Raw genomic sequence first — 72,089 nt, forward strand, 5'->3', positions numbered from 1 at the left:
CAAACTGCTAATTTTGAAGCTGTAATGCACAGAGTCAGCAACACTGATTCAATTGTTTATTCATCATTAATTGAGGGCTTACTATGCTCTGGAGGATTTTAAGTGCTGGGGAACAACACAGGCAGTCTCTCTCCTCATGAAAATTCTATTCTAGGGGGCCGGCCCTATGGTCTAGTGGTTAAGTCTGTGGCACTCCACTTTGGCAGCCTGGGTTTGGCTCCTGGGTGCCACCTACACCTCTCATTGGCAGCCATGCTGTGGCAGCGACCCACATACAAAATAGAGTAAACTGGCGCAGATGTTAGCTCAGGGTGAATCTTCCTCAAGCGACCAAAGGAAGATTGGTAATAGTTGTTAGCTCAGGGCCAACTTTCCTCAGCCAAAAAAAATTTCTATTCTAGGGTGTGTGTATATGGGGACAGACAACAAACAAACAGATATCTAATGTCAGTTAATGATAAATGCTCTGAAGGAAAGGAAAAGCAGGATAAGGAAATAGTGGTTGTGTGGTGTGTAAATAAGTTGATCAAGGAAATCTTCCTGAAGAGGTGATATTTGAAGTGAAGGAGGAAGCCATAAGACTATCAGAGGGACAGTATTCCAGGCAGGGGAAACAAATGTGAAGGCTCTGGGAGGTGAGCTGCCTGCACAGGGAAAGGAAAAAAGGCCAGTAGGGCAGGGGTGAAGGGAGCGAGGGAAACAGGAGTAGGGAATGAAGCGGCAGAAGTGGCCAGGGGCCAGATGGTCAGAGCTTTGCAAACTAAGGTAAGGACTTCAGGCCTTAAATGTCAGCTATTGGTAGAAAGGCGACTTTATTCTTCCTTATTCTGTGCTGCGTGTTGGCCCGATTATCTGCTCTTTTTCTATTCAGCTTTGCTTCATTCTGTCAGACAGAAAGAATTTACTGAGCGCCCCTCAGTTAACAGGTGGCTTATGAAGACACCGTTCCAGGCATCGTGGATAAAAAGTTGGTTTTCTCCAGCAGCTTATGATCTAGTTGGGGGTGTGCGGGTGGATCGCAGTACTGATAATGGAAGAAAGCACAGCAGTGCCGACTTGAAGGGACCCACCCAAAGTCCATTGGAAAGAAACAAAGTTTCAATTTGCCAGGGAGGGGAGGATCACTTCCGGTGCGCCCCAGGGCATCATGGGGGAAGCCAGGCTGAGGGAAGGAGAGGCCGGAAGTGCCCCGCCCAGAGCAAGACCCGCCTGGAGGCGACAGTGGGACATGGGCGGTGAGTGAGGCTGTGAGAGTTTGCGGGCGCTGAGGGCCCAGCTGGTCCCCCGGTGTTCCCTGAGCGTAACTGCGGGAGTCAGAGGGCTGCCGGCGGCTGTGAAGCTGGCCGTGGGGCGGGAATTTGAACGCAGGACTCTTGACGTGACTGGCCAGAAGGAGATTTTGGAAAAATTTTTAAGTCGCCAGTTTCCATTTGAAATTTTTCATTGCCTGTGTAGGCACGTGATTGTACTGTATATACGTAAACTTATATAATAGATGGTGCTCAGTCCATTTTGGGTCCTAAAATCTGTGGCTATCAATTGAATCATTTTTCAGAATCCTGGAAAAAATTATGATTCTGTTGCTCAAAAGGCACCACCTTTGCCATCCATGCTCTTATCAAAATTCCTCATAATTTGAGCCCTCGCGCTGCATCGTACCTCAGTTTCCCCAAGAGAGAGCCGTAAGCCATAGTTTCTGTGAGGAGGGGAGAAAAGAGTCCGCTCTCTTGTGAAGGTCAGGCTACTATAATCTAAGAAAATCCCCGTTTTGGGTGGGTCCCCAAGGGGAGTGTTTTCTCCTTCACCCCCGGAGAGGCTTTCTTTTTCCTTGTGGGCTCCGGAAACGGCATCTTGGTGGCCCGGGGAGCCAGGAGGGAGGAATCAGGCTGGTACATTCCAGCCTTAAGTAAGGTTCTTTCCATGTGCCCACAGCTGATTCTTCTGCTTCCCACTTAGGAAAATGTGACTGATACAGTCTGCAGCAAAGGTGCCTGGGGACACTGGCATGTGTAGCATGTGCCCGGGCCTCTGCGCGCACTGACAGCTGCCGTGTTAGCCCTGGAATGTTAATCCCCCCTGAAAGCTCAGATGAAAGGCGACAGCTTTCAGCAGCTGTGCTAATGGTTTCATCCATCAAGTGACCCTCTCCTCTTCACCTTTCTGTTGTCACTCATGGCCATGTCTTTGATGAGGGTGGATATGAAATGTTGTTAAGAAGCAGGGTAATTTTATTTATGTATTTAAAAACTATGAGCCTTTAAAAAAATTTCAGAGGTAATGTACACGTTGTAGAAAGATTGAAAAATCTGCTGAAACATGGAAGGCAAATTTTGAATCCCTCCTAAAATTGTAGCATACATGTCATCTCTACCTACATTTTGGTTTAAGTCCTTTCTCACCTTTTTTTACATGTTTGTGAACATGTATGCAGTTTCTTTAAACACATGTTTTTAAACCGTGCACAGCTGGGATAGTTTTTTGTTCTGTCTTTAAAACTTAACAGATTATGAAAATTTTCTCATCATATGAACTCTTCTTCATCATGCGTTTTCATAGTTACATAGCCTTCCATCCTATAAATGTACCATCATTTATTTAACCAGTTTTCTATTGTTGGGCATTCAGGTTGCTTTAATTTTTTGTTCTTTTACATATTCTAGTAAACATATGTGTATGTAAATGTTTATACATGTCTTTAATTATGAAATTTATAGACTAGACTTTCTGGACAAAGGCTTATGGATGTTTTAAGATTCACAATAGTGGCGTGCCTGTTGTTGGAGTCTCCACGGGAATGATACTGCATAGGAAAACAAAAAGTATTCACTAATGATTGTGCTTATCGTCCGATGTTGTAAATATTCAATAATCAACGTAACATGACTGCAAAATAAAATGACGGATCTTGTAAAAGTTGCAGAATTTAATCAAGTTGATGAAAGTGGTATTAGAAATCTGCTTGAATTTTGCAAAGCCGTTGACCACTGTGGATGCAGCAGCGCTGAACTGGCTGAGAACAGAAGAACTGAAAATGGACAAAGATGGTGATGCAGTAAGCATTTCAAGAGAATGAGTTTCAGGATCAAAGGATGAGGAACAACTTTAAAAATATCACTGAAAATAGGGGCCGCCCTGTGGCCGAGTGGTTAAGTTCCCGAGCTCTGCTTCAGCAGCCCAGGGTTTCGCTGGTTCAAATCCTGGGCGTACATGCCACAACTAGAAGGACCCGTAACTAAAAATACACAACTGTGTACCGGGGGGCCTTTGGGAGAAAAAGGAAAAATAAAAATCTTAAAAAGAAAAATATCAGTGAAACCATCACACCCTTTTTGCAAAAAGGGACATTTTTAATGATTGCATTGCAAAAATTAAACATGAAGGATGCCGTTTCATATAAGATTGTGGGAATTATGTCTCTCTCCTCCCAACTCCCACATTAATTCATTCTCTAAGAATTAGCGGACAGTTGTAAGTATAATCTAAATCTTGTGCAATATAACGTAAAGTAAACTTATTTCAATACTTTGGCTTTATTTTTAAGATAAAATCCCAATCAGACTTTTCCCCCCCAAATTTACTATGTAATTTTGGACTTCATGGTAATTTAGATTCACTTTAAGTGGTGGTTTCCCCAGATGATGTGATTGGCCATGTAGAAAATCCCAAAGAATTTACAAAGAAACTCAGAACTATTAAGTGAGTATAGTGGGGTTTTAGGATCTAAGATAAACATACAAAAATCAATTGTATTTCTATGTGCAATATGCTAGCAATGAACATGTGGACACCAAAATTAGAAATACAGTACCATTTACAATCACAAAAACGAAAGGAAAGAAAGAAAAAGAAAAATTTAGATGTAAATCTGACAAAACGTGCAGGGCTGTATGCTGAAAACTACAAAATGCTGTTGAAAGAAATCAAAGATCTAAATAAATGGAGAAATATACCACATCCATAATTTGGAAGAATCAATATAGTAAATATGTTAATTTCCCCCAAACTGATAAATACATTTAATGTAATTCCTATCAAAAATTATAATTCTGGCTTTAAAGTTTGACATACAGTATTCTAATTATTATGTTCACAAAGCACTATTATTGTAGTATTTCCCACAATGAAAAATTTTAACCAGGGTTATGAAGTTATGACTGACATATAATAAGCTGCACTGTGTAAAGTGAATTAGACATATGTATACACTGTGACACCATCATCTAAATCAAGATAATGAACATGACCATTGTCCCCCAAAGTTTCCTCCTGCTCCTTTGTAATACCTCCTGCTGTGCCTCTGTGCTTCCCATAAATCCTACCTCTCCATCTCTAAGCAACCACTGGTCAGCTTTCTGTCACTATAGAATAGTTTTTATTTTCTAGATTTTTATATAAATGGGATATTAGAGTCCACACTTTTTCTTTGGTCTGGCTGCTTTCACTCTGCATAATTATTTTGAGATTCATCCATGTTTTTTTGTGTGTTGATTGTTTATTTCTTTTTATTGCTGAGTAGTGTTCCATTGTATGGATTTACCACAATGTGTTTATCCATTCACCTGTTGATGGACATTTGGGTTGTTTCCAGTTTTTGGCTATTACAAATAAATGTGCTGTGAATATTTGTGTACAAGTTTTTGTGTGGACATATGTTTTCATTTCTCTTGGGTAAATACCTAGGAGTGGAATAACTGGAACAAATGGATAATTTCTTAACTTTTTAAGAAATTGCCAAACTGTCTTCCAAAGTTGTTGTGCCATTTTACATTACCACTAGCAGATATGAGAAGTCCAGTTCCTCCACCTCTTGGCCAACGCTTGGACTTTTAGCGTTTGTAATAGATATGTAGTGACATCTCATTATATTTTAATTGTGTTTTCCTAATAACTCATGATGTTGAGCATTTTTCATGTGCCTGTTTGCCATCTGTAAATCTTTTTTGGGGAAATGTTTGTTTTAATTTTTTGCCTCCTTAACAATTGGGTGATTTGTTTTCTTTTTATTGAATTTTTAGATTTCTTTATATATTCTGGACTCAAGTCCTTTATCAGGGATATAATTTGCAGATACTTCCTCTCAGTCCGTGACTTCTCATTCTCCTTAACAGTGTTTTTCAAAGATCAGAAACTTTGAAATTTGATAAAGTCCAATCTATCAATCTTCTCTTTCGTGGCTTGTGCTCCTGGTGTTGTACCTAAGAAATCTTTGCGTAAGCCAAGGTCACAAAGATTTACTCTTATGTTTACTTCTAGACATTTTTATAATTGTAGTTTTGGTTTTCACTTTGATCCAAAATTTTGTTTAGGAGAGTATTTTGAAATTTTTTTTGTTTTAAACTTTTGGTATGATTTTAGACATACTTGAGATTGTGGCCTGTATAATTTGTACTGTACAAGATTGAGGCGGGGGAGAGTGGATGCTAGAAGGTGGAAGAGGGACAGGAATGCATAAAATACAATTTTTATCTAGATTGCATTTTTGTTCTACTCCCTCCTCTCTTTCTGGAGATCAAACCCCTCATGTTTATGCTTCACCAAATCTTTCTTGTCTTATCCTTCCATTTTTCCTAACTTCTTTCTCTCTCGTCTCTCTCTTACCCACCCACCCGTCCAGTCTATCAGAAAATCCTGTGTGCGCTACCTTCATGGTACATCAAGAATCCACCTACTGATCATCTCCCAGTGCTACTTCTCTGGTCTAAGCCACTGTGGTTTTTTATCTTTTATTTTACAATAGGCTCCCAGCTGGTCTCCTGGGTTCTACCATTGCCCTTTTTGGTTTATTCACCCCACAGCAGCCACAGTGATTCTTGCAAAATGTGTGTTAGTATCACCCCTCTGCTCAAAACCCTCCTTTCCCATCTCACTCTGAGTAAAGGCAAAAGTCCTCAGGTAGCCCTTGGGCCCTATGAGAACTCTGGGCCCTCTGGTTCCTCTCCTTTGTCATAATTCTCTCTTGCTCATTCTCCTCCAGCCCTGCTGCGCTCCTTCCTGTCCTGTGACTTGCCAACCTGCCCCTGCCTCAAGGCTTTTGCGTTGTCTGTGGTTCCCTCTGCTTGGAAATGCTCTGCCCTCATGTACTCACTTGGCTTACTCCCTTGTTTCCTTCAGGTGTTTGCTCAAATGTCTTCTTATTGGAGATCCCCTCCTTCACTACTCTCCTCAGAATACGAACTGCCACCTCCTACTTTTTAATTTCCCATTAGTGCTTACCGTCTGATACATTATATAGCTTCTTATTTGTTGATTGCCTTTCTCTGCTTGTAGAACATAAGCTCCCAGAAGGCAGGAACTATGCTTTATTCACTGCTATATCCGCAGAATTTAGCACAGGGCCTGGCGTGTAGAAGATGCCCCATAACTGTTTGTGGAGCGGATAAATGAATGGGTCCTGTTTGAGGGGGCAGCCTGAGGGTGTGTTTTCCATAGGAATTCTTAACACTGCAGAGAGTTTTAATGAAAACAAATGTAGCAGAAGATAACTGTGTGTGTGTATGGGAGGGGAAGATGGGAAAGGGGATGCTGGGTGGTGATGGAGGTACAAAATACTGAATGCCCTGCAAAGCCATATATAATATTAAAAAAATAATTTCTAGGTGGGAAAGTAAAAAATGACAGTCTGTTAATTTATAAGTTTACTGTAGTTTTTATTTACTCAGCATTAGGAGAAAAAGAAACATCATAAAACAAGTGGCCAAAATTAGCACATTTTGTGCATTTCTTCAGCCACTTGGCAGCACGAGGCAGCTGTGTTCACTCTGCGCTGAGTTTTGTGTGAACCTCCCGGCTCTTCACCCGCAGCTTGTTGACCTGGGACTCGGCGATGTCAGCCCGTTCCTCGGCCTCCTCCAGCTCGTGCTGGAGCTTGCGGAATTTGGCAAGGTTAGCGTTGGATTGTTCCTCCTAAGAATAGAGATAGCATTGTGAGAATTAAGCCTTGTGGTTCTCATTGCACTTGTCACCTAATGGGATTATTTCCTCAACTCAAATAGTTCCCGCTTACGGTCTGTTTGCCATATCTGACTTCAAATCTGGACAGAACTTGCTTGTAACTTCAATTACGTTTTTTACTTTTAAGAACAAAAGAAGAAACAGTTTCAAAATGGAAAGGAGAACCTTATGTCAAACCCATACTTATGTGAAATCTGTTTATGATGTATGGACTGGGGGGAAAGGAGGAGGAGACCCCTGTGCCTTCACAGTGTTTAGTAAGTGAATGTAAGGTCAAATGATAACTTTGGGAAAATCCCACCTTAAATTTTTTCCCATATATTTTGACTCTGGTAGACAGAGAAAGGGAAAAGTGGGGCTAGGAAGAAAGTACACCTCTGTTGGTTGGACTTATTACCATTTATGCCTGCCCCTTGCTTCTTGCCTACTATGTTGTGTCTGGAAGAAGGGGAAACAACCAGGAGAAGTGAAACCGGCCAGTCTTCCGGCACATCCTTATTTGCTTTAGCAGATGTGGAGAGATGAGCCACTGATGATGACATTGGTAGTGAGCCAATGAGTCAGTTGGGGAAAGATTCAAGTTTGGTTTTTGAAAACACTTGCTTTTGTGCATTTCCAGAGGGAGAGGAATTTATCATGGTGTTAAGTAGAACTTCTACTGTATATTCTTTGCAGCTATCAAGTAAGGTGGGTTATTTGGAGCTTTCTTTTTTTCCCCTCAAAACTTAGAAAATGTCTAATAATAAAAATATCTCCTCTTGAAGTCATATTTTGTAATTAGGATTTGGAGGTAAATTCGTATTTATAAAATCATCTCTCTTAAAATATGACTGGTAGATTCTTACTTTGTCTCCTTTTATCTCATTAACACGTTCTCTTAATATATTTTTATCCCAAAAGAAGTTTTCTTTTTCCCTCAAAGGCTTAAAGATACTTACAGCCTCCTCTGCTTGTCTCTTGTATGATTTCACCTTTGCCTGTAATTTATCTACCAAGTCCTGCAGCCTGAGAACATTCTTGCGGTCTTCCTCAGTCTGGAAGTTGGAAAAAGTGATTTGCATTCAACACAATGCAATAAGCCTACTACAGATGGTAAAATAAATCACTTTGTTATGATGGCAGGTGGGCCTGGGGTAAACTTGGTCAACTTTGAGACTTTTTTCATAGTATTCGCAGTCTCCACTCTTGTTAAATGTCCACTATGTGCGGGTGCTGTATTAGGGAATTATACACATCTTCTCTAATCCTTACCTTCCTGCCCTGGAGAGTAGATGTTATTCTATTTTATAGGTAATGAAACTAAGGTTGAGAGTGTTAAGTAACCCACCCAAGTTCAAAAATAAGAGAGGCCAAACTAGGGCTAAAAGCCAGTTTATCTGTCTTTAAAACTTGTGTCCTTTCCCCTCTTATGCTCTCTTGTAAAGGCCTTCCTGATTTTCCAAGCTTGGTATAGGTCTGTGATAAGCAACTGTGTCATTTGCCCCTTATATGTACCAGGTTAATGTGTATCTATTTGTGGGTGTGACATAAATCATCACCAGGTTTCAGTTTCCCACTGGCAGGAAGTCTGGATATTCTAGAAAGCTGTTCCCCTTACCTGGTAGGTGAGTTCCTTTACTCTTCTCTCGTGTTTCCGCAAACCTTTAACAGCCTCAGCATTGCGTTTCTGTTCACTTTCAACCTCTCCTTCAAGCTCACGTACCTACCACCAAGGAAGGTACGTGCACAGTTAGCCTTGGGGGATATTAATTAGCTCAGGACCTACTGAAGATATTGAGTGGATGTCCCCAGCCCTAGTACAAAGATGGGAGTCAGTATGTGGGAAAAGAGAAGGGTAGAGGGAGTGTCGTTTTCCCCTTCCCAGCCTGGGAGATTGAGATACCCACCCTGGCCTCCAGTTTCTGGATCTGCTTCTTCCCACCCTTCAGGGCCAGCTGCTCAGCCTCATCCAGACGGTGCTGCAGGTCCTTCACCGTCTGCTCCATGTTCTTCTTCATCCGCTCCAGGTGGGCGCTGGTGTCCTGCTCCTTCTTCAGCTCCTCAGCCATCATGGCCGCCTAATTAGCAAATAAATCAAGAAGATAAGGAAACTGGTAATGGAGGGTAGCATGTGGTATCAATAAAACAAATGCTCATCTTGCTCACATCAGTGATGGCCTTCTTGGCCTTTTCTTCTGCGTTGCGTGATTCTTGAATTACTTCTTCCACTTCGCTCTGGAGTTGTGACACATCATTTTCCAATTTCTTCTTGGTGTTGATCAGGCTGGTGTTCTGTTAAAAATAGTGGAAATTTGCAAGATTTGCAGTTTGCCCTTTGGTGTTTTATGTGTCTTCCTTGTTGGCTCGTGGCAAGGAACTAATGACAACATTTCACTAAACTTGAAATATTTGTTCAGTGCAGAATAATTATTTGCAAGGTTGGACTTCCCTCTGCCCTCGTTGCCCCAACATCCATCTGATTTATGCATAAGGACTTCTGAGGTTTAAGAATGCCTATATTAATGAATTGCTCTTTCAATTATATTTCAACCGGACATCACTAGTATTCTGTCCTTAAAAGGTTGGAAATATTCGGAAAGAATAGATGCTTTTTGTTGAGTGCCTGGCACTGGGATTTCTCAATTAGGAGGAATCTATTCTCTGTGAACTTTCATGGTTTGTTCCCTTGGGGAATGCTGAATTAGTCTTATGAAAATATTATGTTAACATATCAACTCAGTGGTTCTCAAAAAGGAAGCACTGCTGTCTCGGTCAGCATTTGGAAATGTTTGGGGGTGGATATTTTTGGTTGTCAAAATGTCTAGAGGGTGCTACTCCACTTAAAGTCCAGGCAAATCAGGGAGGTTAAATGACCTGCAAGGCACAGCGACAGCAAACACAACGATGCTAAATGCTGAAGTGCCCCTGATGGGAAACACTGCACGGAATGTTTTTGAGTTTTGGAGTATAGATATCTTCATTCAAGTTTATTTCACATGATGGTTTTCAATATAAAGAACCAAACCTTATTTTTAAATAAAAAAGTAATACCCTCTTTTTTTTTTTTTTGGTAGAAAATCTAAAAAAGACAAATAGGAACACACACATAAAAACACTTATAACTCCATCCCTCTAAGATAACTGCAATTAATATTTTAGAGCACATCCCCATCCCTTTTAATATAGACATATTTATGAAAATGGAGTGCTTCTACATTTTGATTCTGATTCATCATTTAACAATACACCAGCATTTGTGTGATGTGAGGGTCTCACCTGGGTGTGCAGGAGCTGGACGCGCTCACTGGCATCCAGGAGCTCCTGTTCTGCGATTTTCCTGCTCCTCTCGGTCTGCTCCAGAGTGGCCCGCAGCTCCTCGATCTCGGCCTGCAGCAGGTTGGCTCTGCGCTCCACCATGGCCAGCTGCTCCTTCAGGTCCTCCTGGCCCCGGAGAGCATCATCCAGGTGCAGCTGGGTGTCCTGTTAAGTAGAAAAAATGTCCTTAGACACTCTGAAGAGGATGTGAACGTCCCAGGAGATGAACGGCAAGAAGTACTGGTGCCAGGAACAGGAAATGACAGGCCTGTCATTTGAAAGAACATGAAAGTGGTGATGTCACCAGCTCAAGTAAGAGAGAATTATCAGAAGGCAGCTTCTTGTTCTGTTTATGCCATTAACTGGTTAATTTTTCATGTGGGAGCCACTAATGTCTATCATTTATGGAACACTTTCCATATGCTTTACCCGGTCCTTGACATCTTTTATCTCATTTGATCCTCACAATAACCCTATGAGGTGGGTAGTTTCATTCTTATTTTGTAGAAGCAGAAACAAAGGTTCTGAGAGGTTAAATAACTTGCCTAAAATCAGGCAGCTAGTAAGTAACAAAACTGAGACTCAACCTCAGGCTTGTTGGTGCGAGTCTTGCACTTTCTCTCGTGTCATACTTTGTCTCTGGATTTCCGTTTGTTCTTTTACATAACATTTCTTTAAAAATATTATGTCCTACATGTATTTAATTTAGCTACCTCCATTCTGTGAGCTGTACAATTTGTTAAAAGAAAAAAATGGATGGTTTTACAAGAAGGTGTTTTGAGGAGTGGAAGACAGGTAACCTGCCTGACTGATCCGGGCCGTTAAATGTGGACTTTACCTTGAGGATGCCTTGGGTGTTCCTGTAGTTCCTCAAGGTCTCTGCTGCCAAGCGGTTGGCGTGGTTCAGCTGGATTTCCATTTCATTCAGATCTCCCTCCATCTTCTTCTTGACTCTCAGAGCATCATTCCTGCTTCTGATCTCGGCATCCAGGGTGCTTTGCATAGTCTCCACGACTCTAATGTGGTTTCTCTTCAGCTGGTCAATTTCCTCATCCTTTTCAGCAATTTTCCTGTCAACTTCAGACTTGACTTGGTTCAACTCAAGCTGGATGCGCAGGATCTTTCCCTCTTCATGTTCAAGAGATGCCTTAACAAAACAGTGATCAATTAATAATGAAAAATAGTGTGAATTTTTGGAGTATGTTCTCTTGTGAGCCAAACTCTTATTAATATCAGCTTGTGACCCGTGGCCGAGTGGTTAAGTTCGCACGTTCTGCTTCAGCGGACCAGGGTTTCTCCGGTCCTGATCCTGGGCACGGACATGGCACCGCTCATCAGGCCATGCTGTGGCGGTGTCCCACATGGCACAACTAGAAGGACCCACAACTAAAAATACACAGCTATGTGCCGGGGGACTTTGAGGAGAAAAAGGAAAAATAAAATCTTTAAAAAAAAATCAGCTTGTATAATTTAACAAAGCACAATATAGTAGTTCCAGAAGCCTGCTAGCTAAATCATTCTTTTGTTTATTCGGTCATGGGTTATAAAGGCAGCTCTGTAATAAAGGTGCTTTGTAAAATATAAAGTGCTATGCAAATATTATTCATATATGTACTAACAAAAGTGATATGATTAAACTTGTGTAGTAAACATGAACTCTCAGTCTGTTTTATAAATTAAAATGTTCATGTATCATATACTAATTCCTGTTGTAGAAATTCTCAGTTTTAAAGCATATATATTTTTTGTGACTATGAAATACGTGTTCACTGTAGAACTTGGGGGCAATATATAAAAACAAAGAAAAATCCTCCTGTTGTGTCCTCACTCAGAGATCACCATTTTAATGTGGTGTGTTTTTTCTAGTTTTTTTCTTGTTTATGTACGTTTCTACATAATAAAATTATATTGTATATGCAATTGTGTATATTGCTTTAAAAATTACTGTCTACTATAAATATTTCCACATATTAATTACATTTAATCTCTATATAAAATTGTAACATATAGGTGTTGCGTAATTTTCTTAATCTTGTTCTTGGACTGGACATCTTTGTGCTTAAAACTTTACCTCCACTTACGATTATTTTGTTGGAATAGATTCTTAGAAATAGAATTGATGAGTCATAGTGTTTACATTTTTAGGGCTCTTGGTAACTGTTGCCCATTGCCCTTCCTAAACGTTATATGAGTTTGAATTCTCACCAGGTCTGTAATAGTGTATCCATTTTACAGTATCATTGCACACTGTGAGTGTTTTCACCGATGTCTGTCTTTGATTTTTTTCCCCCACAACCTAATAATGTGTACCTCTGCTTCTTCTAAGGCAGCCTGAATGTCACATTTCTCTTGTTCCACTTGCTTCTTTATTTTCTCCAATTCATGGATTTGCTTCCCACCCTCAGCAATCTGCTCTGTGAGGTCAGAAATCTCCTCTGTGGGTGAACAGACAAGAGAGAAGAGGTCAGCTGATGGTGACATGGAAATGTCCTGCCAGGGCTGTATGAGGTAGGGAAGTTCTAGAGGACTCACGCTGCAAGTTCTTATTCTCTCGCTTTAGCGTTTCAAGTTGATCCAGGGATTCCTCGTAGGCATTCTTGACCTTGAACAGCTCAGTACTGAGAGAACGGGACTCCTTCTGGGAGGCCTCCAGTTCAGCCTGAGTTTCCTCATACTTCTGTTTCCATTCTGATAGGACCTGAAAAGCAGTAAATCGTCAGCCAGTGCAAGGAGAAAGGGAGACCAAGTAAAACAGTGATAATGTTAAGCAGTCTGGGCCACCTTGTCAAAGTTCCTTTGCTTCTTATCAAGAGCTGCGCAGGCAGCATTAGATCTCTCCACGTCCAGCATGAGGTCCTCCACTTCGTTCTGGAGCCGCTGCTTGGTCTTCTCAAGAGAAGCACATTTGGCGTTCACAGCTTCTACATGTTCCTCAGCTTCCTGCAGACGCTGGGCCAGCTTCTTCCTGAAAAGTGAGCCAGGCGGGTAAGGAGAGTGGTCAAGAATGGGAGCAAGTGATAACCTCCTTGGCCCCCTTTCACAATCCTGTTTCCATAATGGCAAATAACATGGTTTTCAAACCTTGTAGCCAGAACTGCTTTCTAGATTGAAACTGCACGAAAGGTCCAAAGTGGTGGACGATTGGATTCAAGTCCTTGGTATGTTGTTAAATTCTTAGAGGCACTGTTAGTGCTCTGCTGTGTGTGTCTCGTCGCATATGTAATTCAGAATTTTCAGGACTTCTGATTGAGTATGGTTGTGGAGAATGAATGGCCAGGACAATTTTATTAATTGATTTATGTATCTCATCTCATTCCAAAAAGGACTTGAGGCTAACCAGATATTTTTAGTAGGAAAAAATATACTGAGCATATTAATTTGCTTTCTCAGACTCTCTGTTTCATTTTGTGTACTTTCTCCCTAGAGAACAATAGCCAGTTTCTTCTAATCATATAGAGTTGGACAATCTCATGAGAGAAAAACTGATGAATAAATCAAGACAATTCATCCAGTTTAAGCAAAGGCAGGTTTTTTTTTTCTTCTTCTGAATCACCTACATTCTTTGTTCCCAATTGCATGCCTACTGTAAGGTACAGAACAGCCTTTAGCCCTAATGCCCAAGAAGACCTGCTTGAAGGTTCCCTTTGGTCTCTACACAGACTAAGGCTTCACTTTATTTAGACTGATCCTGAACATTATGTATGATTTCGGGGCCTCCAACATGACTTTTAAGAGCAATCTCTTTCTACTGCGATGCTTTAGCTGGGCTCTGGAAGCAGAATGTCTGGTGTAATCCCAGCTGTACCATTTATTAACCACATGCCTTTGGCTTAGTTGGTTAACCTCTCACAGCCCTCAATTTCCTCATCTCTAAAATAGGGATAAGAAGAAGAATAACATAATGTCCTATGAAAACTACATGAGCTAATGTGTGTATAGTACTTGACACATAGTATGCACTCAGTAACTGTTAGCTTCTGCTCTTATTACTGTGTTATCATCATTGCCAACATCATCACAGTTGCTTCTAGGAGTTGTTGAGTCGGGCAGCTAAGAAACGTGTCATTTTCCTCCCCCTGAGTTCAAAGCACATACTTGGCCTCCTCCAGCTCCTCTGTGCGCTGGATGGCGTCCGTCTCGTACTTGGTCCTCCACTGGGCAACCTCGCTGTTGGCCTTGGACAGCGCCCTCTGCAGCTCGGCCTTGCCTTCCTGCTCCTCCTCGTACTGTTCCCGCAGGAGGTCACAGTCGTGGCGGGAAGACTGCAGGGCGTGGGCCAGCGCATTCTTGGCCTGCAGAAGTACCAGTTCAGTGACTTAAATTCATTTATTCAGTGATATTTAATTTACACACCCAAAGTAGAACCTAACTGGACATGTTTAGATTTCATTAGCCAAGAAGGTCTTTGGTAAAACTCACTTTAGTTTCTTCCTCTAGTTGACGTTTCAGCTCCTCAATCTGCTGGGTAAATGCTTGTTTGCTCCTTGAAAGCTGAGAGACCAAAGCATCTTTCTCATCTAATTGTCGGGAGTATTCACCTAAGAATAATAGAAGTAAAGGAATTTGTTAATGGCACCAAAAATAAGCCTAGGGGCCAGCTGAGTGGCATAGTGGTTAAGTTCATGCACTTCACTTTGGTGGTCTGGGGTTCACTGGTTTGGATCCTGGGTGCGGACCTACACATTGCTCATCAAGCCATGCTGTGGCAGCATCCCACATATAAAGTAGAGGAAGATGGGCACAGATGTTAGCTCAGGGCCAATCTTCCTCAGCAAAAAGAAGGAGATTGGTTGCGGATGTTAGCTCAGGGCTCATCTTCCTCATAAAAAAAAATAAGTGTAAAGCTTTTATACTTATATATATGTGCATGTAGACATGTATATATATCAAATATATACTGTATCCTCTTCTAAATATTATTATAGAACTGGTTAGAACTGGAGATTAAAAAGCAGAGTTGCCATAGACGTGTAAGGAGTAAACTTGCTTGCTGACTTGCTTTTTTTCTTTCTGACCTGCTCAGCAAATTCTGATGGTTTGTTTATCCCCCTCTAAAATGAGAGCATTACTGTTGTTGAGAAGCCCTGGAGGTGCATTTATCTGGTACACAGTTGCAGGCCTCAGAGAGAGGGCCCACCTGCTTCCGTCTGCAGGCGCGCTCTCTGTGCTGTCAGGTCGTTGATCAGCCGCTGCTGCTCTTCCTCCTTTGTCTTCAGTTCACTCAGCTGATCCTCTAGTGTTCGGCACATCTTTTCAAGGTTTGCCTACAGGACATGTGACGATGAAGGATGACACATTACATGCAGTAAAAAAGAAAAGTTAAAACTTGATTCTTAAAATATTTTTAGAGTGAATAAATTTATGTCAAGTGGGAGTTGAAAGTTTTGGCACCAACTCTGGAACGTGCTAGGATTCAAGCATAATGCTTAATGAGTGAGTGAGTGCATAATGTCCCTGAAGCCGTCATTGTTGGAGCCCATTCCTTTATCCTAAGGAGACTGATACTTGCTTAAAGTGGATTTTGAAATAATCTTAATGGGTCATAACTCAGCATTTAAAAGAAATGAAATAAAATGGAATATATTAGAAAATATTAGCTCAGTGCTATAAACTGCCTGCAAACAATGTTTAATGGCAGAGAACAATGGTATTCTTGCAGGTTATTAACTACTCTCATTTAGAGGTGGTATTGTGTACCTTGGCTTTGGAAATGGCCTCTGCATTACTGCTAAGGTCATCGATCTCCATCTTCATTTCGCTCTTCTCCTTCTCCAGTTTCTGCTTGACCCTCTGCAGGTTGTCTATCTGCTCCCCGAGCTCGGCCACACTGTCCGCGTGCTTCTTCCGCAGAGCGGCCGCCGTGGCTTCATGCTGCAGGGTGGCCTCCTCCAGGTCCCTGCGCATTTTCTGGAACTCAGTCTCCCGCTTCTTGTTCATCTCAATCTGGGCTGAAGTCGCCCCACCGGCTTCTTCGAGCCTCTCGCTGATCTCCTCCAGTTCCCGGGAGAGGTCGGAGCGCTGCTTCTCTGCTTTGGCCCGGGAGGCGCGCTCTGCCTCGATTTCCTCCTCCAGCTCCTCGATGCGGGCCTGAGAATGACACAAGCACATTAACATAAACTTGTCTCAATTTCAAGTTTTTTGGGGTGCAGAAAAAACAGAGGTGAGATGACTTGCCTGTAACTCTTTGATCTTCTTCTGTAGTTGAATTTCTACTGCCTGCTCATCTTCAATTTTGCTTAGCAGATTGCTAATTTCAAATTCTTTCCTTCAGACAGAAGAACAAGACATATTAGAAGTACCCATATGAACTGAAAGGTGCTATCACATAGAATTTTTTCTGGAGTTCCTACTTTTTCAGTTTTTCATCAAGTTGCTGTTTGTCATTTTCTATGTCCATTGTGGATTCTTGGGCCAGTTTTAGGTCACCCTCCAGTTTCCTCTTTGCTCTTTCTAGATCCATTCGAAGTTTCTTTTCTTGTTCTAGAGACCCTTCAAGCTAATGAGAAAGTAAAATTTGTTAAAAATTGAAAGTATATCAAAAAAATCTTTCAAGTGAATATTAAAAATACACTTACATCATCCACTTGCTGCTCTAGCTTGGTTTTAGCTTTGGTCAGGGTGCTGACTTTGTCCTCTTCTGTCTGCAGGTCATCCAGGGTCTGCTGGTGGGCCTCTTGGAGGGCCTTCTTCTCCTTGGTCAGCTTAGCAATGGTTTCGTCCAGACCTGCCATCTCCTCTGTGAGGTTTTTCACCTTGGAAAATTGAGAAGAAATGGTCTCTGCAATAAAGCAGCTTCACTGGATGGCAGAACCTCTATATGATGGAGCAGATTATGATTCATACCTTATTTTCTGTGGCATGTTTCTCCTTTTCAACCTTGGCCAGTGTCAGCTCAAGGTCATCAATGTCCTTCTTGAGCTCTGAGCATTCGTCCTCCAGTTTCCTCTTCTTGGCCGTCAGCTCAGCGTTGATCTCTTCCTCATCCTCAGCTCTCTCAGTCGCCTCCTTGATTTTGGCCTCCAGCTGGATTTTGTTTTTAATTAGTTGCTCACACCTTTCCTCTGCATCAGCCAGGGCGTCAGCTTCCTGTAGAGAGATTCATTGGGATATTTAGAGAATTTGTTACTTATTTTGAACTTGTTCTTTGCACAAAATAGTAGTGTTTACTGAATTCTGATGAATTTCTCAGCATGAATATAAATTAAAGTTAATTGAACATTATTACATGACTTGGAGAAATGCAGCTAATTAGAAGTGAGACTATAGATTTAGAAGCAAATTAGTGTGAAAAATGATTGTATTGAAGCAATCGACTATTTTAAAAAGTAGTGTGTAGAAGAGTGGAAGGATCAAAGGAAGCCTGGGTTCTTGCCCCAAATTTGCCTGCAAATGTACAACCTTGGGCAAATTGCTTTATTCCTCTTACTTTCAATCATCTTATATGTAAGGAAGGGGGTTGGAATACATGATTGCTAAGAGCATTTCAGCTGTAATATTCAAAGATTTTCACTTAGTCAATTGGTTGGTTTTGGTTTTGATCATTCCTCACTCACCTCAAACAACTAGTTGCTAGATTAAATTTAAAACAGAAAGGAAAAAGAACTTAAGTAATTTTATGCCTATGAGTACATTTCCATGCAGGAATTTTTAATACACTCAAAACCTTCCTGATAGTCCACAACAGTGCTATAATTGTCCAAAATTTCCAATTTAAGCATTACCTATTAGTCTCAAAATGAATTTTAAAATATAAAGTACATGTAATTTTGAGAAAATATATAGCTCCATAAAGTTTTTATAAGTGACTAAAGGACTCAGATAAAAATCAGTTCAGCCACTAACTTATTAGATTACTCTGGCCTGGGGAATTTCTGTAACTTCTCAGTGTTTGTTTTGTTCATATCTTGAGTTTTTAAAATGCTTAAATGGATGATAATGGGGGATCTCCCAAAGTCCCTTTGCTTTTGTTTTCAATAGTGATACACTCAACAGATATTACTCACTGACTGATGATACACCTATGAAAAGAGGTTAAGATCAAGAGGCTGTGATCCTATGCTTTTGGGAAAATGAAACCTTTGTATAAGTGAAATTAGAAGGAAAAGTTGAAAATAGCTTAAAAAGTTTAGGAAAATTATCCTTTTCACGGGTTTCTTCATGACGGTCGGTGTTGGGCTTGTTGGACCGAGAAATGGGAGGTTGTGTTTGGCCAGAGCGCTGCTGCCAAACCTCCTGCAGATTCTGATGACAGCTCCTTCCTGAACCAATAAACAGAGGCCTTAAGAACTTGGGATCTGTGTCAAAGGAAGACTCACAGAGGCACTTCGCTCTGCCTCACAGCCTGCTGGTGCAGTTCGGGTAACAGCAAATAAATTTACTGAGCTGAAACTCAGGGGTTGGGGAAAGGGGATACAGAGAGGAATAAGAATAACTGGCTTTCTTGATTTTAAGTACAGTCTCATTCACTTGGATTCAGAAAAGATGACTATCCCTTTAAGGATGGGATGGAGTTGGCAAGGCAAACTGAGTTTTGGGGACCTGCCTTTAAATGTCTCCCTTCACGACTGGAAAGTCGTGATGTCGTTAAATACGTTCTTCAGCCTTCCTCCTCTATTTGTAATTTGGAAGTGATTGTGCCTTACTTCCTCATAGGCATGTTGAAAGTTAAGTGAACTCGTAAAAAAAGCAACTCGAGATTTTCTTTTTCAAGAAAAGGCCTTTTGTAAATTCAAAGTGTCTGTGAATTCTAGAAAAGCTCTGTAACATGGTGCATTGAGAATACAGTGCACTCACTGATTGAACCTGGAGTTGCAGGTCATTTTTTTCTTTCAAGAGAGTGACCATTTTCTCCTCCAGTTCCTTCCTTTTTGCCTCTGACTTGGCGAGTTCGTCTTTGGTTTTCTGAAACTCCTCCTTCATGGTGGCCATCTCCTTCTCAGTCTCCGCACTCTTGAGGAGCGGCTTAATCTTGAAGAAGAGTTTCATCCAGGGCCAGTGCTTGACGTTCATGAAGGCTCGTACATTATACTGGATGCAGAAGAGGGCTTCTCTAAAATGACGTAAAAGCATGAGTGCAGGATGATCCATTAGAGACAATGTCATTGCTATGGTTATTTTTTTACACGCAAACTCCCCTTTTAGTGACTCCCCTACTGTAACCGATATGTCAGATTTTGTATATGTTAGATGCAGGCTTTATGCACACACACGTCCTCACACTCACACTCAGTAGTCCTCAGTGTAACCACTTTGCTGATGTATACTGCTCATATTGAACAATTCTGTGTTCTCAAGTTCCTATCAAACCAGCAAAGACGTTGACTTTAGGGGGAATGCTTGGCACGTATGAGCGACACATACCATTTTAAGATCATTTGAAATATTGCAGTATTAGTGGTTTTGGAGTGGATGTGGCAGTTGTAAGTTGATTGTAATGCTTGGCCGTGGGCATACAGATATGAACTGTGAAATGGCGTAGGTTGCTTTCTGAATTGCCCCATCTAAATTGAGCTTATGATTTATTGTGTTTTCCTTGAAGCCTTTCCTCTTACTTTAATCACCCCTGAATTATCCACTTTATAAACTCATTTTGTTAGCTTCTTCAGATAATATACTGGCTTTTCTCAAATTACTTCAAATGCCTCATTCTTACCTGCTCAATTAGTTTGTTAATATTCACAGGGCGTTCAGCATGGGTTGAGCTCCAAAATTTGTTTATTTAAATAAAATTTAAAAATGGTAATAAAAGATAACCCTTCTGCAAACTATAGCAATGGACTGGCAAGGTTTGACCTTGTAGCGATATGTACGTCTCTTCAAGCTTGCTAAACTGGAAATTCTATTTCTATACATCTAATTTATAAGAACCGTAACTCTGAGAAGGCAGATACCATGACACAAACTATGATGTAGGTACATGGAAAAGACTTAGGAACACTTATAACGCAGACCTAAATAAGTAAAGATGAGCAAAATGAATGCAAAATCTGTGTGTAATGACAGGGAATGCAGTAGTACAGGGTGGATAGAGCTTAATTAGAGAAAGGATGAGGTTAATTAGAGAAAGGAGAAAAGGAAATTTTGAATTTGTAAATAGATAAATTAGGATGAGAGGAGAGAGCTTATGCAAACATGAAAATGGGAGATAAGCAAATTGTTTAGCTTGCCTGGGAAAGTCTGTGTGGTTGGAAATGATAAATGAGGTGGGGAATAGAGAGGGCCTTGACAGCCGTGCAAGACAACTTGGACTTGACGTGGGAGACCAGGGGGAACCACAAACTGAACTATGGTGATGAAAATAGTGCTTACTGCAAGTTATTCCTGCAGCTGTATGTGAGATGGATGGAAAGGGAGAAATTGGAGAGAAGAGGGAAGTTTTGGAGGGAATCCATGTGTAAGGGGTTGAGCAAAGGCTGCTGGGTTGTAGGACTGAGTTCTGAACTGGGTGAGAGGCACATTTTAGCTATAAAATGAAAGAGTCAATGAGGAAGGCTGATTTATAGTCCCTAAGGGACACTACAATTCTGATATGTTGCATGGTTGTTACCTCCTTTGCAACATCTTCTGATATTCTACCCTCATTAGGAATCCCCTACAGACGGCTTGAGTTCTTGTTATAATCTGGGCCAACTTTTCATCTCTCATTTCTTCCAGGAGACCCAGAAGGCCAGCTTTGAAGAAAACCTGCAGAAAGGGAGAGTCACAAGTCATTCCTATACTACAGGAGACACAGAAATGACAGAAGGTACTTGGATCAGGTGTAAATAAATAATAGCTATACCTTTGTATGTCCAAATTTATACTGGGTGTGATCAATATCAATAGAGGCAAGAAGTTTCTCAGAAGCCTTCTTGCTGTCGATGAACTGTCCCTCTGGAATAGCACTTGCATTTAAAAGTTTGTATCTGTTCAGTCAAAGAAAGGAAGAATGATTAGGAAGATGTGAACATCTGTGAAAGTCAAATGATACCCAAAAGAAACATTAATAAAAATCTCAGAGAAAAAGTAGAAGTAGAAGATCCAACTGTCCTTTAAGTTCAGTTAGTAAAACAATATGATTTTTTTGTGGTCTAATGCATGCTCCTTCATATTTTTAAGAAATGCCATCTTTTCTAGCCTGTTATTCTGTTCTACCGTCACAAGACTATATTATTTGACTTCTTAATGTTATAATATTTACTAAGCAAGATACATGAAATACAATGAACAGGGGACGACAATTACGATGATTAAATATTCACAGCATTCAGTGAAATACAACAGAGACTGGCCTTTGTTTAAAATCCCCATATAAGATCCTGCTTGGGAATCCTTTCCTGCAGATGCGGATGCCTTCCAGCACACCATTGCACCTCAGCTGGTGCAGGACAAGTTCATGCTCCATGGCCCCTAAAAATATATCAGAGGGCTTACTGCTGGGCACTGAGTTTACAAGACTTGTGCCTGTTTGGCTATTTCATGCTCTTATATCTTACCAGGAGTTTTGGTTTCATTGGGAATGATACACCGTACGAAGTGAGGGTGTGTGCTCCTCAGATTGGTCATCAGTTTATTTAAATTTTCCTAGAAAACCAGATAAAAGGGAATTGATGAGAAAGTTCTATTTCAGATTGCTTTTTTTGTAATTACATGGAACAAACCTAGGCACTCCGTTAACTGTTAGGTATAAGTCTGTGAGGCTTCAGTTGCTTTGTATTTTAAAGATCTTAGGAGTTCCAGCATGCCAATGAACCAAAAGGCCAAAGTGCTGGGACCAACTGCAGCTCTCCAGGGTATTCATTTATAACCCCTAGGATCTATGCTGTAAACAAACTGCACATTCAGTAGCCTTGAAGCGCAGGAAGTCTTCTCCACCAGGAATCAAAAGACCAAAGACTGCGGTCTCGCTGTGCCGCTCATGAGCTGCTTGACTCTAAAATCCCGTTTGTCTCTCCAGGCCTCGTCTGAAAATAGTTGAGATTACCTCTGAGGTCTCTTACATCTCTCTCAGTGCTAATACTTTTCACAGTAGTAATTCGGTAACCTAGGTTAGCAATTGTGCCAACTTTTGCCATTCCTTCCTCAAGTTTGTTATTCTCTGGGACTTGTAACCTCTTGTTTTGTATTGTCTTTTGAAGAGTCTAAAATCATGAGACTGTACAACTTTGTGCGGGTGGATCTTGTGTACCTGAGAATGATCCACAGTCTGAAGTATCTGGGGGGAGTTACTCCAGAAATAGAGTCAGTGTTTATGACAGATGATGATGTTTTACTTTACCGTAGAAAGCTCACATGTAAATGTTTCTCAGTATTTCTTAGGTATACTCTTTGAGAAGGCAGAGATTTGTTTGAGGTTTTTTTCACATCTCAGTTACCCATTAGGAAATAAACAAAACAAGTGATGTGAGTTTCTAATCTTGAAAACATATACAAGGATAAGTTGATGAAACTAGAGTCTATTTGGTGAGATAATGCAAATTGGTAGTGAGACAGGAAAAGAACAGGGCAGTTTTCCTGTTTAGGTCATAGGTCATATGTGCATTTTAGTTTTAAAAGGAATGGGACTTAGCCATACAAATTCTGACAAAGCAGCTGTTAGTCCAGACATTTTGTACACTCCCCTTTAGACGAGCTAGTTTTTAAGCCACCTAAGAAAATCAGATTATTTTTAATAAAATTATTATTATTATTTCAACATCAAGAAATACTTTCTAGCTTAATCATCCATCTAAATCACTAGGCCTGGCTTTAGATGATTTTCGGCTATTACAAACAATTAAATCCACCTCAGAGGACAAAGATGTGTTTTGGTGGAAGGGTGTCCTAAAGAGTGTGTCTGAACCTCATTGTCAAAGAGGAGCTCAGGAACATTCTCAAAAGGCAACATTAGAGGGATAACGATATGGCTTTCCACAGGGATAGTCTTGAAGTTCAGCTAAACTTCTTTAAAAATCAGGCTTATTATATAATAAGCAAGCTTCTGAGGACATTTTGGCAGTCCTGAGTGCATTAGATGATCGTAATAAGGAATAATGGGTGAAGCATCGGACCCTACAGGAGAAGTATTGCTTCGGCTGTACCCTGACAAGAATGAATATTTAAAGTGATTCCTATTAACATTCCGTTCCCTCCTAATTTATTCCAAATGCAATAATTATGATAATTCATAGAAACTGAATAGGTTTTTCAAATTAAATTTGTACTTTACCCTGAAAAGGGCTGACACAGTCTGGAAAGAAGAGCCCTTCTTCTTAGCACCTTTCTTTGCGCTGCTGTCTGAGGTAAAAAGAAAACCCATCAATTAAAGTAGAATCCCAGGGGTTGGAATGGTATGTGAACATTCTGTGGGAACAGGTTTAATTTAGATTAAGGGCACAGAAAGTACCTGCTTCAGCACTAGCATATGTGGAAAAGAGACTGGCCAGAGTCTTCATTGCAGACTTCTGGTACAGCCCAACCACGGTGTCATTCAGGGGGTCCTTATTCTTATCAAGCCAGCCAGTAATGTTGTAGTCCACAGTGCCGGCATAGTGGATCAGCGAGAAGTGGGCCTCAGCTTTGCCTTTAACAACCTTGGGCTTCTGGAAGTTGGCAGACTTGCCCAGGTGCTGGTCATACAGCTTGTTCTTGAAGGAGGTGTCTGTGGCCTTGGGGAACATGCACTCCTCTTCCAGGATGGAGAAGATGCCCAGTGGCTGAATTCAGAAAAGTAAACATTGGTGGCAACCTACCTTTTCTCAAAAGATATACATAGGGGCTGTCATTTGATCAAATTATGAAACAGTAATTTTCTAATTTGTTCTGATATCAATTAAATATATTTGTAAAGTAAACCAGGGTCACAGCTCAAAGAAGCCCTTTTGTTATCACTAGAATGACTTTTTCACCCTTTTTTCTCATATTCAGTCCACAGCATCATTTTCAATGAAGAGAATAGACAGATACAAACTCCAAATGTCAGCACAGCATGTGGGGGCGATTTGTTAAAATGTTCTGTATTTATTGCACTTTTTCCCTATTGAGTGAATTAATTTATTGTTAAAGTTCTCGTTTACTATGAAAAGGACTTGCTGACTTAGAATGATGTTTACTTTATATGCAATAATTAAACAGTATAAATAACCCAAACCTTATTTAAGGCATTTTGTGTATTTAATCTCCTTAAAGACAGATTATGAAGAAGCATAAGCAATTTGACTTCTTGACTTCAAGATTATCTTTTATATAAGCCCCAGTTGTGTTACAAGTGCATTCATTTTTATTTAGAAAAAAGACTATTTCTGATGCTGACACTTTGATCATAATGGAGATGGATTTAGAACTAATGAGATAGTTCTTCTAGTGAACGGGACCATCTCAATAGAATTTTCAGTGCTGCTTTAAAATTAGATTTGAGTCAGTGTTAGAACAAAACGGGTTAGAACAAAATGAAACTAAACATTCTCTCATCCTTCTTATGTAAAAGTTGAAAGGAGAAGGTTAATTCTAAACAGTAATTTTCTAATTTTTTCTGATATCAATCTATGAAAGATTACAGTAATACTTTCTGGAGTTGCTTAAGACACTCGGAAGAGTTATCCTTATGATTCATCCTTTCTTTAGAAGTCAGACAGACCTTCTCGATGAGCTCAATGCAGGCAGCCAGGTCCATGCCGAAGTCGATGAACGTCCACTCGATGCCCTCCTTCTTGTACTCCTCCTGCTCCAGCACGAACATGTGGTGGTTGAAAAACTGTTGCAGTTTCTCGTTGGTGAAGTTGATGCACAGCTGCTCCAGGCTGTTGAACTGCACAAAACAAAATTTCCAACATTAAATGGATTTTTTTGTTCAGTAAGGAAGATTGGCTCTGAGCTAACATCTGTTCCAATCTTCCTCTTTTTGCTTGAGGAAGATTGTCACTGAGCTAACATCTGTACCAGTCTTCCTCTATTTTGTATGTGGGACGCTGCCACAGCATGGCTTGTAGGTCTGCACCCAGGATTTGAACCGGTGAACCCGAGGCTGTCAAAACGGAGCATGTAAACCTAACCACTATGCCACCGGGGTGGCCCCTTAAATGGATTTTTATTGAAGTAAATTCATTACTGAAAAAATATTTTGTTGAAAAAATGTGGAATATAGTAATAAAATAAATTTTAATTTAGTTCTTTCAAAAATCCCAGGGGAAAAAATGATTATTTTTGACATGACCCTTTTTCATGAATTCTGGGCATTATTTAAGGGCACAGGTGTCAATCACACAGCAAGAGTTCTGGTAGAATCCACCTCCTACCACCTCTAAGATTGCATGGGCATTAATATACATTAAAAGTACAATCTTGATCTTCTGAGTTATGGTTCAGCTTTAAGGGTGAAAGTAATTTATGGGAAAGCCTCACTTCTTTTATTACCCCCACTCCCTAATTCAAGATGAAATTTCACATTTTCACTTTTGGCTGTCGCGTTATTAAGGAAAGCTTATCTTAAGACCTTTAATTGACGTTAAGTAAAGCTTATCTTCAGGATAAGTTAAGGAAATATTACGTTATTAAGGAAATGTCACGTTATTAAGGAAAGCTTATCTTAACACCTTTAATTGATGTACAACGTGAGGTCTGTGAAAATAGAGACCTGATGTGGTCTAGCAGTTGAAGATCTGAAAGAATCTTTGTAATAATTTCCGTCCTCATTTCATAGATGATGAAGTTGATGCCCTGGCAGGGAAATGGTGTGTATCAGGTGAACCAGGAAAAGAGGAAAGACTGTGAACTGTGTCTATGCTTCTACCTTTAGGCCCTTTCTCCTACGTGGGGTGTGTGGACCAAAAGCTACAGATCTGGGTTCCTGTCCTGGCTTTGTCTTCTATGGTGGTAGGATCTTTAGCAAGTGTTTTGATTTTCCTGCACCTCAATTTCTCCACATGTAATTAGCAGTAATAGTAATTACTCCTTTATGGGTTGTTTTGAAGATTAAATGAGGTAATATTTTGAAGTACTTAGTATGGTGCCAGAAATACTCTGACTTCTTGATAAATGTTAGCTATTATTATATTCTGTTATATCATAGATATTTTGGAGGTAACTCTTGTTCTAGGTGCAGTGTTGGAGAAAGCAATGTGGACACTACAAATGTAAATGAATCATGATTATGTCTAGTATATCAAAGCCCAGATTGCCTTCCTCCCACTTTTTATGAATATGAAGATAACTCACATCAAAGATCTCAAAGCCAGCAATGTCCAAGACCCCGATGAAGTACTGCCTGGGCTGCTTGGTGTCCAGCTGCTGGTTGATGCGGGTGACCATCCAGAGGAACATCTTCTCATACACAGCTTTGGCCAGAGCACCGACTGCGTTGTACACCTTCATAGACAGAGTAACGTTTGTTGGTGTTAGTAAAGGCATTATTAATGGAATAATGTTTGTTGGCACTGTTAAAGGCCTGGGAGGTGTGTGATTCATTGAGGTCGTGCACTTACCTGCTGCACAGTCTGGCCTTTGGTGACATACTCATTGCCGACCTTGACCCTGGGGTAGCAGAGAGCTTTGAGCAGGTCAGCAGAGTTCAGACTCTGGAGATAGGCAGCCTTGTCAGCAACTGCAGAGACACAATTCAAGAAATGTTTAATGGCGGATGTCCTCCTTAACCTAATCTTTCCATTTTCCTCCAATCCATTTTCTTTATTATTTAAATTAAAATCTTTAAATAATTCTATAGAAGATCAGGTGAGGCTTTCTCTACATTAGAGCATATACTTGCTGATAAATGGTTAATCTGTTACACTGGCTTTTGGTGATTTATTACAATCTGCTTTTGGGAAATTCATCAACAATAAACATATGTTCAGCGTTTATGGAAACACTTTCTGTAAGGCAAAAGCCATAGTCCCTGTTCTTAAGACCCATTAGTTGTAGTTGGAAGGATAGGATAAATACATCTTAATGTTCACTCTTAGGGTCAGGGAAAAGTCAGAGTGTTTGGATTCTTATCTCAGTTTTGTTCCTCCCAATTTCACCTCATTGGATCAGTTTCTTTATCTGCAAATGTGGGGATTAAATTTCACTGCATGATCCCTACAGAGTCCCTTTCTAGAATTCTGTCAGTGACTGTAATGTAAATGTCACATGTCAGGTACAAAAGTAACTGCTAAAAAGTTTAGAGGTGGGAGAGAGAACTTCAAGCTGAGGAGGCCAGGAGCAGAACTTCAAGGAACAGATAATTTAGCTTCCGTGGTAGGTCCTATACGTTCCTTGTTCTTTCCATACATACAGTATGTGATTTTTGTTTCTTAGTTCCTTTTTAATCTTGCTTGCTAGACTGTCTACACATTTATATATAGACAACACACACGTGCCTACAGATGTCTAGAGACATCCTTCACCCCCAGCACTGTGTTTGGGCGGATCCTGTGTTACCAGCCACAAGGTTTACCTCGCTAGTGCTGAAATAGACCAATATGCCAAGTTATCGTATCTGCCTACCTGCCATTGCCAAGGTGAAGCAGGAACACTGTTCCATCTCATTCTCTCTCTAATGCTCAGGCCCTAGGTTGTGCTCTTTTAGGTATCTCCTTGTTAGTGGCTATTAGGGTTCATTTTAACTTATTTGGGATGGGTAGAAATGATGGAGATATGGAGATGCAAGGAAAGAAAAGGGGTGAGGAAAGCATGCAATGCGTGTACCTGTGTATTTGCCTTCAGAAGTCTAGCTACAAAAGAGATGAGAGTTTAGAATAGGTTTTTTTCCTTGTCATATTCTCTAATTCAAACCCAGATGGAGGTTCATTTGGTACCTTCGGTGCCATCTGGCTCAGCTTGCTCTTCACGCTGCTTTTGCTTGAATTTCATGTTCCCATAATGCATCACGGCCCCTGTGAGCTTATAGATGGATACTTTCTCTTCAGGAGTAAAGCCCAGGATGTCAATGGCACTCTGTCAGGGGAAATGATAGGACAAAGGTTAGGGCAGAAGGGACTAATTTATTTAGGAGAATTTACACTATATCCTAAAGTAACCACACCTACAGTGGATTATTACTGTCATTCCCCTACAAAATTGATTTTTACAAAAGTGTGTGTGTGTGTGTGTGTGTGAGAGAGAGAGAGAGACTTACGTCAGTGGCCATCAGCTCTTCTTGGTCATCAATGCTGGGGACTGTGATCTCCCCTTGACTGATGAAGGCATAATCATATGGGTTGGTGGTGATCAGGAGCATTTCTGGGTACATAGAATTCAGGGTATATGTCTTACATTAGAAGATGTTAGTAAAAATACTAATGTTCATCTGTGAATTTAAATTCTTTCTTACCAATCAGATCTGGCTTCTTATTGGAAGTGATCTGATAAAAAATATGGTAGCTTCTCTCCGCCTTTAGCTGGAAAGTAACTCTAGACTTTTCTAAAAGATCTGGAAGGAGAGGGAAATAGATATTAAACTGGAAAAAAAGAAATCAATGCTGCTGAGATTTTAGATGAATCTCAGTGTCTTTGCTAAAATTGGGGACATTACGTTCGACTCCATTGAGATTTCACCTTGATGATTGATCCTCTTGGTGCTACATGTAAAAATTCCAAATACACATGACAGTTGCCCGAGGTTCTCACCATTTAAGCATACTTACTCTAGTAAAAATAAACTTTTCATATGGGAGACTTGTGACCTCTGTATTGTAATTGATTCTTAATATCCCCTCCTTCCTCAGACTCTGGCGAGGAGCCACCTTGGAAACACCTACCAAAGCTCAGATCAAGAGCAAATCACAGAGAGGTATTGTAAACCTATAGGTAACTCATAAGAACCCATACGTAGCGCTAGTGTTTGTCCTGGAAAAACATGTCACAATTGCTTCTGAGGCAGGAATTCCAGAATGTGCTACAGAACCATCAATCTGAGATTGAGGTAAATGGAGCACACAGTGGGTTATGGATAAGTCTGGCATTAGCTCACGGGCAACACTGGCAGCAGACTCAACACTCACCAGGTGTTGCAGAATCTCCCTGCAAATGAAATCACTTGTCTCTCTGTTTTGGTTTTTAATGGTCCTACTACTCACATGTTTCAATATCTGCAGAAGCCAGCTTCCCTGTCGTACCAAAGTGGATTCTAATGAATTTACCCTTGAAGAAAGGAAACATTTAGTATTAGAAGATTGAAGCACACAGAGAGATGCAATCGAAATGATAATTCGGACATGGCTTCTCTGGCACTTGAGGGCAGGGAAGACCCCTCTTGTGACCGAGAGACTTACAAAGCGAGAGGAGTTGTCATTCCTCACGGTCTTGGCGTTGCCAAAGGCCTCCAGTAGGGGGTTGGCACTGATGATCTGATCTTCCAGAGTCCCCTGCAAAGGCGAGAGCAGACCTCACATCTGGGCTCGGGAGCTTCTTCCCTGAGAGCCCAGAGTCAGAGCATGGCCGTCAGACCCACCTGCATTTTGCCAGGTTCCTCCTTCTTCTTCTCCCCAGTAACTGCAATTGTTGCAAAGTACTGGATGACACGCTTGGTGTTCACAGTCTTCCCGGCACCAGATTCTCCACTGCCAAATAGAAACCACAGAAGAGATGAAGACTGCAGCTCACATTGTCAACTTCTAAGACAGTCACCACAAACCAGAGGAGAAGGAAAAATCACATACGTGATCAGGATGGACTGGTTCTCACGATCTGTGGAAGAGAAATCAAGACTGTCAGGTGAAAAAAAAATACACATTCAATATGAAGATTCTTGAATCAGGTCAGTTCAAACATAGCTTGTTCTTATTTTTTTTGTGAGGAAGATTGGCCCTCAGCAAACACTTGTTGCCAATCTCCCTCTTTTTGTTTGAGGAAGATTGTCACTGAGCTAACGTCTGTGTGCCAATCTTCCTCTATTTTATGTGGAATGCCACTACAGCATGGCTTGATGAGCAGTGCTAGGTCCATGCCTGGGATCCAAACCTGTGAACCCTGGGCTACTGAAGTGGAGCATGCGAACTTAACCACTATGCCACCGGCCTGGCCCGAGCTTGTTGTTTTTAAGATTTTGAAGATGTCACCCATGATTTTGGTTTGGGGTTTAGCCCCAAATAGCACTTGCCTCTTGGAGTAAAATCTGTGAAAATGAGAGGCAAAGAATCATCTCTCTTTGTATTTTATTAATTTTTTAGACTTTGTTATGGGAAATTTCAAACACATACAAAAGTAGAGACAATAATATAAATAGCCCCCATGTACCCATCACATAGCTTCAACAGTTATCATTTGGCCAATTTAATATAATCTATATCCCCATCCTGGTCTCACTGGATTAGTTTAAGGAAAATCCTGGGCATCTTATCATTCATCTGTAAATACTTCAGTAAGAATCATGTAATTTTGAAGTTTTATTTAACAGATCAAGAAACTGAGACCCAGAAAGGAGTAAATGACTTTTCAAATAATTACATAGCTTGTTAAGATCAAAGATATTCAGGTATTTTGACTTCCAGTTTATATAGTTTTCTGCTACCCGGCCTCCCCCTAGTGCTTGATATCATTAAATTGGCTGCTGGTAATATTAAATAAGGAAAGGATCTGGAATTAGAAATGTTTGTGTTCATTTACTTTTATTTTCCTTTTATATACATTTCTAAAACATTTCTAAAACCAAAATTGTTACTAGTTATGTGAGCGATATGTTGGATTTATACCAATTTTCTGATTTGTGAAATCTCTCATTATTATAGTGATAGATTATAGAATTTAGAGAGTTCTCGAGTCTAAAAATCTATTCAGAGAATTGATACAAATATGGATGTTATTCAGCTGTAGGTTTAGACTTCAGAGAACTTTAAAGTTCTGTTCAGGGAAGTAGATACAGATTTTGGAACTTAGATTAATTTTTTTTCCTATAGAAGAAAAATCATGAAAGATCATAGTGCGTCTAGTGAGAGCATAGATAAGAAAACAACGTTCTTGTCTCTTTTGGCAATGTTAAAATAACATTAACCAGGTTAAATGCCACCGTTTTGCATGTTTTTTTATAAAAATCATGTTTGGGAGCCCTAAGTAGCCTTGAATTTGGAGCAGCCCCGAAGCCTCGGGAATGGAGACCTTGGTGGGGGCGGTGGTGCACAAAGCACTGTAAATGTGGCTGCTGAGTATTAAATTCTCTGAAAAGAGCCAGCATCTGGGTAATTTCTGGAAGGCAGCTAGCTGCTGTTGACAACCAAAGAACAGTTTACTGTCATGAAATCCTGGTAGAACTGCTGGCCAATCTGTAATAGAAGATTCCTACTTTATTCCTCTCTCCTCTCTCTTCTTTAAAAACGATTTAAAAACAAGTGCAACAAAACCAGCAAATAAAAAACAAGAAAGAACAAAACCCTCTCAGTTTCCAAAATCCCATGGAAAACAGGAAACTCAGGAATTTAGAATATTTCCAAAGGCAGTACATTTGGTATGTGAAGATAAAAGATTTTAATGCTGTATTTGGGCCTATAATTCCTATCAAAGCTGTTTGTTTATGCTTTGATAAGGCAGATTTGATATAATTTTTAAAAAATATTTTCAAAGAAAAGATCTTTATTTTCTTCTGTTCTAATAGGAAAATGCTTCAAAATCTTCGGGAGGAAAGTCAGAGCTCTTTCTTCACTCGGGTTCTACCCCAAAGACTGGCAATATTAGCTGTGTTATTTAAAGATAAAGATTCCACAAAGCTTTCCAGCTATGGCTGGTAACCATTTTTCTTCATTGCTGTGGATGTGGGTATTTACAGAACTCTATTCGAACCTTTTTTTTCTATCCGAATTAGAATGTAAAAAATATAGGAAAGCAACAAATACGTTTACAGAGGTCTGCTAATTGTTTCAACTAGGCTTCCAGTTGCTAGCTGGCTTAGCTTGAGCTGGTCAGTGAACTCAGCGAGCTTCACTTTACTCATCAATAAAATGGAGATGGTTAGTAGGACAAATATATAACATACTACCGCTCTGAAAGTTCTTCGAAAGCAGTGAAGCCCCATGTGACTGCAATGTATTATTGTAATCAAGGCCCAGGCAAAGTCTGTTTGTTTGTTAAAGATTCTACTTCCACATTTCTGTAAATAGATGCATCACTCACTCACCAGTCAGCATGAACTGATAGGCGTTGTCAGAGATGGAGAAGATGTGGGGCGGGGCCTCCTGGCGCTTTTTGCCTCGGTAGGCAGCCACCACCTCAGGGTTATACACCGGCAGCCACTTGTAGGGGTTGACGGTGACACAGAAGAGGCCTGAGTAGGTCTAAGAAAATCAAAATAGGCAACATGTGGATCTTGTTTTTACTCAGAGAGATAAATGGAATAAAGAGACCAATGCTGAAGGGCACTCACATAGATCATCCAGGCTGCATAGCGCTCTTTGAGGTTGTACAGCACTCCAGGCTCGTGTAGATGGGTCATCATGGCCATGTCCTCAATTTTGTCATATTTCGGAGGGTTCATAGGGAAGACTTGATCTTCCCTGACAGTAAGAGTCTGGCAAGTAAAGTAAGAGACCAGTTTGTATTAATGTTTGGAGGTAGGGTTTGTGTTTGTCTATTTGTTTTGGTTATAAAACTACAATTACAGACTCTTTCTGTTATGTTATTCAATATCCTTTAAATAAAGGCATGAAAATATGTTTGTTTCAGAGTTTGATGCTAAGAAATCTGTTTCCTATGATGAACTAGGATACTTTTTTTTTTTAAAGGTTTTTTCCTCCCACATTCCCATCTCAGGTTTATTTATCAGTTTATATCCTTTTACTCTTATTTTAATAGTTTAAATTTTTTATTTTTCCTTGCCATTCATTATAGAAAACTTCAGTTTGGAGGAAAGTAATGGAGATATTAATACATTATTTAACTAAGTAAATAATAATTCTTCTGATAGGAGAAGCTTTTTTGTTTTAAAATTCCAAGAACAATTTATTCTGCTAAAAGCCAGTGTGATAAACTTGTCTGAGCTGATAAACTTACTGATGGCTGAAAAGGGCAAGGTAGGGATGACATTTACAGTTAAGTAGATTCTTTTCAGAGAAGCTAGTTTTTCCTTCCCCCAAGTTTGGGGGTGCAGACTAGGAAGTGGGGAATTGAAGGCAAGCCGTGGAGGCCGATACTAGTGGGCTAAAGTCCTGTGGGTGGTTGGGAAGGAGAGAAATGAAGCTACTGCTGAGGTTTCTTTTGGCTTCCACATCTGATGTCCATGAGCAGACCATAAGGGTGCTTATATTAGCGATAGGCTCGGAGAATCCCAGCAAGTAAGACTTCAACTCCAAGTGAGGAGACAGAGAAATATAATGGGAGTATTTTCTCCTTATGTTTTTACTTACTGCTCCACCCTCTGTCTTTACAGTTATTCTCCCTCCTTCCTTGCTTTGTATGGTGCTCTTTACGTAGGATTCCTTGGGCTCCGTGACAAAGACCGATGTTTTAGCATCGAAGGGCTTGTTTTGGGCCTCAATCCGCTCCTTTTCTGATTTTCGAAGGTAGGGAGCGGCTTCACCAAAAACAGCCATCTCAGCGTCCGAACTAGCACTCATGGCTGAGATTTATTTAGCAGAGGATTCTGCCTTGGGGAAAAATGGGGGAGAGGCAGAAATAGAAAGCAGAAGTTATACACGTGAGCTGGAATTTGACATGAAAGAAATGTTGAGTGTCCATTGCCTGGGCCGTAACTCTTCGTGCAAGCTGTCCTTTACCAGTGTTCTGACACAGGAACGCCAGCATGGGACTGGTGTGGAATGAGATTGTAGTTTGAGGCTTCATTTTAGGACTTTGAAAATTTCCTTCCCATATTGCATATATCTTGATCCTCAGGACTAGGGTACCTACAATTGAGTGAGAATCTTTGCCCGTTTTAATCTCTACACTGTAACAATATCAGTAGCTAAAACTGTTGATGGATTATTTTCTAGCAACTGTCATTCTTCAATCCCCACTTTTCTTTCTGCCTAACATTTGCATTTGCCATTTGCTAGAACAGTCATATAGTTAGGAAGGAAAGTTTGTCTTGTGCAAATGAAGGTGGATATTTTCAAAGCTATCAAAAACATCTTTGCCTTTTAGATGGCCAATTTTTTTAATCATAAGCCGAATAATTGTTTTTAACATTTACTTTATGTTAATATTTGGTGTTATGTTTCTCGGTGGGTCATTAAAAGAACCTCGTAATAAATTTTTAGTACTCTGGATTGTTTGTCGTTCGGTTTGTTACTGAGAGACTTAGCATTGCCTTAATTCCAGAATCTCTTTCAACACTCCCCTTTTGGTGTTAGAGATTTCACTGGTCAGTTAACAGATCTAAGCACAGAGAAGTAAGAGCTTCAGCATGAAGAAGGCCCTTCTTCCTACATAAATTCCACAGGCTTCTTTTCTTTCCATCCAGAAAAAGAAAAGAGACAAAAATTTAAGAGTTGGTCACACGCATGTAAGCCGTTGTCCTCTGATTGATAGATATACTCTGCAACATTGGCGTGATAAATTGGTTGACTCTTTCCTTTACTTTCAGGTAGTGGATTACTTGGGGAAGGACTAGGGTCTCTTCTAAATTAGATGCGATTTTAGCAGTCTGTGGGTGTAATACTTGTGACTTTTAAAGCCGACAATAATGAATCTTTCTAAAAAAATGTAGCAGTGAATCATCAAAAAGTAGCTAAAATATTATGGTTTTAACAAGATTTTTGTGTTTACATTTTTAGATAAGAATTTTTTGGGATTGTTTAAAAAATATCAGTCAAATGTCTATTCAGTGCTTGGCAGTAGAGGAATGCTGGCTTGAAATAGTCTGTTACCCCAGACGCTTCTAAGTGCAGCTGAGAACGCACGGTCACAGTTCATTCTGTCCTAAACGGTCCTTTAATCCTGAAACTCAAATGAGGGTGGTCTCTGAGAATAAGGCATTTTGAAAAAATGACTTCCCAGCATTTATAAGCAGTCATTTGGAAGCACCATCTACTCACATAACTGCAAAAACCTGGAAATGGTGTACAATTAAGAGTTGTTCCCAGCTTCATTAAACTAAATCCCCTTTGTCATCATAAATGAATAAAGCTGAGTCTTACCTCTGGTTTTCCAGATGAAAATGCAGGTTCAGAAGTGTCTAACACTGTAAAACAGTAAGTTTCTTATTAGTGAAGCTCTGAAATTCCAGTAAGATAGTTACAGAATTAAACTTTCTCTGGTCTAAAGATTGGCTCTGTGAAAATAAAAGGCAAAGTTGGGAGGAAGAGTTTCGTGCTCAGAGATGTGTTCAGAGATGGGGTGAGTTCTTTCTGCCCGCTGGGCTCCTTCAAGTCCCAAGGCCCCCATCACTTACCTCTGGGTTCTTGATGGAGATAAGACAGGAGGGACTGTGGTGCTTATATAGGGACTAAAGTGCTGAGGCTGCAGCTATCTTCTCTTTGTTAAGGCAAGACATTTGGCAACATGAACCCTCAGCGTAATTTGTACTGACATTTGGCATGTTTGGATATAATTAGAAGTATTCATGTCATTTTGAGTATGTGAACCAATCTCCTATAAATAATTTGACAGGGACCAATCTGCCAGCAGAGAATGCTTTCTAGTATGCTGGGAAGGTAATCTTTGACAGTGCCTCGTGGGGCCTCACAGTAAGTTCCTACCAACTGTATTCAATTTGGCAAACTCTTTCATGCATGCCTGTGGTAACCCAATGATCAGCGACACACTGCTCTCAGGGCCCTGACCACTTTTCCTTATTTTTTGCCACATAAACCCCCCACTGCATTCTCTTGGGTCACTGCCGGGGCCCACCCTGGGGGCCTGGGCTTGGGTAGCAGAGCCAAGGTGAGGGGAGAGTCTACACCGAGTCTCCACCATTTGGCCAGTACCCACCCACCCAACATTGAAAAAAACATTTTATTAGAAAACAATATGCATTTATGATAGGAAAAAATACAGATAAGCAAAGATAGAAAAAAGTCTATAATCCCAATATGCAGAGATAAAATAAGATATAGACCTAAAAGTGGGATCATACTATATGCATATATAAATATAGTACATATATGTCTTATAATATACTTTCAAAACTGTAGGTAATTTTCGTATTGCTAGTGTAATTCACATCCTTATTCTTTAAACAAATTACATTGCAATCATTCTTTTTAAACTAAAATCTTTCCTTTTTAAAAGATCAGTTATACAGCAAAATTTACTCATTTTAAGTGACAGTTGTATGAGATTTTTTTGCCTTTTTCTTGTTGTTGTTGAGGAAGATTGTCCCTGAGCTAACATCTGTTGCCAGTCTTCCTCTTTTTGGTTGAGGAAGATTGTCCCTGAGCTCACATCCATGCCAGTCTTCTTCTACTTTGTATATGAGACACAACCACAGCGTGGCTTGGTGAGGGGTGTATATGTCTGTGCCCAGGTTCCAAACCTGCAAGCCTTGGGCCGCCGCAGCAGAGCGCTTGAACTTAACCACTATGCCACTGGGCCAGCCCTGATTTTTGCGCTATTTTAAAAATGTTTAAACTTTGCAGTAAAATTCACTTCTTTTATTGTGTAGTTCTATGAGTTTTTGAATGTGCATTAATTCCTATAACCACTGCCACAGACGGGATGCAGAACAATTCTATTTATGTGAGTTTTGATAAATATGTACACTTGTGTAACGTCTACATTCTAGTTGCATGAAAAAATTAAAGCCTTATAGATTAGGCTAAAATTCCCCTTTGAAGAACACTCACAATGGAAGTGACCCCTTCTCTCTAGAGGTAATCACCAATACCCGTTTACTGTGTAATATTCCAGATCTTTTCTGTGCATTTACCAATTCATATTTAAAACATATAGATTAGTGAAACTGGCCTAAGAAAATCGGCCTATAGAAAATATATAATTAGATGTTTAAAATATATTATAAACAGTATCATAGTTTGCATATTTACCAACTTGGTTTTTTCATTCTACAGTCTTGGATCATATTCCATGTTAGTACATAAATTAAAATATGGAAAAATTTGAAACATATACATAAGTGGAGAAAATGGTATATTGAACTCATTGTACTCTTCATCTAGTATCAATAATTATCAGTTCATGGTCAATCTTATTTCATATATACTCCTACTCATTCCCTCCATCCCTGGATTATTTTGATGTTACTCATTTAAAAATATCTGTGTAGAATTCTCTATGTTCTAGATTGTAATCATTTCTTTTTTATACAAGTTGTAAAAGGTTTCTCCTGGTCTAATAATGACTTGGACTGTGCTATGGCATCTCAGTTTTATAGATGTTTTTAAATTTTTTGTAGTTAAAGTTATAAAAAAGTTTAGGTTTATGCTTTTTTTGTGTGTATTGTAGCAGGCCTCCTCTATCTCAAGGACTCAGGGTCATAAATATGTTCTTCTACATTTTCAATCTAATTTGTAACTTAGCTGTATTTGTGTGTGTGTGCGCATGTGTGTTTGAATGTAATCTGTTTCTCGATTCCATATTTTGTACTATATTTCTGTGCCAATAGCATATATGTTTTGATACCTAGTAGGGCAAATTTTCCCTGGTTATTCATTTATCCTAACTGGCAAATCCTGGGCCACCAAAGCAAATGCATGAACTTAACCGCTCCACCATGGGGCCAGCCCCTGTGTCTTCTTTCTTTTGTAATTTATACATTATTATTATTTTTTTCCTTCTCTTATTGCATTGCCTAAAACATTTAGAACAATGCTAAATAGTAATACTAGGATACTTGTATACATATCCTATACAAGGTAAGTGATCTTTATCTTGTTCCTGACTTTAATTGTATTACATCTAATGTTTCATCAAGTTTTATACTTTTTATCTAGTTTTCCAATAATTTTAATCATAAAAATGAATTAAAGTATTCCATTCCTAGGTATATGACCAAGAGAATTGAAAACACATGCTTATACAAAAAGTTGTACACAAATGTTCCTAGCAGCATTTTGCATAATAGCCAAAATGTGGAAACAAACCAAATGCCCATCAACAGACAAATGGATAAACAAAATGGGGTATATCCATAAAATGGAGTGTTATTCAGCTGTAAAAAGGAATGAAGTACTGATACATGCTACGACATGGATGAACCTTGAAAATCTACACTAAGTGAAAGAAGTCAGACATGAGGCACTCATATGTGATGATTCTGTTTATATAAAATGTTGAGAATAGGCAAACGGATAGAGACAGAAAGTAGGTCAGTAGTTGCCAAAGGGTGGTCTGGCGAGGGGGGATTGGAGAATGACTGCTGCTGGGGTTCTTTTTGAGGCAATGAAAATGTTCTGGAATTAGATATTGGTGATAGCTGCATAACTTTGTGAACCCTCTAAAATCACTGAGTTGTACATTTAAATGATGAATTGTATGGTATGTGAATTATATCTAAAAAAAAGTTAGATGTTGTCAGTGTTTCTTCCTGCATCTATTGAGATTATTTTTCCTCCTCTAACTTGTTAGTATAGTGAATTACGTGGTAGATTTTCTCACTTTTGTCAATCTAGAATTCATGAAATGAAACCTATTGATATAATATTGTTTAATTCTCTGCTGCTGTAAGTTTACTAATTTTTTAATGTGGGATATCTGTATCTGAGTTCATATGGGACTGGGCCACAGTTTTCTTTTCTGGTTTTGATATCAGGATCATGCTAGTCTTGTAAAATGAGTAGCTTCCCATTTGTTTCTATTTTCTGCTATAGTGTGTTTAGAATGTGAATAATCTGTTCCATGAAGGTTTGGTAGAGTTCCTTTATAGAACTCTTTGGGCCGGTAGCCTCTTTGGAAGAGAAATCTTTTAGTCTTATTTAAGTTTTTTCATGACTGTTTAGTCTGTTCAGAGTTTCTACTTGTTTTTTGTGGCTCTTTTGGAAAATTTATCTTTTCCTAGATAATTGCCCATTTCATGTGAGGTTTTTTTTTTTACTTTTTTTGTGCATCTCTTTTTATAATTTAAAAACTCCTGTGCAGTCATCTTTTCCTTTTTATTATTTACATATTGTAATTTTATTCTTTTTATTTTAAGTTTTATTTGCCAAAGTTTTCTCTTTTGTGTTGGTCTTTTTAATTTAGATTTACCAATTAACTGTTTTTCCCTATTTTATTATATTCTGTTTTTAGTCTTATTCATTCCTTTCTTTTATTTCTTTAGGTTTATTTTATTGGTCTGTATCTAGCACCTTGAATTGGAAGCTTACTTCATTTATTTTCATTCTTTCTTGTGATCTTACAAGTTTATTTATGGTTCTAAATTTTCTTTGGGGTACTACTTTGGCTGAATCCCACAGGTTGATATGTAGTACTCTGATTGTCCTTCGATTATGATTATTTTAAAGTTTCTGTTTCCGTTCCAATCCCCAAATTATCTAAAGAATGTTTGTTTCCACAACTGGGAAGTGAACCTGGGCTGCAGAGGAGGAGAGCACGGAACTGTAACCACTGACCATCAGGGCTGGCCCCTATTCTACTTTTAACAGCTTTATTCAGGTAGAATTTCATATGCTTAAAAGTCATCCATTTCAAGTATACAGTCAATGAGTTTTAGTAAATTTATGCAGTTGTGCAACCATCACCACAATCCAGTTTTATAGCAATCTCATCAACTCAAAAAGTTCCCTTGTGCCCATTTGCAGTCAGTTCCCATTCCAACCCTAAACCCCAGGCAACCAACCACTTATCTGCTTTCTGTCTCTATAGTTTTGCCTTTTCTAGAAATTTCGTTTAAATGGAATCCTACAATGTGCAGTCTTTAATGTCTGGCTTCTTTTCCTTAGCCTGTTTTGGAGTTCATCCATGTTGTTGCATGTATCAGGAGTTCATTCATTTTTATTGCTGAGTAATAGTCCATTGTATAGATATGCTATGTTTTTTGTTTATCCATTCACCAGTTGATACATATTTGAATCGTTTCTGGTTTTTGGCTGTTATGATTAATACTGTTAATACTATTCCGTATAAGTCACTTTGTGGACATTGGTTTTCGTTTCTCTTGGTAGATAACTAGGAGTTGAATTGCTAGGTTGTGTATGTTTAACTTTTCAAAAAACTGCCAAATTCTTTTCCACAGTAGCTATCAGTGATATGAAGGTTCCATTTTCTTTACATTCTCACCTATACTTGTATTATCCTTTTTGATTATAGCCATCCTAGTGAGTGTAAAGTGGTATCTCATTGTGGTTTTAATTAACATTTCCTTAATGGATAATGATTTTGGTTATTTTTCATGTGCTTATTTGCCGCTCATATATTTTCTTTAGGTGAAGTGTCTGTCTATCCAGATCTTTAGCCCATTTAAATAAATTGGATCATCTTATTATTTACTACTTATAGCTCTCTCTATATATATGTTTATAAACATATATATAGATGTTTTTGATACAAGTCCTTTATCAGATATATGATTAACTACTATTTTCTTCCAGTTGTGGAACAACTGTGTAATGTTTGTATTACAAATAGTTGTGTAACAACTGTTTTCTTCCAGTTTTGTGGCTTGTCTTTTCATTTTCTTAATGGTGCCTTTTGAAGAGCAAAAGTTTAAATTTTGATGAAGTCCAATTTATCAATATTTTCTTTTATGGATCATGCTTTTGGTGTGATATCTTATAAATATTTCCTAGTGCAAAGTCAAAAACATTTTTATTCTACATGTTTTATGCTATATTTATAGCTTTATAATTAGGTCTATATTCCATTTCATGTTAATTTTTATGTATTATGTGAAGGAAGAGTCTAGGTTCGCTTGTTTTTACATATATATATCCAATTGTTTCCGTGCCATTTGTTGAAAAGACTATCCTTATCCTACTAAATTACCTTGGTAATTTTGCCAAAAATCTTTAATGATTTTTCTTATTTTAAAATTGAAACTATTTGCTTTTCATGTAGCTTATACATTTACATGCTTCAAAATTTCAGAAGCACAGAAGAATATACAATGAAAACTTTTTCTCACCCTATTTAGTGTGAGAAAACTATTTAGTTTTCCTCCTCACGGTCAATAACAGTTAGCAATTCTTTTTTTCCTTCTCCATGGCTTAATTTTTGCGAATGTCTTAGATTAGTTTTGAAACATTTTTTTATTATTGCCCACTGAAGACACAAAATTAATTACATTAATTAAGTGTAATTTCTCTCTAAGAAATGAAATACTAAGCAATAAGATTTTAATGGAATAAATTTAATTTAACGTCTCCCTAACAAGGGAAATTAAGCAGTAAGATTTTTTCAGGTAGGGTTGAGCTCGGGAGAGGGAGGCACAAACTACTATAATATCTAAGATATTTTTTGCTCCCCTAACAATTAATTTTCCCTTTCTAGGGAGCAATATCACCTCGATTGAAAAATGCATATATTAGGTATTTGAAAAGCATGTATATCCCCTCATTGTTGGCTACAAAATTTGATATTTATCTTTACAATTGAGCTTGTTATTTGTGCTGTTCAAATCACCTGTGTTTTAGTTTTGTCTACTTGTTCTGTGATTTTTCTAGTAGATGTAAGTTAAAATCCTCCACTATGATTGTTCTCAGATCTTTCAGATTTTTGTTTGTATAATTCAAAGATAGTTGCTAACTCCATAGAAATTTATGATCACTTTATCTTTCTGATAGATTATATCTTTCAAAAATAAAATATGAACTATCTTTGCTGCTTTTAAATTACTTTGCCTTGAATTTTATTTTGGCTAATATTTTGCTATATTTGTTTTTACTTTTTGGTAGCATATATATGGGTTATCTTTTCCCATACCTTTATTTTTGACCTTTCTGAGTTATTTTGTTTTGCACCTAACTTTTAAAAAACAAGTGACTACTTTAAAAATCCGTTATGAGAGTTTCTTTTAATAGGTAAGTTTTAGAGGCAGTAAACTGGCTGAGATGCTTTTTATGGTGTGCACAGTGTTTTAAATATCAAGGAAACTAGCCAGATGTTATTTTGTATGATTTTAGGCAAGTCATGTAACCTCTGTAAGCCTCAGTTTGTTCATCCGTTAAAAGAAAATAGTAATAATTTCCCACACCTCACAGGATTAATATGAGTATTCAATGAGAAATATACATAAAGCATGTAGCATAGTATCAGCAGCACAGAAAGTATTTACTAAATATTGTCTATTATCACTCTATTTAAAATCATGTAAAAGATAGGGCTGTATCACTGTGAGTCATGGGATTACCGGAGTCTTTTAAACAAGGAACTGGCGTCATGAGATTTGTGTTGTGAACACAGTTATGGTAGCAGCATGGAAGATGGATTGGAGGAGTGAAAGAGATAAAGAACCCACTTAAGCAGTTGTTGTACTATTTTAGGAAAGAGTTGAGAACCCGAACTAAACCAGTTGCTCTTGGAAAAGGAAGGAGGGGGATGAAAGCAAGAGGTATTTAGGTTGTAGACTTGACTGTGCTTGCTGCTGGTAAAATAGAAATAATTTGAGGTGCTCAGGAATCATTTAAATTTATTCTACTCCAAGACAACCGTAAACTGAATCTCCTAAGATTGAGGGAATGTTTTTCATGGAGAGGGAATAGACTTGGAAGTAATAGACGAAGGCTGGAGATATAACTTGATGGAGAATTGCAATTTTACAGTTTGTAGTTCCAGGAATAATACGTTTTCACTGGACAATGAGGTAATAAGCCACCCTCCTTGACATCAAACATACTTTAGAAATATGGCGATTAAAATTGTAAAATTAGTGTAGATGAAGACAGATCGGTAAAGATAATATAGTCCAAAAATGGGCTCTTACATGTATGGCAATTTAGTATATGAAAAGGTGGCATTGCAAGTCACTGGGGGAAGGGAGAGGAATTCAGTGAATGGGGTTGAGACTTAGTATTTGAAAACAAATTAAATTAGGTCCTTGCCCGAAGCCATTTATAAAAGTAAGTTCTAGATGAATTAGTTAGAAAATAAGTTCTAGATGAAGTCAAGCATTAAAATAAAGCAAAACTATAAAAGTATAGAAGATTTTATATATATATAAATATATATATTTACTTAATCTTCAAATCAAGAAGAAAGGGAGATAAAAGCAAATAGAAAAAATAGTCAAAAGATGTAAATAGACAGTTCATGGAAGAGGCAATACAAATAGCCAATAAACTTGAGAACATGCTCAACCTTAGGAGGTGCAAGATCAAATATAACAGCTAGTACATCTCACAAAGCAGGTTGATAAAGATGAAAAAACTTTGATAGTAGCAAACTGTGGTATGGGGGAGTGGATGCTTGCATATGCTGTGGCTAAGGGTTTAAAATTTCAGGGCAATTTGTTGCATCTTTTGACATTTAAAATTGCAGTAATTTCCCTTCTTACTCTTTTTCTCACAGAAGCACAGAGGAACACGGTCTGTCAAAGCTCTGCATTTAACATTTTTTCTAATAGCAAAACTTTGGAAACAATTCAAACGTCCATTCAGTTACTTTGTAATTTAATTAAGTGGCCACCTGTTAAATGCTGGTGCTCTGATTATGGTTGAAACCTGACACTTTAATCTGGGATTTGGATCAACATAACATATTTTCCGTTTGCTTTCTTTGAGATGTAACCCTGATTTCAAATAACAATAAACAATGAAGTAGAGAGTTTTGATGGGGAATACGTATGAGAAAACTAAACTGTGAGATATATTTTGCTAAAGCCTATTTATTGGTATATTCCAAACCTTCTCCAACGTGCAGATATCTTTTATACAACTCTTGTGTGACAACTCATTTCTTTTAATTTAGAGTAAAACCTCCTCCAGGGTCTGGCTCATATCCCTTGTCCTTGCTCTTCCTGCTAGTATCTGCTTACAATTAAGCCCGGGACCAGCATTATGTTACCGTATCTAATGATCCTTCTGCTCTAAGAGTCTCTGCCAGAAATTAGCTTACAATTCCTAAGATTCCCTTTGCACTAAGAATTTCTCTGTTCTCTCTCTCCAGTGAGGAAAAGTGGAGGAATTATAGCCACTTAAGGCATCTTTACCTTTTCTAATATGAAACTCTGTAATTATCTCATCTTTAACCAAAGAAAAAAAAACATTTGCCTTTCACAACACCCCTGCCGAAGAGGAATTTATTAAGATTCCTCTATGTTCTTGCTTGTAGTTCGTTTCTTTCTCTTGGTGAGTAGTATGCTATTGTGAGGATATACCGTATTTTGTTCATCTATTCTCTTGCTTGATGGATGTTCTTCTTGTCTTTTTGTGGACATATCTTTCATTTCTTATGGTTAAATTCCAGTGAGTGGAATTGATAGATCTAAAAGTATATAGGTGTGTATTTAAGAAACGGCCAAACAATTTCAAAAATAATTGTTGAACCATGTTGCATCCTCACTGGCAATATATGAGAGATGTAGTTGTTCAGCATCCTTGCCAACATTTGTCACTGTCAGTCTTTATAATTTTAGCCATTATTATGGATGTGTAATGGAATCTCCCTGTGGTTGTAATCGTTATTCTCCAGACCAGTGATATTGAGCATCTTTTAATGTGGTTATTGGACCTTCAGATATCAGCTTTTTGAAAATGTCTGTCAAAGTCTTTTGCCCATTTTTATTGTTTTCTTTTTATTGTTGTTTTGTATGTGTTATTTATATACAATAAAGTTGTTTGTTGCATATATGTGTTGCATTATTTTCTCCCAGCCTGAGGTTTGCCTTTTCACATTCTTAACAGTGTCTTGGTGAGCAGTTGTTTTAATTTTGAAGAGGACAAGTTTATCATTTTTTTTTGTATTTAGTCCTTATTGTGTTCTGTTTAAGAATTTTTGCCCAAGATCACAAAGATATTCTCCTATATTTTTAGAAGGTTTATAATTTTAGGATTTGCATTTAGGTTTGTTATCCTTGTTGAGTTAATTTTGTATATAGTGTGATTTATTATTTTTTCCATACAGATATGTAATTGATCCAGCATCATTTGTTGCAAAGACTTCTTTCCACATTGAACTGCATCGGCAACTTAGTAAAAAGTCATTTGACTGTATATATAGTGGGCTTATCTCCCAATTCTCTGTTCCTCTCTATTCTGTTCCATCTGTCTATATTTTTCTTACCCTTAGGCTAATATCACACTGTCTTAATTACTATAGCTTTATAACAAGCTTAAAAATCCATTGAGTAAGTCCTCAAACTTTGTATTTCTTCTTTTTCGAGGTTGCATTGGCTATTCTAGGTGTTTGATATTTCTATATGCACTTTAATATAAGCTTGCCAATTTGTCTAAAAAAAAAATTGCCTGATAGGATTTTGATTTCAGTTACATTAAATGTTTATATCAATTTTGAGAGAATTGACAACTTGGAGAGATTGACAGAGAATTGACAATATTGAGTCTTCCAGTCCAATAAAATGGTGTCCCTCTCTCCCTCTTTACTTTTCTCTATCTTTTGTATACATATGTGTGTGTATAATTTATTTAGGTCTTTACTTTCCCTCAGCAATGGTTTATAGTTTTCAACACAGAGGCATTTTTTACATTTTTTGTTAAGTTTGTTCCTAGACTATTTTGTGGTTTCTTTGGTGCTATTGTGTATGATATTGATCTTTAAAATTTCATTTTCCAAGTGTTTGCTCTTAATATAAAAATACAACTTATTTTTTTTTTTCTTTTTTCTGAGGAAGATTGGCCCTGAGCTAACATCTGTTGCCAATCTTCCTCTTTTTGCTTGAGGAAGATCGTCACTGAGCTAGCATCTGTGCCAGTCTTCCTCTATTTTGTATGTGGGATGCCACCACAGCATGGCTTGATGAGTGGTATGTAGGTCTGCACCTGGGATCCGAACCCACAAACCCCAGGCTGCCAAAGGAGAGTGTGTGAACTTAACCGCTATGCCACAGAGCCAGCCTCAAAATACCACTTATTTTTATATGTTGACCTTATAATTTGACACATACTCAATTTACTTATTGGATTAAGATTAAGTAGTTTTTTTATAGACACTTAAATATTCTATATATGCAAATTTATCATCTGCAGATAAAGACAATTTTACTTTTTTCCCTCGATCTTTATGTCTTTTATTTCCTCATCTTGCCTTATTGCGTTAGCTAGGCCCTCCAGTGTAGTTTGATAGAAGTGTTGAAAGTGGATATTCTTTCCTTGGTCCCAATCTTCAGCAGAAAGTCTTCATTATTTTATCATTAAGCAATCATCATCATCATCAAATCATATATTGTTAGCTACTGTTAAATTTCATCTGCCAATATTTTGTTAAGGACTTTTGCATTCTTGAGTGATTTGGACTGTAATTTTCTGTATTGTTTTTCTGTTGTCCATTTCATTAATTTCCATTCTGATCTTTTTTATTTTCCTCCTTCTGCTTGCTTTAGATTTAACTTGCTCTTCTTTTTCCATTGAGTTAGGGTGGAAGTTTAGGTATTGATTAGAGATCTTTCTTTTTTCTTAATGTAGGCATTTATGGCTATAAATTTCCCTCTAAGCACTGCTTTGTCTACATCCCATAAGTTTTGGTTGTGTCTTTATTTTCATTCATCTCAAAATATTTTCTGGTTTTTCTTTTGATTTCTTCTTTGACCGATTGATTATTTACTTTCCAGGTATTTGTGAGTTTCCCGTTTTTTTCCTACTATTGATTTCTAATTTCATTCTTTTTTGACCAGAGAACATACTTTGTATCATTTTTATCCTTTTAAATTTGCTGAGATTTGTTTTCTAGCCTGGCATATGGTCCATACAGGAGAATGTTCCATGTGCACTTGAGAAGAATGTGTATTTTGTTGTTGGCTGAAGTGTTCTATAGATATGTGTTAGGTCTGGTTGGTTTATAGTGTTGTTCAAGTCTTCTGTTTTCTTGTTGATCTATTGTTCTATCCATTATTGAAGATGGGGTATCCAAGTCTCCAACTATCATTATTGAATTGTGTTTTTCTCCCTTTATTTCTGTCAGTTTTTGCTTCATTTGTTTTGGTGCTCTGTTATTAGGTGCAAATATGTATATAAGCATTATATCTTCCTGATGGATTTATTCTTTTATCATTATAAAATGTCCCTCTGTATCTCTAGTAACATTTTTTTTGTTTTAAAATCTGTTTTGTCTTCTATCAGTATAGCTACTCCCAGCTTTCTTAGGGTTGTTGTTTCCATGATATATCTTTTTCCATCCTTTTATATTCAATTTGTTTGTATCTTTTGATCCAAAGTAGGACTCTGGTAGACAGAATATAGTTGGATCATGTTTTTTATCCAGTCTGACAATCTCTGCCTTTTGACTGGATTGTTTAATCCATTCATATTTAATGCTATTATTGTTATACTTGAAATTATGTCTTCATTTTAATTTTTTCTGTGTGTCTCATCCCTTTTTTCCTTCCTTTATTCTTCCTTTACTGCTTTCTTTTGCACCAAATTTTATGTATTTTCTAATGTAGCATTTTTACTTCTTTAATGATTTTTTCACATAATTTTTTAAATCATTACTCTAGGGTTTTTCATAAGCACCTTAACTTATCAGAATCAGTTTCAGATATACTTGTTTAATTCCAGTGACATATAGAAAGGTTACTCCTAAATAGCTCAATTCCCTTTTCCCTCTTTTTGTCACATTATTGCAATATATATTACCCCTCTTAATCTTGCAAACCCAATAATACATTGTTATGATTTTTACTTTACTATCTGTAGTCATTTCTTTAGCCTAATATAGCTTTGCTCCCACACAGCTCCTTTGTGTCGTATTGGCCAATCTATTACACATACCTTTCATTTCTCTTTTTCTTTTTTTTAAGTGAAGATGAATTTATTACTTACTGCAGTAAGGGAGAAAACCACCTATGGGTGGCTATTTAAGGAGTTTTTGGGTTTAGTTTAAGGTGAGTTTTTTTTTTTTTTTTAAAGATTTTATTTTTTCCTTTTTCTCCCCAAAGCCCCCCCGGTACATAGTTGTGTATTCTTCGTTGTGGGTTCTTCTAGTTGTGGCATGTGGGACGCTGCCTCAGCGTGGTCTGATGAGCAGTGCCATGTCCGCGCCCAGGATTCGAACTAACGAAACACTGGGCCGCCTGCAGCGGAGCACATGAACTTAACCACTCGGCCACGGGGCCAGCCCCTAAGGTGAGTTTTTAATGCAGGGATCTGAGTAGGATTGTGCAAAGCTTAAAAACTTTTTTTTAAATTGAGATATGATACATAACATTGTATTAGTTTTAGATGTACAACATAATGATTTGATACATGTATACATTGCAAAATAATTACCACAATAAGTTTAGTTAACATCCATTCTCACACATAGTTACAAAAATTTCTTTCTTGTGATGAGAACTTTCAAGATTTACTCTTTTAGAAACTTTAAATACATAATACAGTATTGTTAACCATAGTCACCATGCTGTTTGTTATATTCCCTAGGACCTATTCGTCTTATAACTGGAAGTTTGTACCTTTTGACCACCTTCACCCATTTTGCTCTCCCCTCATTGCCTGTGTCTGTCAACCACAGTCTGTTCTCCGTATCTGAGGGTTTTTTTTTAGATTCCACATATAGGTGATATCATACGGTATTTATCTTTCTGTCTGACTTTTTCGACTTAGGGTAAAGCCCTCAAGACCCTTGCATGTCACTGCAAATGGTGGGATATCCTTTTTTATGGCTGAATAATATTCCATTCCATATATATATGTATATATATCACATTTTCTTTATCCATTCATCTCTTGATGGACACTTAGGTTGTTTTCATGTCTTGGCTATTGTAAATAATGTTTCAGTGAACATGGGGGTGCAGACATCTTTTTGAGATAGTAATTTCATTTCTTTCAGATACTCAGAAGTGGAATTGTTGGATCATATGATAGTTCTATTTTTAATTTTGGAGGAACCTTCATACTGTTTTCCATATGAAGTAAATTGATATTTTACATTCTCACCAAGAGTGCACAAAGGTTTTCTTTTCTCTACTTCCTTGTCAACACGTATCTCTTGTCTTTTTGATAATAGCTATCCTAACAGAGGTGAGGTGATATCTCATTTTGGTTTTGATTTGCATGTCCTTGATGATTAGTGATGTTGAGTGTCTTTTCATGTATCTGTTGGCCATTTGTATGTCTTCTATGGAAAAATATCTATTCAGATCCTCTTCCCATTTTTAAATTGGATTTTTTTCCCTGTTGAATTATATGAGTTCTTCATTATTTTAGATTTAGCCCCTTATCAGATATATGATCTGCAAATATTTTCTCCCATTCTGTGGGTTGCCTTTTCATTTTGTTGATGGTTTCCTTTGCTATACAGACATATATTATATATTTTTGTCATTGTCCCAACAATACATTTTGTAAGTATCATTTTATACAATTGTTCTTTAAATCAGTTAAGAGACGAAAGAAGAAAAATATGCAGTTATATTGTCTTTTATAATTACATACTTACCTTTGCAAGTGTTGTTTTTTTTTTTAAAGATTGGCACCTGAGCTAACATCTGTTTCCAATCCTTTTCTTCTTCTTCTTCTTCTCCCCAAAGCCCCCCAGTACGTAGTTTATATTCTAGTTGTGAGTGCCTCTGATTGTGGCATGTGGGACGCCGCCTCAGCATGGCCTGATGAGCAGTGCTGTGTCCATGCCCAGGATCTGAACTGGCAAAATCCTCGGCTGCCAAAGCAGAGCATGTAAACTTAATCACTTGGCCACGGGGCCAGCCCCGCCAGTATGTTTTTTTCTGCAGGTTTGAATTGCTGACTGCAGTCACTTGCTTTCAGCTTGAAGAACTTCCTTTAGTATTTTTTGTAAGGCAAGTCTATTAGCAAATCTTCTAAGTTTTTGTTTATTTGAGAAAATCTTTATTTAACCTTTTTGAAAGATAGCTTTGATGGATATAGGATTCTTGGTTGACAGTTGTTTTTTTTGAGCATTTTGAATATAGTTTTCTACCACCTGCTGGCCTCTATTGCTTCTACTGTAAGAACTCAGCTGTTAATTTTATTGTTTTCTTGTAAGTAACAAATCATTTTTCTCTTGCTGATTTTAAGATTTTTCTCCTTGTCTTTGATTTTCAGCATTTTTACTATGATGTATCTGTTTGCAGATGTATTTGTGTGTATACTACTTCAAGTTCGTTGAGCTTCCTGGATGTGTCGGGGTTTTTTTTCCCAATAAATACCAGGAGTTTTCAACTATTATATCTTTGAATAGGTTTTCTGCCCCATTCTCTCTCCTCTCTTGGTACTCCCATTACACAGATACTGGTGTGTTTAATGGTGTCTCACATTTCTCTGAGACTTTCTTCATTTTTCTTCATTATTTTTTTCTCTCTGTTCTTAGGCTTGCATAATCTTTGTCAGTCTGTCTTCAACTTTGCTTATTTTTTCTTCTGTCAGTTCAAATATACTGTTAAGCCCCTCTAATGAATTTTTTTATTTCAGTTATTGTACTTTTCCACTCCAGAATTCCATTTGATTCTTTTAAAATAATTTCTGTCTTTTTATTGATGTGAAGTGGTCACCATGCCTTTCTTTACTTCTTTCATCATGATTTCCTTTACTTCTGTGAACATGTTTATAACGGCTACTTTGATGTCTTTTTCTGTTAAATCCAACATTTGGTTACTGTCACAGGCAGTTTCTGTTGCCCGCTCTTTTCAGTGTATGAGTCATAATTGTTTCTCTGTATGCCTCATAATTTTTTGTTGGAAACTGGACATTTTAGATAATATACCGTAGCAACTCTCAGTACTGACACTCTTCTCAGGGCTTGTTAGTTTTATTTGCTTGTTTATTTGTTTTTAACTGGCTGGCTTATTTTAGTGAAGTTTATTTCCCACCCATGATCTTAAGCCTCTGATGTCACTCCTCAGGGGGGTGCAGCTTTGGTATGCCCACAGTCACCTTGAAAGATAGTAGTCTTTGTGGGACTCTCTTCTTCTCTTTCCCTGAGAACATCCAGCTGTTAGACTCCAGCTGGCTAATTGCTTTATTGTTTTTAATAATGTGCTTAGACATAAATTGCTCTACAAATGAATCCAACCAAATTCTGACCCTTTTGAAAAAGTAGTTTCTAAGGTTAGTGTTTGATTTGTGTTCTCACCCCAGGAGGGCTCCTCTTAGCTATCTTATTCCCTGGTTTTCTCCTGAATACCAGCTGGCCTACAGTTTAGCCTGTATCTTGAGTCTCTCCCAATTTCCTTTCACCACAATTTCTACTGTCCTTGAGAGTGAACTTAGACTTGAAATTCTCTTCCCTATGTTGAAAGTGAAATCAATTTGTTCAGGAGATTAGGGGCTCTCTGTTTTATGACCTGCTAGTCCCTCCAGGCAAAATCTCTGAGCCAGGGCTCTGGAACTGGTGGTGGGACAATTGTAAACTTCTCTCTGAGTGACACCCTTACTCAAGGAGATGAGCACTTAGTGGTTGTGGGGAGCAGGCTGAGGTCCTCTTGGCTTGGTTCTCCTGGTCTGGAACCACCACCTCATGAGCCAAGTGAAGATTTGATCAGGGCCCCAATATTCTAAGCACACTATATCCAATGAATGGTGGCTCTTCCGTGAATGGTGGCTAGGGAGAGGAGAACCCCCATCTCTTGACCACACTTGCCCAGAACTTAACCTCAGAAACAGGTAGCTGGGGGCAGAATGAGAAATACTGATGTCTTGCTCTTCCTGGGAAGAAAGTCCTCTGGCTTGGAGTAGGAGGAAGAGAGAGCTCTGTGTCCTTGGCTATAGTAATCTGGAGTGGAGTCCTTGTTTCTCTTGAGCTGGGAGGGTGGGAGAGAGGAAGGAATTTTGCCTCAAATAGCACAGACCCTTACCTTTCTAACAGAATATTCATAGATTTTCTTGATAGATGTTACTTCATTTGCTGTTTTTCTTTAGGACCATTTCTAGAGGCTTTAAATGTTGTTGTTTTAAAAATAATTTTCACTAATTTCACTGGGCAAAGGGTCATTGGAGCTCTTCAGGCTGTCTTGCTGGAAGTCAGTCCTTCCAGTATTTTCCTTGTATTTTGTGTGTGTGTGTATGAGTGTATGTGTGTGTTTCTTTGCACGTAATTTTTTGTGGATGCTCTAGGTATGTATATATAAAACTTATCATCGTCTTCTTTGTTGTCGTGTTATCAGTTCAAGTGAAGCATGGAAACTTCCCTTCCTTTAAGTCTGTTTACTCTCCCCCATTTATAATTGTCCTAGATATTTCCTCTTAATATATTTAGAGCTACATCAGATAGTGATAGAATTTTTGCTTCAGTCATCAAACATAATTTAGAAAACTCAAGAAGAGAAAGCCTATTGTATCTACTCCTATTTTTGATTACTGTTTTTTTCTTTTTGATATTCCAAGATTCCTTCCTTTATTGTTTCCTTTCTGTTTAGAGAACTTTCTTTAGTTATTCTTTTAAGGTATATCTATAATGATCATTTTCTTAGTTTTCATTCATCTGAGAATGTCTTGATTTCCCTTTTATTCCTGAAGCACAGTTTTTCTGGGTACAGGATTCTGGGTTGACAATTCTTTTCTTTCAGCACCTGAAAAAAAATCATACCACTTCTTTCTGGCCTCTATAGTTTCTGGTGAGAAATCCTCTGTCATTTGAATATTTTTTCTCCTATAGGTAAGATGTTATTTTTCTCTGGCTGCTTCCAGGATATTTTTCTTTGCCTTTAGTATTCAGAAATTTATGATCTGTCTTGCTATGGATTTCTTTGGGTTTTTCCTATTTGGATAAACTCCCTATTGAATCTGTAGGTTATGTCTTTTGCCACATTTAGAACTTTTCAGCCATTATTTTTTGAGTACTTTTCCAGTCCTACTCTCTTCTTCCTCTTCTTCTGGGACTCTGATAACATAAATGCTAGATTTTTTGTTGTAGAGCCACAGAGCTTTCAGGCTTTGTACACTTTTTTTTTCCCCATCCACCTTCTTTTAGTTGTTCAGATTGGTTTATTTCGGTTGTTCTGTATTCCAATTCACTGACTCTTTCCTCTGTTCCCTCCGTTTTCCATTGAGTTCATCCACACAACTTTTTCAGTTATTGTATTTTTCATTTCTAAAATTTCCATTTGTTCTTTTTTGTATCTTCTACTTCTTTGCTGAGACTTTATATTTTTTCATTTGTTTCAAGCATGTTCATAGTTTCTCCCTGAAGCATTTTTATTATGGATGATTACAATCTTTGTCAAATAATTCTAACATCTCTGTCATGTTGGTTTTGGCTTTTTCCATTCATGTGTCTTTTTTCATTCAGTGTGAAATCTTCTTGATGTGATGAATAATTTTCAATTGAATCCTGGACATTTTGTATTATGTTCTGAGACTCTGGACCTGATTTAAACCTTTTAGTTGGTTTTCTGTGACACTGCTCTGTCAAGGGAAGGGGGTAGTGCCACTTCATTACTGCCAGGTGGAGGGACAAGTCCAAGTTTCTTTCTCTTGACTCCTAAGAGAGAGGTCTGCTCATTACTCCTGGGTGGAGATGGGAGTTCTGTGTCCCCATATGGTTTCCTCAGACACCACAGTTTCTTGGAGGTGCTCATTACCACTGGGCAATGGTGCTGCCTTTCCACAAGACCTCCTCTGACAGTGAGAAGGACAAGAGGTGCCTTGTTACTGCCAGGTGGTTGGGAGTCAAGGATCCCCATGTTGTCTCTACTGACAATTTGTCTGGTTCCATTACTGGCCAGTAGGTATGAAAGTCTCATCTTCCTACTTGGCCTCCCTGATACCACCCCAGTGGGGATGTTGGGGGCACTTCATTACAGCCTCATAAGGGAGAAAGTATAGACTTCCCACTTGGCTTTTGCTGGTGAAGGGGTGGTACTGTGTTTTTTTCTATGTTGTTTGGTGGGAGTAGAGAAGTTATTATTTAAAAGTTTCCTCTCTTGCTAGGGTGCCCATTACTCTGTCCTTTGGTTAGAGGGAAAAGGCTTTTGTTGGGGCTTTTTTGGTCTGCATTCATTGGTGTTTCTGTGTTGTCTGCTTCTTCAGCTCCAAGTCTGGGGCAAAGGAGGCAAAAAGAAAACCCAAGGAACTTACCTAGCTGATCTATCTTCTTCTCTCCACCTTTCAAAATCTCTTATGTTATATTTACATATATAACGTCCAGTGATTTTAGTTGTACCTAGTGAGAGGAACAGAGAAAAGTAGGTTGACTCCATCTTCCTGGAAACAAAAGTTTCCTTCCTGATTTTTTTAGTTCTATCAATTACTGAGAAAGGGGCCTTAATATATCCTCTGCTTTAGGATTTATTTTTGGATGATACAAGTAAAATACTTAGCACAGTGCACAGCATAGATTAAGTTCTTATTCAATTATCATTCGTTCCACAAATATTTCTTGAGCATTTTTTAGGTAACAGGCAGTGTTCAACTCATCGGACATTCAGCTGTGAACAAAACAAAGTCCTGCCCTTGTAGAGCTTATATTTTAGCAGAGGGAGACAGATATTAAACAAATAAATTAATAGTCAAGTGGTGATTAATTTCATGGACAGATTTAAAGCAAATCAAAGGGATAAGAAGTATAATTGGCAGGGCAGAGAGAAAGGCTTGCCTTTTGGTACTGAGTAGCCAGGGAAGGCCTCTCTAATAAAGCATAACATGACCAGCATTCTACACATATGAAGGAGCAAGCCATATGGCTATCCAGGTGAAGAGCAGAGACACTTCCTCTCCTCTACAAATTACTGGCCTTGTTTCTGTGGGAGAATGTCCTCAGAATCTTTCCCTGGTCAGGCCAGGGCAAAAGTCTAGGACAGTGTGTTACTTCCAGGATGAAGAGTTAGGCGGTCTTGGTCTGGGTCTGGCTCTTTTATTAGTTATACAACTTTTGACAAACCACTATCCTCTTTGTACTTCAGTTTCCAAAAGGATTCTGTCTATCTCACATCGTTGTGAATATCCAGTGACTGAAAAATTGTATGTGGAAGCATTTTGCAAATAAAACAAGTCGCCCTAGAGATGTAAGATATTATAATTGTATTATTATTACAGACAGTGCTGTCCAACTCGGACTCAAAGGCATTTAGATTGGCTTTTAGCATTATTTAGCTCAACTTCCTCATTGTACAGGTGAAGAAACTGGGGCCCAGAGAGGTTTAGCTGAATTTATAGGTGTAAACATGGTGCGATAGAATATTGTATGCAATTCCTTTGTGAAAGATTTGGTGATAATGTAGAGCTTTGGTTTTCAGAGTGTGGTCCCTGTGCTAGCAGCATCTGCATCACCTGGGAACTTGTTAGAAATGCAAATTTCTGGGCCCCAACCTAGACCTACTGAATTAGAAACTCTGGAGGTGGGGCCCAACAATTTGTGTGCTAACAAGCCCTCCAGATGATTCTGATACATGCTAAATTTGAGAACCACTGATGGAGAGGTTCACATAATCGCTAGACCCATGAAGAATGCTGCTGGAAGCCTTAATACTCAAGGTCAGCCCTCAGCAAAATTGTGAGTAAATGGCTTTTATGGAGGCATTTTCTTGTCTCCTTCTTTTCCCTCTCTCAGAGTTGCCTTCCCTTCAGGCATATCTCAAGAGACCTCTTTCTTCAGGTGCTGTCTTAGTTGGTTAACCAATAATTCTAGCTAGGGTGTTAGTTGAAATTAGTATGTTTTCAATTCAAGAGATTAAATAAAGTGAACATTCTCCAGGATGCCAAGGATTTTGTCTCTAGTAGTAGGAGATTTAGTTATAAGATATATATAAGATAGATAGAAGGGGAAGTAATGTTTTGGAGTAGAGGGATCTTGAGATTTCGTCTGTTCTTGATATCTGTTTGGTTATTGGAACACTTATGAATTGAGTTGAGGGAAAAGGATTCATGATATTTACAAGTATTAGTATGTCAGCGGTCCCAGAATTCACTTTCAGTAACTATGGTCTTCAAGTTGTTAGAACATACAGAAGTAAAGAAACCAGCCTATTACAAATTCCTAGCAGATTTTATTAGTATATTTATGCCTGGCTGGATACCGAAAACGCTAGGGGCATTGTCATCTCTGCCTAGTTCTCTATGTGTACGGTTTAAGTAGGTTTATCTATATGTTAGAGGAAAATGTCCCTTGCCCTTTGTAACAGTTCGCAATCGTCTTCCCATCTGAATTTCTTTCCATCACAGTACGTCTTAGTGCTACTATCAGGGAGGAACCAGACTTAAACTGCCTCCATCGTTCCTCATTCAGAGTTGATCTTGCAGACAGCTTCCCGCCCTCTCCTTGTATGCATCCTGTTTGGGTTCTCATATCCAGTGTTAGTAGGTTATAAACAGTCCCCAGATCTCAATGATCCCTCATATTAATTAAAAAAAGACAAAAAGAATTATCAGCATTTCTAGATTATCATGTGTAGTTTTGTTGTAAGAGATGAGGAAAGAAGTCTATAAATCACTTAATCTGTGAGGAAGATGAGGAAGAATATGAACCAGAATAGCTGTGACTCTAGATCCTTGCTGCTTTAGTCAGGGACTCCAGAATAACTGACCCATATCTAGTGAAATCCACTCTAAACTCTCTACAGAAGAAATTATTCAGATAGTTAGGAGACAGAGTAATAAAGCAATAGCCCAGTGCTTTTGAGGTCAATAGGTTAACTCTACAGAGTTTAATTAAAATTTGATAATAAAGGCCTACTCGAGGCAGGATATTTCATTAGTCTTCATCATGGCCTTGGTGAACTATTCCTCATAATTATTTTCTACCCCTTTTAAATCCTCTTCTAATGAAGCAGGTTTCTCATTACTAATTAGGATTTCCACACTGGGGAAGAAAATTTCCCAAAGCAGCCTCCTCATTGAAAGAGATCTCCACCGCTGTGAAAGAATAAATTGGTATTCTCTTATCTTATTTTTTAAATGTCCACGCAATGAAGCCAAATTGTAAGCTTAAAAAAGTATCCAAAAAAATCACTCTGGCAATGGCTATGATAAAATTTCAGTCACATTCTTTTCTATATTAAGAAATAAATTCCCTTTCTGGTTCCTCCCTAAAATATATATGGTACGGAGAAAATCAGGTACCTTTATAAGCAGAATTGTATGCAGAAATTAGAAGGCCAACAGAAAGATTTATCTGAAAAATTCTGTCCTTTTTCTTGGAGATGGAGGTTCAGAGGAAAAGAATTTCCCCCAAAAGGAAATAAAATCTATAACCATAGAGTAACTGGGAAGTTTGAATGCATTGAAACTGTTTAACTTCCTCAGTGCTCTCCCAGTCCTTTCTTTAGACAAGTCTTAGAATCCTGCCTTCATTCTGCATTCTCGTTCATTTCCATCACTGTTATCTCTAAGTTGGACCATTTTAATAGCCTTAACAGTCTTCCCAGGCTCTGGTCTTCCCATCTGACTCCATCCTCCATAATACTGCCAGAATTGTGTCGACTCCCCTCCTTGTGAAGTCTCACCAGTTGGAGGCATGTCCTAATTCCTCAACACTGCCTATGAGGCTAGACCCTTCACAGTAGGTCTTAACTTCTGTCTCTGGCTTCATCTGATGTCTTTCGCTCATGGAGCCCATGCTTAAACTCTTCTGAAATCTCATGCTTGTTTTATCGTCTTAGAATGATCATCTCCTTTTCTTTTTCACCTGATAACTATCTACTAATCTTTTAGGAGCTTGCTCACAGTCTCCTTAGAGAATCCTTTCTGGACTGCTTAGGTGAGCAGCCCACTCTGTTTTATTGTCCCACTTTGTTGTCATACTTCTGTCAGAATATGCATGTTGTACCATAATCTGTTTGAATTGCTGTCTCTCCTGCTGGCTTGAGCTCCTCAGTGGCAGGGATGATTGTCATATGCTTGGTGCCCATTTCTGTACAGGCACACACTTGGTACTCAGTAAAACTGGTTGAATGGAATTGAGCGTGCATTAACCATCTTTGTGTTTTCTCAGAGCACTTCATTTCTTTTGCCTTCTGTTAAAGTTGGTTCACTGACCACATCCATTTCTGTCATCATCTCTGCACGCAGTAGGGGCTTAACAAATGCTGAATAACTGAATTAGTTCTAATAGCACTATGGAGCTTGTAATTAAGAGACACATGTATTTTTAGATTGCAAAATTCTCTGCAGATTTTATTTCCTTGACATTACAGTGACATATGACAGTGACAAAGAACTTCACATTTTGTGCATTTCTTTGGTCACTTTTAGCACTTGGATAAATTACTCTTCACTAATGACTTTTGTGTGAACCTCCCGGCTCTTCACCCGCAGCTTATTGACCTGGGACTCGGCGATGTCAGCCCGTTCCTTGGCCTCCTCCAGCTCATGCTGGAGCTTGTGGAATTTGGAGAGGTTGACGTTAGACCGTTCCTCCTGAGAAAAGAAATGCATTTGAGAGAACAGGAAAACTTGACATTTTCTGGTTCTTATTGCCTTTGTTACTAGAAGTAGCTACGAGGTTTGCTTCATGAATGAGAAAGCAAAAGAAAAACCTTAAGGAAGTTTTCAGAATTAACAGGATGAGAAAGATAGCTGCAGCCAAATGAAAAAGAAATGTTCTGAGATGGATTTATTATGAAGTTAAATAAGACTTGGACATCAGAGCCCTCATTTGCACAGCCCCTATGAGTGCTGGGAATTGCTGGGAGTTGTAGAGTGTTCTAGATAGGGAGGGAAGTGGGTTGTACCAAGAAGCATTTCTGGACTAACGTGTCTGGAAAATTGCTTAAAGAGGTCTCAGAAGAAATGAACCTGAATCTCTAAGGCTCCAGTAATTAGTAGTAACATTTTTCATTCTAAATAAATATTCATTTTCATACCTAATTTTGTATTCCCAATTTTGTGTTCTTTGCCTTAAAGAAAGCCTCTTAAATTCTAGAAACTTCAGACTGCACAAAACCTAGACCTGCTCCTGAACCTTAATTTTTAATACCAAACATACTTGATTATTGTTAGTGTCTGCTTGTAAGTATAAAGCACAAGCCCTACCCCAAGAATATTTAAGGTGCTCTACCATGTGCCACCACATGGCTCATGAAAAATGGGTTATTAATTTTTGGTTGCTTATTTACATTTGTTGGCTCTATATTTTAAGTGCATAAATAGCATCATTATTGATACAAAAATGAGCCAAGAATCTTTCATTTTTGGGAATTTGACAGTATTTGAAATACTCTCTGTGAAGATACTCACAGCCTCTTCAGCTTGTCTCTTATAAGCTTTAACTTTGGTTTGTAATTTGTCCACCAAGTCCTGCAGCCTGAGAACATTCTTACGGTCCTCCTCAGTCTGAAATGAAAGAGGTAGCAAATAGATACTGTCATTATTCGAAAACTCGTGAAAATAAAATATGGAAAACCTAAAAGGCTGGTCACCTGGTAAGTGAGTTCCTTTACTCTTTCTCTCATGTTTGCGCAGACCCTTGACAGCCTCAACATTGCGCTTCTGTTCACTTTCAACCTCATTTTCAAGCTCCCTCACCTGGAAGAGAACAAAGGAGTTTAACAATTGGCTGTAACTAGCTGCGTGAACAGGCCAGGAATTGAATGAAGTGGTGGAGACCCACCCTGGCCTCCAGTTTCTGGATCTGCTTCTTCCCACCCTTCAGGGCCAGCTGCTCGGCCTCATCCAGACGCTGCTGCAGGTCCTTCACCGTCTGCTCCAGGTTCTTCTTCATCCGCTCCAGGTGGGCGCTGGTGTCCTGCTCCTTCTTCAGCTCCTCAGCCGTCATGGCCGCCTAATTCACAGTAAAACAAGATCAGTTGAGGCAGCTGAGATAGCACATCAAGATTCAAGTTTGACCACCACTGCGTTGCCCTCTGCTCACATCGGTGATGGCCTTCTTGGCCTTCTCTTCTGCGTTGCGAGCTTCCTGGACAATGTCCTCCACCTCTCCCTGCAGCTGGGAAATGTCTGTCTCCAGCTTCTTCTTGGTGTTGATCAAGCTGGTGTTCTGTTTCAAGTTAATAAAAAAGAAGAAAAGCAAATTTCATTATAACTATTTACATTTTCATTTTTACTAGTGTACACAGGCATAAATTATTGATCGTTAGAAATAATTCAGAATAAAAACCAAGTCAAAAGTTGATTCTAAGTATATGCCTTCTCTTCCTTCTACCCACATCTCTGTTAATAAAAGTTCTCTTAAATTCTTCCAGATAAAATTTAATTTTTAATACCAAACACATTTGACTGTTGTCAGTGTCTGCTTGTAAGCATAAAGCACAAACCCTACCCCAAGAAAATATTTGAAGTGCTTCACCATGTGGCACCCCACGGCTCATGAAAAATAGATTATTAATTTTTGGTTGTTTATTTACATTTCTTGGCTCTATATTTTAAGTGGATAAATAGCATCATTATTGATACAAAAACAAGCCAAGAGTCTTTCATTTTTGGAAAGTTGACAGGATTTGAAATATTCAGTCAGTTCAAGGATACTAATAATGAAAAAGAAAACTGCTACATTTTAACTTGATTTTAAAATTATTTGTAGTATCTGATTTTAACTTTTTCATGATGGCTATTTCCATATATTATAACTTTAAAAAGTATACATTAATATATGTTTATTGTAAAAAAATAGAACATGCAAATTTGTAAAAAAAGAGACAGTAATTATTGTACTCTCACCACCCAGAGGTAATCATTGATAACACTTTTCTTTGTCCTTCTAGATGTTTCCTGTATATTTTTAACAAAGAGGATCATACTTTATATATCATTTTTAAGTTGCTTTTTTTACTTACTGTGTTGTGAACATCTTTCCATGGCAACAAATGGCTGTATTTTCGCCACTGTGAGGCTATACCACCATTTATTTAACAAGTCCATTATAAACAACAAATGCTGACTAGCAGTAATGATGGCCTCTATGAATTTGAACATAAGAGCTTCTTTTTATATCCCATGAAGTTAGCTTTATGTGCATACACAATATGTAATTATTACCTGTGGCTTATTCTTTCTCCTGTATTTTATTCGCTTAGCTATTTGTAGCTTAGAGTTGCAAAAGACAAGATGGCCACCAATGTTGTGTATATAGTTATTAGTAGGGGGTCTTTGTGCTTTTTTACAAAAGCTTCTAGAACTCTAAATTATTTCAAATCAACATGATTATGTCAGTCCATAAATATACTTGTGAATCAGCTAGGCCTCAGTATGTACTTACCGATGTACATTTTCCAGAACTTCAGCAAGGGACCCTTGCCAAGATTACTTCTTACTTTATAACAAGCTTATCCTCTCAAATTGTCTTCAACTACAGGGAGTGCATTTGCTCAACCATAGCCCTGAACCTCACCTGGGTGTGCAAGAGTTGCACACGCTCACTAGCATCCAGAAGCTCTTGCTCTGCCACTCTCCTGCTCCTCTCAGTCTGTTCCAGGGATGCCCTCAGCTCTTTAATCTGTGCCTGCATCAGGTTAGCTCTGCGCTCAACCATTGCCAGTTGTTCTTTAAGATCATCTTGGCCTCTGATGGCATCATCCAAATGTAGCTGAATGTCCTACACAGAAAGAGAAAATGACTCTTACTCATGCTCCAATTAAAGCAAATGCAAATTTAGGGTCATGGACACATGTTGATCTTAATAACTTAGAGTATGATTAGATAGGAAAAACTTGCAAGTCCCTTTAATGACAAATTTTTTGTAGCTGAGGATAGCAGTTCTACCCTAAAGAACATGATGTTATATTATTTTAGATCCTGAATCATAAAAGAATACCATGGCTAAAACTACAAAATTTTGGATCAGGAAAGTATCCTTAGAGATGAGCTACTCTAATGGTGTTATTATATATATTTATATATTAAACAAATATAGATATATGTATTTTATAGATATTTATATATTATATTATAAATAGATTATATATAAATAGGTTATATTATAAATAGATATTTATATACATCACATAAATGGAGAGATCTGTGCAGTGGCCTCTTTCATCACTTCCTCTGTCTCCCCACCCCACTTCTCTTCACTTGAAAGTATAAACTCTGTCCTGGGCTTTCCAGAGTTAAGCTATTTTTCAGCTGTGTACATAAAATTTTCAACTGATTACCATATTACTTAGATGATTTATGGCAAATAGTCCTCCTAAAATTTAAAATTGGAGTTACACAATTACACACAGACTGTGTGACACCGTGTGTGTTTGTCCAGTGTACCTTCAGTATTCCTTGTGTGTTTCTAAGATTCCTCATTGCCTCAGTAGCCTGGCGGTTGGCGTGGTTCAGCTGAATTTCCATTTCATTAAAGTCTCCCTCCATCTTCTTCTTGATCCTCAGGGCATCATTTCTGCTTCTGATCTCAGCATCTAGGGTGCTCTGCACTGATTCCACAACTCTGAGATGGTTCCTCTTTAGCTGATCGATTTCTTCATCTTTTTCAGAAATTTTCCGGTAAATCTCAGATTTCACCTGATTTAACTCAAGTTGAATGTGAAGGATTTTGCCTTCTTCATGCTCAAGAGATGCCTTTCAAAAAAGCAACATTGAAGTTAACTAAAGAGCTTTTTTTCCTTTTGTACATTATGGTGATTTGTCCAAGAAGGTATTAAAAAAACTCATGAAGTTTCATACATTTTAATTTTGCCTATTCTGCATTTCCAAGGTACAATTCAGTATTTCTCACTGAATTACATGAGTTATCCCTTAAAGGCTTGCAACACAATACACCTGAGTTGCTATTAATTTTTCCATTTATTTATGATGTGTAGCTGAGTAAACGGAACACGTACCTCTGCCTCCTCTAGGGCAGCCTGTAGTTCGTTCTTCTCTTGATCTATTTGTTTCTTCACTTTCTCCAATTCATGGGTATGCTTTCCTCCCTCTGCAATTTGCTCGGTCAGGTCAGAAATCTCCTCTATGGTTTAATAATAAAATACCAAATTCAGTCGAGAAAAAGGAAAAATTGAAAAGATCCCTCCATACCATTTTTGAAATAGAATGATTACAAAGACTCACGCTGCAAGTTCTTATTCTCTCGCTTTAGCGTTTCAAGTTGGTCCAGGGATTCCTCGTAGGCATTCTTCACCTTGAACAGCTCAGTGCTGAGAGAACGGGACTCCTTCTGGGAGGCCTCCAGTTCAGCCTGAGTTTCTTCATTTTTCTATTTCCATTCTGATAGGACCTGGAAGGACATCAGAACTAAGCTTCTGTAACCAAGAATCATGCCAGTTTCCCCATAGGAAGCTGGTCACTGTGGACCACCTTGTCAAAGTTCCTCTGCTTCTTATCGAGGGCTGCGCAGGCGGCATTAGATCTCTCCACGTCAATCATGAGGTCCTCCACTTCATTCTGGAGCCGCTGCTTCGTCTTTTCTAGAGAAGCGCATTTGGAATTCACGGCTTCCACATGTTCCTCACCATCCTGCAGACACTGGGCCAGCTTCTTCCTGAAAAGTTGGTCAGTGTGAGTGACCAAGAGTGGATTCAAAGTTACCACAGTGAACTTTAGAAAGCTGCTGACTAGGAAAGCATGCTTTCCCCAAGAGTTTTTGCTCCTATGTCCACAAGTTAAGATTTTCTAAAATATCTTCTCAGTAGCCATTTTATCTGTTCTAGAATTCTATTTTCTCTAGTGAATTCTTATTTATATCTCAGGAGTTGTCAAATATATTGTTGAGGCCATTTTTTGTGTGTGTGGTGGTGGTGGTGTGTGTGTGAGAGAGAGATTGATTATGAGTACGCACTTTAGCTGAGTGAGCAATGTGAGGATGTGAGGATGTGAGAGTGAGGAAGAAGTCACAGCCAGGAACAGGAGGCATATCATCAAAGAATGTTAGCATTGAGTAGGATCCTTAAACATTTTCTAGTATAGTCCTCTTTACAAAGAGGAAACTGTGGCCCAGAATGACGGGTCCAAGGTCATAGAAGTAGTCAGTTACTTTCTGGGTTTGGTCACCCCAGACAATAAATATTATTCCATTATTATTACACTTCCCACATATCATCCAAAGTCTTACTGCTCTCTTCCCCACCCCACCTAATTCATGACCTCTCCAGCCCACACGCTTATCCAGAGTGCACCCTCTGCACATGCTTGCCAAACCCTCTCATTCTGTTTCATTCTAACAACTACTGAGATAAATCAAATTTAGGGAAGCTTCCTTCACAGGAAAGATAATGGTTATTTTCCTTCGACGTGTAACTCCCATGAGTTTTATTCCACAAAAAGTGTGTTATTAGTGAATAAGTTCATTGATACTGGTTGTTAGTTAAATGATGACAGAGTATGATAGTTTTATTCTGGACTTCCAATACTCCAGGTAGGAATAAACTGATTATCGTTAATTAAAATTTTCATAATAATGTGCCAGATAGTCTCCATGTCTCCATTTTTCCTTGTGTTAAATGAAATTAGTTCTACTTAATTCATAAAGGGTATGCTGATAATTATTAATTCATTTTGGTGGAAAGAAATTTGAGACACATTTGTAATAGACCAGAAGGGGAAGAGGGCTCTGGTCTTGGCCCATTCTCCAATAGGCATACACTGGGCTGTAAGAAGAATATACTTAATTAGAGTATATTTGATTGTATTTGAATATATTTCATTGTAGAGTGGGAATACAATCAAATAGGATGAAATCCTTTACTTATCTCCATGCCTCGATTATTCTGTCTTTTATTTTGCCTTTGCTGTTTTTTTCTGGGGGGAGGGGTGAGGAAGATTGGCCCTGAGCCAACATCTGTTGCCAATCCTCCTCTTTTTTTGCTTAAGGAAGATCGTCACTGAGCTAACATCTGTGGCAATCTTCCTTTATTTTATGTGAGATGCCACCAAAGCATGGTTTGACGAGCAGTACTAGGTCTGCCCCTGGGATCCGAACCTGTGAACCTCCAGCCACTGAAGCGGAGCGCCCGAACTTAACAACTATGCCACCAGGCTGGCCTCCCATGTTCTGTTTTTTAACTTTTATTTCTTTCTGCCCTCCTCACTAAGAGCTCGTACTTGGCCTCCTCCAGCTCCTCTGTGCGCTGGATGGCGTCCGTCTCGTATTTGGTCCTCCATTGGGCATCCTCACTATTGGCCTTAGACATTGACCTCTGCAGCTCAGCCTTGGCTTCCTGCTCCTCCTCATACTGTTCCCGCAGCAGGTCACAGTCATGGCGGGCTGACTGCAGGGCGTGGGCCAGAGCACTCTTGGCCTGGACCAAGCAAAAAGTGTGCAATCTAAGTTTACATACTGATCATTGATATTCTCTATGTGACGTTCAATAGGTATGTCATGCTGCAAAGCTCAAGTGATTGAAAGTATCAACAGAAAATTCTCACCTTAGACTCCTCTTCTAGCTGCCTCTTTAATTCCTCGATCTGTTGTGCAAATGCTTGTTTGCCTTGGGATAGCTGAGAAACCAGAGCATCTTTCTCATCTAGCTGTCGTGAAAATTCACCTGTGAAAGATAAAACATGAGTGATTCAGTTCTGTTGTCTAGGTGAAGAACAATTTAAAGAATGAAATAACATTAGAACTCTTTTATTTCACATGATGAAAAGAATAAGCGAAGAGCTCTGGTGCTGTTGAGAAGGTTACTTCTTGCTTTTTCAAAAAAGTGTGAACTTTCTTTGATATTTTAGGATTTGGGCATTTTTTTTTGAGTAATCCTGAGCCAACAAAAATCTCCTCAGTTCAGGGAGCTTAATTTTTTTCCAATTACAGCTTAAATCATTCTTTTCACCATCTCACAATAAAAAGATGAAGGAATAACTAATCAATGATAAATGGGTGTACACGGCCCGAGAAGTGGTTTGCGTTTGATAGGTAAACACAGGTGGCGGCTCGCCTTTCATTCTCCACCTCTCTGCGGGCTGCTTATATTCATTTACTGACCTGATTCTGTCTGTAAACGTGCCTTCTGCGCCGACAAGTCATTGATTAAGCGTTGCTGCTCCTCTTCCTTCGTTTTCACTTCACTAAGCTGGTCCTCTAGCGTGCGGCACATTTTCTCGAGGTTTCCCTGTGGTGGGAAATAGAAAACAGGAAAAGATGATATATTTCTCTTTGTACCTCTGGGATTTGAAGGTCTGTAACTACTTGTGGAAAGGGGCTGAGTTTTATTTACTTTTCTATCTACCTCAAAGCCCTGCTCGGTGCCTTGGATGTAGAGGCACATAATTTTGGCTAAATGAATAAATAAATGATTGTGAAAATTACATAGTTTTTATGTTTTCTCCGTAACTGCATTCTTTCACAGTGATAGTAACAAAGTTTAGAGTGAATTCTACAAATAATATTTGAAGACTGAAATGATTCAATTTAATATAGTAATGCCTATTAAGAGTAATTTTAAAATTTGAGATAACATCTAAAATTTGTACAGTTATGTTAGATATGGTCATATATAAATATCGCCATATAGACATCATATAGTCATATAGATATTGACCATTTTGAATTATTGCAAATAAAGATGAGAAGGGGACAAGTTAATAAAGACCTTGGCTTTGGAGACAGTCTCCATGTTGCTCGCCAGGTCGTCAATCTCCATCTTCATTTCGCTCTTCTCCTTCTCCAGTTTCTGCTTGACCCTCTGCAGGTTGTCTATCTGCTCCCCGAGCTCAGCCACACTGTCTGCGTGCTTCTTCCGCAGAGCGGCCGCCGTGGCTTCATGCTGCAGGGTGGCCTCCTCCAGGTCCCTGCGGAGTTTCTGGAACTCAGCCTCCCGCTTCTTGTTCATCTCAATCTGGGCTGAAGTTGCCCCACTGGCTTCTTCGAGCCTCTCACTGATCTCCTCCAGTTCCCGGGAGAGGTCGGAGCGCTGCTTCGGCCCGGGAGGCGCACTCTGCCTCGATTTCCTCCTCCAGCTCTTGGATGCGGGCCTGGGAGCGACATATCGACATTCATGTGAATTCGTAGCAATTTTGATTCCTGTAATGCCCAGAAAAAGTGGAAGTTGTGACTTACTTGTAACTCCTTGATCTTCTTCTGCAGCTGCATCGCAAGGCCCTGTTCATCTTCGATCTTGCTTTGCAGATTGCTCATTTCAAACTCTTTCCTGTTAGTAGAGTGACACATTAGCTCACAGTCAATTCTTCGTCAGTCTTCTTTTATGTATAATCAAGTGTCTTTATACTGCCGGTGTTGAGGGAGTGATTAGTGCATGGTTGACAAGTCAATAATGTATCATTTTCATTAAATATGAAAGTCTAAGATGTGATTATTTGCTTTTTTTTCCATAGGCCATGAAGTAATATTTTAGAGATCTTTAAAACATATATTTAATTTGAATTGACAGACAGCAAGCAGGTTACAACTGAATTGTATCATACTCACTTTTTGAGTTTCTCATCAAGCTGCTGTTTGTCATTTTCTATGTCCATTGTGGATTCTTGGGCCAATTTTAGGTCACCCTCCAGTTTTCTCTTGGCTCTTTCTAAGTCCTGCTCAGTTTCTTTTCTTGTTCCAGAGATCCTTCAAGCTAAATTTATAATAGATTTTATTTATTTTAGTTCTTAATCACTAAACCATATGTTACTAGCCCTCAAAGATACTCGGAGAATTTTAAAAGATACACTAAATAGCATGAGAACTTTAAGTATTAGTTTCACATCAGCAGTTAAAGGCTTATGAGCATCATTGACAGTTGCATGTCACAGTAGTTCATTTCGTCCTAAGAGGAAACACTGTGCTTCTCACACTTACATCATCCACTTGCTGCTCTAGCTTGGTTTTAGCTTTGGTCAGGGTGTTGACTTTGTCCTCTTCTGTCTGCAGGTCATCCAGGGTCTGCTGGTGGGCCTCTTGGAGGGCCTTCTTCTCCTTAGTCAGCTTTGCAATGTTTTCATCCAAGCCTGCCATCTCCTCTGTGAGGTTTTTCACCTTCAGATCTGAACAAATTACAGGAATGTTATGACATCATGTTGTCTTTATGAAAACTATGGTAATATCTTAAGACGATGTTAGCTTGAGATGGAAAATGGAAACTAGAAGGTAACCCAGGCCTACGTAGCTAAAATATATGGGAGATAAAGGTCAAGGTAAATAGATAGAAATGGCGAAGACTAAAGACATGATACACTTACGACAGTATTTTCCTTTCATATTGTATAATTTTAAGGTTAAACTTTCAATTAAAACACTTTGGTAAGAAGCTAGCACTTGTAAACACTCTAAAACGGATAATAATTTGTACCTTATTTTCTGTGGCGTGTTTCTCCTTTTCAACCTTGGCCAGTGTCAGCTCAAGGTCATCAATGTCTTTCTTGAGCTCTGAGCATTCGTCCTCCAGTTTCCTCCTCTTGGCCGTCAACTCAGCGTTGATCTCTTCCTCATCCTCAGCTCTCTCAGTCGCCTCCTTGATTTTGGCCTCCAGCTGGATTTTGGTTTTAATCAGCTGGTCACATCTTTCCTCTGCATCAGCTAAACTATCTGCTTCCTAAAGGGAGAAATTAAGCACTTTCATTTGTCTAAGCTCTATCTGCAAACACACAAGAACTTATTAAAAGGTGGCAACTGCAATGACTCAACTGGTTCAGTCCATACGTTTGCCAACTAACTTGACAACTTTTAAAAATCCAATGGACAAAATGTTAGTAATTTTAATCTGCTGATTAAGTATAATAACAGATTTCCTCCAGATATTCATGTGTGGAAGGTCAAATCAGGAAGACTAGCCTTTTGGCAAAATATGTACCTTTGTTACTTCGGAAAAGTCACTTATTCATTCTAGGACTGAGTTTTCTCGCATTTGAGGGGGGATTAATTTAGCCCTTTTCTGCCCTGGTGAAAATGACATAACTTCTATTTTATGCACAAAAATATTCACTAAGGAGAGAACAGTCTAATCTAATAGAAGGTTTTATAAAGAAAGGAAATCATCTGTGGATATTTTTATGACTTTGCTCACTGCTGACCAAACTATGTGTGAATGTGCATTGAACATATGCAACATAATTGGTGACTTTGCATCTATTGCCTCTTTTGGTCTGAGTCTTAGTATTTTTGAAAGGCAAACAATTCCAACAAATGTTTCAATGGAAACTATTTATTTATAAACCTTAAATTAAAAAATTCTCACATCCCGTCAGATAGTGATTGTACAATCTATAATACTCACAGATTGAACTTGGAGCTGTAAGTCATTTTTCTCTTGCGTCAGAGCTACCATTTTCTCTTCAAGTTCTTTCCTTTTTGCCTCTGACTTAGCCAGCTCTTCTTTGGTCTTCTCGAATTCTTCCTTCATGTTGGCCATCTCTTTCTCTGTCTCTGCACTCTTGAGGAGGGGCTTGATCTTGAAATACAGCTTCATCCAGGGCCAGTGCTTCACATTCATGAAGGCACGGACATTGTACTGGATGCAGAAGATGGACTCTCTGTAGGAAAGAAAAAAAGATGCAAATGAACAAGAAGGTGAAAAGTGACCATCCCTCAACAAAAGTAATGACTGCATTGGATGCAACTATGAAAATGTGGGGAAGAAGATCTTATACTTGGTCCCTCACCTCCTCTCCATCATTTTCTTGAACTCCACCCTCATCAGGTACCCTCTGCACATGGCTTGAGTGCGTGTGATGAGTTGAGCCAGCTTTTCATCTCGCATCTCCTCTAGAGTTCCCAACAGTCCAGCTTTAAAGAAAACCTTGCCAAAGAACAAGTTAAATATGTTATTTCCACTCCTGAGAAAGGCTAAAGATGATGAAATTATGATAGAAATTTGGGTTGGTGGTACCTTGGTGTGACCAAATTTGTACTGGGTGTGGTCAATGTCAATAGACCCTAGAAGTTTCTCAGAAGCTTTCTTGCTGTCAATGAACTGACCCTCTGGGATAGCACTTGCATCTGTCAGAATAAAAAAAATATAAAAATATGTTTTCTTTTCACTGAAAAAAAAGGTGGAACTCTTGGTAGCTATCATTGAAAAAAGGATAGATTGAGTTTTGGAGGAAAAACTTCATTAAAACAACCAGTGCTTTTACAGTGCTTCTCAGTAAAACTTGGGAAGATATGGTGAAAAACTTGTGATAATATAAATCAAGCCTTTTTTTAAATGATCACCTTTCAAATAATTGCATTTCATTTTTCAAGGAAAAGTTAAAAAATGTTTGAACTATGTGGTGATTTTTATGTAAACTAACACATTGAAAGGGAAAAATAATGAGACACTAACCTCTGTTTGAAGTCTGCGTAAAGGATCCTGCTTGGGAATCCCTTCCTGCAGATGCGGATGCCTTCCAGCACACCATTGCACCTCAGCTGGTGCAGGACAAGTTCATGCTCCATGGCCCCTAAAAAAGAGGTATGTTTTCTATATAACAGTCCAATGAAAAGTCACACTGGAGTCTTATCTGGATATGAGATGTGTCTTACCAGGAGTTTTAGTTTCATTGGGGATGATACAACGTACAAAGTGAGGGTGAGTGCTCCTCAAGTTGGTCATCAGCTTATTTAAATTCTCCTGTAAATCCACATGAAAAGTTTTAAAATAATTTGTTTGCATCTACGAGAGTTCCAATCAATGTGCATAGTTAATGTGCCCCCGTTTCACATTTTAATGAGCTATCTCAATGAAGACCAAACACAATGGCCAAGAGAAATCAAGCATATAGAGTACAGATAGGAAATGATGGATTACACAAAACCAGTCACCCTCAGTTTATGTTTCTCAAGCACTGCCAATCAGAGAAGAAGTACATTAAGACTTTGGTCGTATGAAGTAGATGTAACTGAATACAGTGCTTGCTTTTAAGAGAGGGTTTGATTTCACGTGAAATTTGTTCAATGCCAGATCTTTTAGATTTGGGGCTTAAATGGGGAAATCACTCGTTTATCTTAAGGTTTGTTGTGAAGAGACACACTGTGGGTATTCTTTTTGTTAAATTTCTTGTAAGGAATTTTTCATATTTTTTTAGTACATCACTACTTTCTTCAGTTTCACCATAGATTTCTTTTTAAAAAATTTTATAAAGTTAAAGTTTATAAAGTTAAAATTTTTTTACAAAAGTAATCCTTTGAAATTCAAGAATATACCATACCCTGAAAAGAGCTGACACTGTCTGGAAAGAAGAACCTTTTTTCTTGCCACCTTTCTTTCCGCCACCACTTTCTGAAAAATAAAATAGAAAAATTAAAATTATTTGCAACAGCCTTTTAAGTACTATCCATAGACAGCAGGACTGCCAACATTTCCTTTGGAATTTAAATTTGCACTCATTCACTTGTATGCTTCCTATTCTTCTTTCCGTGTCTTCCTTCCTTCAGTTGTGGATTAAGAAAATGTAAGCATTGGCTCACATTATAGGCATCGAGGAAAACAACGACAATAGCAAATAGGAACTGTGAGTGAAGAGCGTAGGTGTGGGGGAGGCATGGGACACCTCTACTCAAATCTGCAGTCTGTTCCCTGAAGGAGACAGAGTAGCAAGGCCTCCCTAGTGCACACATCCCCCAGAGGAGGTAAAGCTTCCTGCGTGGTCCCAGGTAGGCGAGCCCCTCCTGACCCGCGGGAGTCCTGTTTCCTCTTTGCCTGTGCTTCCATGCTGTTGCCTGCACCTCTGGTCTTAGGGGACTTAAGAGAACAGACTTCAGTTGCTCAAGCACTAGTGCCCTGACAAAGAATTTCCTCACCTCCAGCTTAGCTGGATCCTTGAAGGAACTAGTACTATTGAAATGGTAGAAAATAGCTGTTTGACCCTGAGCAGTCACTTAACCTCTCTGAGTCTCTGTTTCCTCATTGGTGGAATAAGCCATGTACTAAATGATCTAGAGTGTCAATTTTAGCTCTGAACGTCTAAGCTCTTAAGACTGTACCAAGCTTGTTAAATATACTTCCTTTCATTAGAACCATATTGGCCAGTATTTTCTTGTTAGGTTTTGCTATAACTATATCTGTCTCAGATGAACAGTATATTTCTATTTTGTGACTCTAGGAACATATTAATGGCATTAAAAATGACCACCTTCTCCTGCTTGTCCCCCAGCGAAGAGGAAAGCCAGAGTCTTCATTGCAGATTTCTGGTACAGCCCAACCACGGTCTCATTCAGGGGGTCCTTGTTCTTGTCAAGCCAGCTGGTAATGTTGTAGTCCACGGTGCCAGCAT

At 38.6% G+C, this 72,089-nt stretch overlaps 1 protein-coding gene, 1 long non-coding RNA gene and 1 pseudogene across 3 annotated transcripts; 1 reads left to right on the forward strand and 2 right to left on the reverse strand.

Annotated features, from left to right (window-relative positions):
• The first annotated feature begins 1,110 nt into the window (after positions 1-1,110).
• Positions 1,111-60,031, forward strand: LOC106781330 (uncharacterized). Its single transcript, XR_001377888.3, has 3 exons — positions 1,111-1,235; positions 20,899-20,989; positions 59,463-60,031. It is a non-coding gene; the product is annotated as an uncharacterized lncRNA (long non-coding RNA).
• MYH8 (myosin heavy chain 8) lies at positions 6,618-35,558 on the reverse strand. The gene is made up of 40 exons (XM_001504851.6): positions 35,495-35,558; positions 35,241-35,284; positions 33,510-33,745; positions 32,531-32,674; positions 32,285-32,441; positions 29,838-29,865; positions 29,630-29,738; positions 29,451-29,543; positions 29,256-29,319; positions 28,511-28,609; positions 28,316-28,419; positions 27,996-28,134; positions 26,682-26,800; positions 26,416-26,565; positions 24,839-25,009; positions 23,609-23,918; positions 23,432-23,499; positions 21,720-21,807; positions 21,516-21,633; positions 21,026-21,149; positions 20,792-20,928; positions 19,039-19,294; positions 17,089-17,331; positions 16,821-16,997; positions 16,596-16,741; positions 16,420-16,510; positions 15,943-16,332; positions 15,383-15,509; positions 14,665-14,783; positions 14,341-14,537; positions 13,027-13,210; positions 12,778-12,943; positions 12,556-12,680; positions 11,084-11,392; positions 10,207-10,410; positions 9,097-9,222; positions 8,838-9,008; positions 8,549-8,653; positions 7,890-7,985; positions 6,618-6,903 (listed from the first exon to the last, which is right to left on the reverse strand). Exons 3-40 carry the CDS (start codon positions 33,717-33,719, stop codon positions 6,754-6,756), a joined length of 5,814 nt encoding a protein of 1,937 aa, XP_001504901.1. The 5' UTR covers positions 33,720-33,745; positions 35,241-35,284; positions 35,495-35,558; the 3' UTR covers positions 6,618-6,753.
• On the reverse strand, positions 58,201-59,781 carry MYH4 (myosin, heavy chain 4, skeletal muscle pseudogene; annotated as a pseudogene). The gene is made up of 4 exons (NR_015344.2): positions 59,611-59,781; positions 59,420-59,525; positions 59,238-59,333; positions 58,201-58,418 (listed from the first exon to the last, which is right to left on the reverse strand). The product of NR_015344.2 is annotated as a myosin, heavy chain 4, skeletal muscle pseudogene (transcript).
• Positions 60,032-72,089: the final 12,058 nt, after the last annotated feature.

Source organism: Equus caballus, chromosome 11, assembly GCF_041296265.1.
Source record: "Equus caballus isolate H_3958 breed thoroughbred chromosome 11, TB-T2T, whole genome shotgun sequence".
NCBI classification, from domain to species: Eukaryota; Metazoa; Chordata; class Mammalia; order Perissodactyla; family Equidae; genus Equus; species Equus caballus.

Coding starts and splice junctions, on each gene's coding strand:
- MYH8 (XM_001504851.6), bottom strand. CDS start 33,719: ATGAGTGCTAGTTCGGACGCTGAGATGGCTGTTTTTGGTGAAGCCGCT. Junction 16,511..16,595: donor CTTGATGAAAAACTGAAAAA/GTAGGAACTCCA, acceptor TTCTGTCTGAAG/GAAAGAATTTGAAATTAGCA. Junction 14,538..14,664: donor AACTAGAGGAAGAAACTAAA/GTGAGTTTTACC, acceptor GTACTTCTGCAG/GCCAAGAATGCGCTGGCCCA.